This window comes from Gossypium hirsutum, chromosome A12 (genome assembly GCF_007990345.1).
Source record: "Gossypium hirsutum isolate 1008001.06 chromosome A12, Gossypium_hirsutum_v2.1, whole genome shotgun sequence".
Classification (NCBI taxonomy): Eukaryota; Viridiplantae; Streptophyta; class Magnoliopsida; order Malvales; family Malvaceae; genus Gossypium; species Gossypium hirsutum.
The window spans coordinates 3,752,847-3,824,935 of NC_053435.1; the positions used below are offsets into that span (position 1 = coordinate 3,752,847).

The window sequence follows — 72,089 nt, forward strand, 5'->3', positions numbered from 1 at the left end:
GCAATATCCCCTCCTCCCAAAAAGCACAGCACCAAAAGGGACTAAATTGAAGGCCAAAATAAATTACAGGGCAAAATTAAAAAATGAAAAATACTTGATTGCAAAGTAATAAAAAAGCGGAAGGGCTAAAAGCACAATTATCCCTTCCGTTAAAAAACACGCGGATCCTAGGCGGTTCGGGTCAGGTCAATCCGGTCCAAGTCAAAACGACGTCGTTTAAGGGGCTATAAAAGGCCAAAATTTTTTACAAAAAATCATTTCTTCATTGTTTAAAAAAAAATCCCTTTCTCTCTCATTTCTCTCTCTGGCAGAGGCCAGAATCCAATGAGGGGAACCGTCGTCGACCGCTGCCGCCGGCCACCATACACGGTGGCCAGAATTTTGAAAAGGTATATTTTTTTTATTTTTTTATGTTTTTTAATATTCGTATATATAAATGGTAAAAGAAAATAAATGGATCTTTATATGTATATATAGTTACGAAAAGTAAATAAATAAAAATGAAAATAGATCGAAAATAACACCTTATCCCCAATCTAACTCCTCAGTTTTAGTATTTCTTGCTATGATCGAATGCTTCTATTGGTGCTTGAGTCTCTTTTTGTTCTATATTTTTGTATTAAAAAAATGTCTGAGAGCCAAAATACAAATATATGGCAAGGCTTATATAGCCGTTTACAAAGTATTTTTTATTGTTTATGTCTTTTCTTCATTTGCAGGTGCAAGTTGGACAGTGACAAGGGCGGTGGCGTGCTGCAGGCGTGGCCAGTGGAGTTAGTGGTGGCAGAGGCTAGGAGCGGCGGCTTGGGGGGCTGGGGTTTTCTGATTTTGTGTTTTTTTTAGGTATTGGGCTGGTTTAGTGGGCTTAGGGTTTTTAGTTATTTGGGTACTTTAGTTTGGGTTAGGGTAGGTTAGTTGGTTGATGGGTTTCATTTTGTTTTGTTTCTGATTTGGGCTACACTGTTTTGGGCTTAGTGGGTTTAGCAATTGGGTTTTGGGTTGTATTGGGTGGGTAGTTGGTTTATTGCTTTGGCCAAAATTCGGCCTCAACACATAATATAAGAACTCTCTATGCAATTTGACTAGAAAAAAAACAAAGAATTCGGTTGTATTAGAGGTGTGCATGGGCCAGGCCGAGTTTGGGCCAGACTCAACTAAAAATTTAAGCCCGTTTGTTAGGCCCTAGGCCTGGTCTAGTCTGAAAAATGGGTATAAAATTTTGCCCAAACTCGACCCAGAAAAAAATATTAAAATCTGGCCTTGACCCGGCCTGCCCATATTAATTTTTGTAATATTTTTATATAATTTTAAAATATATATAATAGATAAAAAATACTAAAAATATCAAAAAAATATTTCCCAATAAATTGAAAATAAATTTTAAAATATATATATACTTAAATAACACTAAGATAGATGCAACTTAACAAACAAATGCCTCTAAAATAATAACAAAATTAATAAATGTCTTTAAAATAATAACCAAATTAACAATAAAATAAGTTTTACACAATGTTCAAACAATAACAACAAAATAATAGCAACATAATAGTAAAATTGTAGCAAAATAGGGAGAAAACAATAAGAAAATAATATTTAAAAAAAATTATCCTTTAGTGAATTCGGGTCAGGCCGGGCCAAAAATATCTTACTTGAGGCTCGGCCCATTTTTTAAACGGGTCTTTTTTTTGTCCAAGCTCATTTTTTGGGTTTATATTTTTCTTCAAACCCTCTCATATTTCGGCGAGTCTTTGGGCCGAACCAAGTGGCTCGACCCATGAATAGGTCTAGGTTATATACTTTTTTTTATGTTCTTATTAAAAGTAAAAATAGAATCATTACAAACAGAATTAATCGTTATATAACACAAATTAAACGTAATTTAATCTAAAATAAATATGAACAGAACCTACACATGAAGAAATTTAAGTTAAAAATAGATTTAGACAAAGCCTATACATGATTTATACAGCTTGAGCACTCAAAGATCCTAAAACTTCAACCTTATCTAACCTTAAATTTACTAATATATAATTATGTATTCTTTAAAAGTATCTCCTTTTGTCTATTGAAATAAAATACTTTTGGTTAAGATGAACCTTTTTTTTTTTTTTTAGACTTTGTGAAATAAGGTTGTTTTAAACAAAAATATGTTAATATATTATTGGTTAACACTTAAATTATAATTTTATGAAGAATATTTATATTTTTTTCTATAATTTTGTTATTTATATTTTTTTTATCGAATATTGAACTTGAAAAACTCATATAAAATAAACTATTTCCAATAAGAAAGGTTAGAATTTATTTTCATTAGTTTTATTTATAAATTTTAACCAGAAATAAATATATTTCTTTTCTTTAACGTTATCTTATTTTCTTATTTTCCCTTTTTTAATTATATTTAGGTTTAATACTTATTTTGGCCCTTATATTATACACAAATTCTAGTTTAGTACCTCAAGATTTTTTTTTTTGAGTCACTTTACCCTTCTACTTTCCTTCCATCTATCTCATTACCCCAATTTAAAATTTCATTAAGAAAAGATAAGTCAATCCATGAAATTAATCACGTTTCAAGAAAAATAAAAGAATTGCTTAAAATTTTTTTATAAAGATAAAAAACATAAAAAAATCCAAAGAAAGAATTTTCTTTAAAATGAATAATTCATAATTTATTTTTAAAAATTATAAAATATGTTTTTTTTAAATGATAAGTATGTGGAACTTCGAAAAATTCTAAAAAGGTCATTAAAAGTCCAAAAAAATATAAAAATACCTTATAAATTCTAAAAACATGAAAAGTTCATAACTTATTTCCAAAAATTCCAAAAAAAATTAAAATTGAGAATTTATTTTGAAATTATGATTTTTTAGAATTACAAAAAAAAGTATAAAATTATTAAAAATATACTCCCATAATGAATATGGAGAAATGTATGTACAAGTTCATTCTAAAATAAAATTTTAATAATTTTATATATGTTCTAAAAGAATTCGCAATTTTTTAGTTTTGTTTTAGATTTTTTTAGTTGTTTTATAAAATTTTAGAATTATTTTTTTTATAAATTTCTGGTATTTTATAGAATTTTTAGGAAATTTTTTTTGTACTTTTTTTTATATATTTTTGGATTTTTTTAATTTTTTATTTTTTTAGACGTGGCAGCATTTAATTAACGGAGGTGATTTGGATTGATTAAATGAGATTGAGTGAATGTGAGTAAAAAAGTTATTAAGGTAGCAGAGTGTGTTAAGAAATGGCTTAAAATTGGTAGTGGATTGTTGTTGTTGGTAGTGGGTTGTTGGTGGTAGTGGATTAGTGGATGGTTGTTGGTGTCCATTTTCAACCACAAATCTTTGCCAAAGTTTTGGACAATTATGTCCTTGAACTCTCTTATAAATAGAGAGGTTCATTAGCCATATTTATCATCCCAAACCAAGAGAGAGCAAAGCTTGTTCTTTGAAAGCTAGGATTTTAGCTTTCGGGTTTTCTATAGGGGTTGAGAGTTGTGAGGTTCTCGGGTTGTGTCTTGAGTGTAAAACACTTGTAATCTTCATCTTGTTATAGTGAAATTTCTTTTCGCCTCTGCCCGTGGACGTAGGCATTAAAGCCGAACCACGTAAATCCTTGTGTTCACTTTATTTTTCGTTCCGGTCAATTTACTTGTAGTCATATCGGAGTTCTCGAATCGATCCTTTCCGCAACAAATTGGTATCAGAGCGTAGTTGAAGGAGTGATAATATTTTCTGAATTGCCCTGTGACTGCAGCTTTGTCTGATCTTTCACATCAGGAAGAAAATATTATCATTCATTCAAAGGTTCCAAATTATGGCTACAAGTGTTTCATCGACTAAGTATGATGTCGAGAAATTTACCGGGAAAAATAGTTTCAGTTTATGGCGCATCAAGATGCGGGCAGTGCTGGTTCAACAAGGATTGCTAAAAGCATTGTCTGGTAAAGATAAATTACCAAGCACGCTTTCGGAAGAGCAAAAGGATGACATGCTAGAAAGAGCACATAGTGCTATTCTGCTATGTCTAGGAGATGAAGTGCTACGAGAAGTAGCGGATGAGAAAACCGCGTCCGGTTTGTGGCTCCGGTTAGAGAGCAAGTACATGACGAAGTCATTGACGAACCGGCTCTACCTCAAGCAAAGACTCTATGCCCTGAAGATGGAGGAAGGTACACCTGTTTCCCAGCACCTGGATAAATTCAATTCCATTATCATGGATTTGAATAATATCGATAACAAAATCGATGATGAGGACCAAGCAATAATTGTTTTGTGTTCTTTGCCTCCCTCGTATGAGAATTTTGTTGATACAATGATGTACGGTCGTGATGACCTGACTCTAGAGGAGGTGAAAAATGCCTTAAGTTCCAGTGAGTTGAGGAAGAAAATCACTGGTAAGGTGGTCGAAAACAATGAAAGCGAAGGCTTGGTTGCTCGAGGAAGATCCAAGGCAAAGGGTGGAAGTTCAAGTAAAAGCCATCCTAGATCGCAGTCCAAGAAGAGAATACAGTGCTACTACTGTAAGAAGTACGGGCACATGAAGGTAGATTGTCCGAAAAGGAAGGAGAAATCAGAATCACAGGAGCAACAAAATGATCGTGCGAATGTAGCTGATGCAGATTCTTCAAGTGATGCCGAGATCGTTCTTGCAGTATCCGACTCTTACGCTGGTGGGAGATGGATTCTTGATACGGGAGCTACATTTCATATAAGTACTTCGAAAGATGCATTCTCAACATACGAGAAGCATTCTGGTTCAGTACTAATGGGAAATGACCACGCATGTCAAGTCATGGGGATTGGCACAGTTCGTATAAAGATGTTTGACGGTATTGTTAGAACTCTAACTGATGTTCGGCACATTCCAGAAATGAAGAAAAATTTGATCTCTTTGAGTACGTTGGACAAGAAAGGCTTTCGGTACTCTGCTGAAGGTGGAGTTCTCAAGGTATTCTCGGGTGCTTTGACTGTGATACGTGGTAATTTGGAGCGGGGCCTTTACTTCCTCGATGGTTCCTCGGTTACAGGTGTTGCGGGAGTGTCATCATCAGATGATCTAGATTCTGACACCACGAAGTTATGGCATATGCGGCTCGGGCATATGAGCGAGAGAGGCTTATCGGTGCTAAGCAAACGAGGATTATTGTCTGGGCAGTGTACAGGAAAGTTGAATTTCTGTGAGCACTGCGTCTTCGGTAAGCAGACTCGGGTAAAGTTCAGCACTGGGATTCACAAGACAAAAGGCACAGTGGATTACTTCCATTCTGACCTTTGGGGGCCTTCTCCGACAATTTCTAAAGGTGGTTACAGATATCTGCTTACCTTTATCGATGATTACTCGAGAAAGGTTTGGGTGTATTTTCTGAAGAGCAAGTATGAGGTTCTCATCAACTTCAAGCAATTTAAAGCTTTGATCGAAAATCAAACAGGAAAGAAGATCAAGCGATTCCGGACGGATAATGGCTTGGAGTTTTGCTCAGGTGAATTCAATGAGTTCTGCAAAAATGAAGGAATAGTGAGACACCGCACTGTTCGTCGAACACCACAACAAAATGGAGTTGCAGAACGCATGAATAGAACTCTCTTGGAGCGAGCTCGTTGCATGCGATCAAATGCTGGGCTCGGTGAAGAATTTTGGGCTGAAGCTGTTAATACTGCTTGTTATTTGGTTAACAGATCTCCGTCAACAGCTATTGAGCTGAAGACTCCTGAGGAAGTATGGTCTGGTTCTCCTGCTGATTACTCTGGTTTAAGAGTGTTTGGCTGCCCTGCGTATGCTCATGTAAATGAGGGAAAACTCAAACCGAGGGCGAAGAAATGCATATTTCTTGGATACGGCCAAGGGGTGAAAGGATACAGGTTGTGGTGTCCTGATCCGGTTTCGTCCAAGTTCATCATCAGCAGAGATGTGACTTTTGATGAGTCATCCATGCTTCGATCCACCACAAATTCCCGGGAAAAGGAGGAGTCAGATAGAATGGGAGATCACGGTGTTGAGAAGCAGGTGGAGTGTCAGGTGGACGCTCCAATTCCTACGGAAGGTACTTCAGTCCAGGATGATCAAGTTGAGGTGCAAGATTCCGATGAAGATGAGTCACCTCAAGAAAAACCATATAGCATTGCCACTGGAAGAACGAAGAGACAAATCAAACCAAATCCGCGTTACGCTAATCTGGTGTCTTTCGCGCTCAGTGTGGCGGAGTCCATTGGTATAGAACCTTCCAGTTATAATGAGGCTGTCACGTGTGATGAGTCGGCACAGTGGGCAATTGCTATGAGTGAGGAGATAGAATCTCTTCACAAGAACCATACTTGGGAGTTGGTTAAGCCGCCAAGTAACCAGAAGATAGTTGGTTGCAAATGGGTCTTCAAGAAAAAGGAAGGCATCCTAGGGGTTGAAGCAACTAGATTCAAGGCACGATTGGTTGCTAAAGGCTTCACTCAGAAAGAGGGGATTGACTACAATGAAGTTTTCTCCCCAGTCGTAAAGCATTCTTCCATTCGTGTATTACTTGCCATGGTGGCCAAGTCTGATCTAGAACTTGAGCAGCTTGACGTAAAAACGGCGTTCTTGCATGGTGAGCTCGAGGAAACAATCTACATGCGTCAACCAGAGGGTTTTACAGTTCCTGGTAAAGAAGACCATGTCTGTCTATTAAAGAAGTCTTTATATGGATTGAAACAATCCCCAAGGCAGTGGTACAAGCGGTTTGATAGCTTCATGATTCAGCATGGTTACACAAGATGTGACTATGATGCTTGTGTCTATCATCGGAAGCTCTCAGATGGTTCGCACATTTATTTGTTGCTGTATGTTGATGACATGTTAATTGCTTCCAAAAACATGTCGGAAATCAACAAGTTAAAGTCGCAGTTGAGTGGTGAGTTCGAGATGAAGGATCTGGGTGCTGCCAAGAAAATTTTGGGCATGGATATTCACAGAGATCGCAAGGCGGGCAAGCTTCGTGTGTCGCAGAAGAACTACATTGAAAAGGTTCTTCAACGCTTCGGCATGGATAAAGCGAAAACTGTGAGTACTCCGTTGGCACCACATTTCAAACTCTCTGCAGAGTTGTCACCACAATCTGATGAAGAAAAGCAGCAAATGTCTCACATTCCATACTCGAGTGCAGTTGGAAGCGTGATGTATGCAATGGTTTGCACTCGTCCAGACATTTCACATGCAGTTAGTGTGGTCAGCAGATACATGAGTTGTCCTGGCAAGGAACACTGGCAGGCCGTGAAATGGATTCTCAGGTACTTGAGAGGTTCTGCAGATTTATGCTTGGTATATGATCAGAGTGACTGCACTAGCAGTGTCACGGGCTATGTGGACTCTGATTATGCTGGAGATCTGGACAAAAGAAGATCTCTGACGGGTTATGTTTTCACTTATTCTGGAGGAGCCATTAGTTGGAAAGCTGTGTTACAGTCTACCGTAGCCTTATCTACGACTGAGGCGGAATATATGGCGTTAGCAGAAGCAGTGAAAGAAGCATTGTGGATGAAAGGTCTAGTAAGCAGTTTGGGTTTACAACAGGATTTCACTGTTGTATTTTGCGATAGCCAGAGTGCCATACATCTGACTAAAAATCAGATGTTTCATGAACGGACCAAACACATTGATGTCAGATATCATTTTGTTCGGGAACATGTTACGCAAGGTGACATTGTTATCAGCAAGGTTGCTACCGAGAAGAATCCTGCAGATATGTTAACTAAGGTGATCCCTGCATATAAGTTCAAGCATTGCTTGGACTTGATAGGTATTCGGGATTGATTAGCGCCAGAGAGGCGTTTGGAAGAGGTGATCCAGTTCGAGGAATTCACTATGATGTTCAGCTTGGTAAATTTCAAGCCAAGGTGGAGATTTGTTAAGAAATGGCTTAAAATTGGTAGTGGATTGTTGTTGTTGGTAGTGGGTTGTTGGTGGTAGTGGATTAGTGGATGGTTGTTGGTGTCCATTTTCAACCACAAATCTTTGCCAAAGTTTTGGACAATTATGTCCTTGAACTCTCTTATAAATAGAGAGGTTCATTAGCCATATTTATCATCCCAAACCAAGAGAGAGCAAAGCTTGTTCTTTGAAAGCTAGGATTTTAGCTTTCGGGTTTTCTATAGGGGTTGAGAGTTGTGAGGTTCTCGGGTTGTGTCTTGAGTGTAAAACACTTGTAATCTTCATCTTGTTATAGTGAAATTTCTTTTCGCCTCTGCCCGTGGACGTAGGCATTAAAGCCGAACCACGTAAATCCTTGTGTTCACTTTATTTTTCGTTCCGGTCAATTTACTTGTAGTCATATCGGAGTTCTCGAATCGATCCTTTCCGCAACAGAGTGAGTATAGTTCCAAAATAGGTATTAAACCTTGTAATTATCCAAAGATAGTGTTAGAGAACATCAACGATGATGAGGGAGATCTTGCTTGATTTTTTTAACCAAAATTGAGGATTGCACAAAAATCTTGAAATCATTCAATAAACTGGGTTTTTCATGAACAGTTAAAAGAAAGATCGAAAATTTGTGTGTTACAACTTACAAGCCCAACTTATAATTTCTCCTCTTCACTTCAATTCTATACAGCGTCCCTGAAACTCTGTCGTCGTCCTTGTAAACGGCGACGACATCACCTGGACGGAGTTTTTTGCTATTCACAAATTGAATCCAATCTGTTTCTATAACTAGTTTATCTCCACCTCCATATCGTTTCTTGCAACGGAATTTGCGTAAGTTGTCCGCATCATCCTTAACCTGCAACATGATTCCATGTTCATGGCTCCCTTCGAATCGTGGTAAAGCAGGTAAGCTCTCACGTGGCAAAATCAGTCTTCTCTCCACCTCGATGGGTGTCAGGACTTTCATGAATAGCTGCATCGCTTTGTTTTATTTGATTTCAGCTGCTGCTGGATTCGTATTTAGAGAAGGGCAAGAAAATATGAGAATTTGAGAAGCTTTTATATATTAGTGGGGGAGAAGGATTTGAGGTGAGACTTTGGATTTCATAAAGCATGTCCAATTATTGCATCTCGCTTTCATAAGGGGTTTGGTTTAGTTAGAAAGCAAAGTTATTTTTTGTCGCATGTCTCATATTCTCGCTTATCTCAATATCACGGCAGTCGACTGATTCACTTTTGTATCGCGCCCCACTCAGGACCCTTTTTTATCTCGCACAAATAATATAAAATATTTTAATAATTTTTTAATTGAGTTGATATTTAATTAATTTGTGATATTAATTTTATATCAGTGCAAATATTAAATAATACTAAAAGGTATGATTATATTAAAAGTAAATAAGTAAACTTATAAAATAATTATTTTATTAAATAATAATTAAACTTCTGTAAAATGAAATAATAATAATGAATAACTTTTCTTACACATTTAATTTCTAATTGAAAGAAAAAAAAGTCATCTACGTATAAGGGGTTAAAAATAAAAATAAAAAATATTCTCTATTGATGAGTGCTTTTACCAACTTAAAGTTGTTGCTTCTATGGTTGTTTAAAAGGTTAACTTTAATTGAATTGAACTAATATTAATCAAATTAATAGAATCGAATCGCTATTTTCAAAAAAAATTAACTAAATCAAAATATTTCGACTAATTTGGTCAGTTAATTAAATTAACCGAAATTTATATATATATATATATTGTTAAAACAAGTATAAAACATATAAAAAATAAATAAATTGATAATATTCATTTGATTGAATTATCTGAATTAACCAAATTAACTGAATTAAAATTACATATAATTTGTATTATTAATTAGTAAGTTTGATTAATCCGGTTAATTATCCGATTTCGAATCAAATTAACCTATAATCGAACTTCCAAAAAATCATTAATCGACCTCCGACTAAATTAGATCGATTAATTGATCAATTGACCGAATTAAATCAATCTGTCGGTTAATTCTATCAAAGTGCATGTATTATGTGTTTTTGGTGAATTCAACTCCTTAATTATTATTTGATCTTTTCTAGTCCTTTTACTTTTTGTAATATGTACTCCTAGAGGACTGTATACAAAAACTAATAGAAGAAAAAGTTGTCTTCAAGATTGAAAATATATTCGAATAGTATAAAATTAAAAATGTTCAAATTACAGTAGAAAAATTAAATATGTTAAAAATGCATAATATAAGGACTTCTTATGAAATTTGACCAGAAAATAAAGAACCCGGTCTATACTTTTTTATGCCCTTTACAAGATTACCATTTTCTTAAAAATTCAATACATATGTTTTTGAGAATTAACAATTAAAAAGGTTATATATATATATATATGAATCTAGAAACAAAATAAATTTAGAAAGGACTCATATATGGTTCAATCAAATTAAGGCCCCAAAACCTGAAATTTATCATTTCAATCGAGGCTATATTGATTTCAGCTGCTGCTGCTGGATTTGTATTTAGAGAGTGGCATGAAAATATGAGACTTTGAGAAGCATTATATATTAGTGGGGGAGAAGGATTTGAAGTGAGGCTTCGGATTTTGTAAAGCACGTTAAAGCATGTGCAGTCTTTATGCACACACTATAAAGTTTTATTTGTTAAATTATTACTCGCTCGCTGTTTTGGTTTTGTTACAAAGCTACAGTTGAAGCGCCTTTTCTGTCGTGATGCAACGCATATGATATGTTCTCGCACGTCTCATGCTCATGACAGTCGACAGATTCACTTGCTAGATCGCGCTATTTATGCTCTGCTTCTTATTGCTTTTTCAAACTCAAAACTACTTTTCCAAATCATATGTAACATCAAACAGTTACTTTTTTTTTTCTTTTTGACCAAAAATAAAATATTTATAACAATTACTTACATTCAAAAACAATTATTAAAATGATTTGAAATGAATAATGAAATTGGGTTGTGGCACCCCATAGTCGGCATCCACATAAAATTTCCCCTAATCATTACCTCATGAATGTTGCAGACGTTAAAGAAGTAATTTTTTTAGTTGTGGCCATTCAATGGTCAACACCCATGTATTTTTTTCAAATTATATCATACTAATATACATATTATACCAGAATTAAAAAACAATTTTGGAGGTGTCGTGAGTGATCGACACCCCTTTTATAGTTAAAAAAATAATTTTTTGGGGGGTTTTGGCCACCCATGACCAGCACCCTTTTTCCTGTGTAAATTTTTTTTTAGGGGGTGTCGTGGAACAGGTGCCCAGCACCCCTTTTTTAGTTTTCAAAATTTTTCCTAGGGTGCTGTGTGCATGTGGCTGACTCCCCTTTATCAGTATAATCCTTACGTGATATGTTTTCTTCCTTTGTTGATTGATTTTTGGTAAAATTATTTTATGAAAAATATTATTACTTTAAGGTTTCTTTTAAACTAAGATTCTTTTATTAAATTACAGTATGTATGATATTTGAATGATTAAAACTTTTTATGACTAAATTATTGTTATTAAATATGCTTGAAATTATTGTATTATATATTTTAAATTGAATTTATAAATATTTAATTAGAGCATCATAAGATTTTATAACATATATGTGGTATTGAAATTTAGTACAATGTGTACCGGATAACTTTCAAGCATCATACACGAAAATTTTGATTTTGTTTATTAAATGATTTTTTTTACTATTAGATTATAGATGTTATTACAAAAACAAAGTTGTTTTAATACTTATAATAGTGCTCGTGATAATAATCAAAGTGATAACAATGATGTAATAAATTCGAAAGACATAATCTTTAACGTGAATATGGTAAATTGGACTATAATCATAATAGTCATGGGATTGTCGTAATAAATTTTCTCACCACCACCAGAAGTTGGAAAATGAAGAAAGCAAGAAAAGAGTAAAAATTTCCAAGAACTTTTTAAGAAGAGAGACAATTTATTTATGAAGAGTCATTATGTACCTATTGTACACTTGGAAAATAAAATAAGATCCACTTTCAAAGTTTGTTATTAATAGTTTGGATTCAAAGTCTACTATTTACTTTTTATCATCAAGACTCAACGTAGAACAAAAAAAAGGTACGTATTTAAATATTAAATCAACTTGATATATGATATAAATATTTTGAGATGATTTTCTTTTTAAGTTTTGATTACATGTGTTACATATTGTTTTAAGTATCTCATTTGTTCATGAAAATGAATATTAATTTATTTATATCGCTATTGTAGGTTTTATAATTAAATTATATATTTGATTAAAACATATCTACTATGCAAATTTTTGTTAACAAACCAATGAATTTCATGGTTATTCAGATTTAATTTAGTTCAAAAAATCGTTAAAGATAATAGTTCATACGTTTTGTATTATTCCATTTGTTAATTATTTAGAGAAGTGACATGAATTGTAAATAAAAAGTTTTATGAGCTTGAATAGTTGGATTTTGAATTAAATTTCATGCATGTTTATGATAATGGTTATGAAAAAATTGCTAGTTTTCATTATGACATATTTTTATGTTTGAGATGTAACGTTTATTGATATATTTAGTATAGACTTGTTTCTATACATGACCTAGGCAGTTATTCTTAGTAGTTATTCTTGTTAAAAGAGTTTTAAAAGTATTTTGAATTGAACTCGGGATTTCTCGCATCCGAAGCGAAAATCATACCACTAGACCAAATGCCTTGCATTTGAAAATTTTGACATATTCCTTGAAGCGAATATTGCATATAATTATTTGGAATTATATTTATTGATTTAGTGGCACTATAGACTTCACATTAATTTAGACATTTCTAGTAGTAAATATCACAATAGCACTTATATATGGATACAAAATAAAAAAGAATGCTAATAAAATTATCAATTTGTTACAATTTAGTACAATTGAAACGTATATTAAAGTAAATTAGAAGTTTACTGATACAAATGTATTTACTACTTGGCGTGACCAGTTAGACCATATTGGATCATATATGATACGAAAATTAATTGAGAATTCATATGAATATTCATTAAAAAATAAGAAGATTCTTTAATTTAAAGAATTCACATTTGTTGCTTGTTCTAAATGAAAATTGATTGTTAAAAACTCACTAACTAAAGTTGAGATTTAATGTCGTGCATTTCTAAAATGAATATGGGTCAATTCATCTACAATGTAGATGGTTTTGATATTATATGATTTTGGTAGAATTTATTTTCATTAGTTTTATTTATAAATTTTAACCAGAAATAAATATATTTATTTTCATTATCTTTCTCTTATTTTCATTTTCCCCTTTTTTTTAATTATATTTAGGTTTAATACTTATTTTGGCCCTTATATTATACACAAATTCTAATTTAGTACCTCAAGATTTTTTTTGGGGTCACTTTACCCTTCTACTTTCCTTCCATCTATCTCATTACCCCAATATAAAATTTCATTAAGAAAAGATAAGTCAATCTATGAAATGTTATTATGTTTCAAGAAAAATAAAAGAATTGCTTAAAATTTTTATAAAAATAAAAAATCCAAAGAAAGAATTTTTTTAAAAATGAATAATTCATAATTTATTTTTGAAAATTATAAAATATGTTTTTTTTAAAATGATAAGTATGTGGAACTTCGAAAAATTTTAAAAAATCATTAAAAGTCCAAAAAAATATTAAAAAAACTTATAAATTCTAAAAACATGAAAAGTTCATAACTTATTTATAAAAATTCTAAAAAAATTAAAATTGAGAATTTATATTGAAATTATGATTTTTTAGAATTACAAAAAATGTATAAAATTATTAAAAATATACTCCTATAATGAATCAGGAGAAATGAATGTCTAAGTTCATTCTAAAATAAAGTTTTAATAATTTTATATATGTTCTAAAAGAATTCGCAAATTTTTAGTTTTGTTTTAGATTAAACTTTTTTGTTCTTTTATAAAATTTTAGAATTTCTTTTTAGAAATTTATGATATTTTATAGAATTTTGAGGAATTTTTTTTGTACTTTTTTTATATATTTTTGGATTTTTTTAAATTTTTTATTTTTTTAGACGTGGCAGCATTTAATTAACGGAGGTGATTTGAATTGATTAAATGAGATTGAGTAAATGTGAGTAAAAAAGTTATTAAGGTAGCAGAGTGAGCATAGTTCCAAAGTAGGCATTAAACCTTTTTTTTATCCAAAGATAGTGTTAGAGATCATCAACAATGATGAGGGAGATCTTGCTTGGTTTTTGTAACCAAAATTGAGGATTGCACAAAAATCCTGAAATCATTCAATAAACTGGATTTTTCATGAACAGTTAAAAGAAGGATGGAAAATTTGTATGTTACAACTTACAAGCCCAACTTATAATTTCTCCTCTTCACTTCAATTCTATACAGCGTCCCTGAAACTCTGTCGTCGTCCTTGTAAAAAGCGACAACATCATCTGGACGGAGTTTTTTGCTATTCACAAATTGAATCCAATCTGTTTCTATAACTAGTTTATCTCCACCTCCATATCGTTTCTTGCAACGGAATTTGCGTAAGTTGCCGGCATCATCCTTAACCTGCAACATGATTCCATGTTCATGGCTCCCTTCGAACCGTGGTAAAGCAGGTAAGCTCTCACGTGGCAAAATCAGTCTTCTCTCCACCTCGATGGGTGTCAGGACTTTCACGAATAGCTGCATCGCTACGTTTTATTTGATTTCAGCTGCTGCTGGATTTGTATTTAGAGAATGGCAAGAAAATATGAGAATTTGAGAAGCTTTATATATTAGTGGGGGAGAAGGATTTGAGGTGAGACTTTGGATTTCATAAAGCATGTCCAATTATTGCATCTCGCTTTCATAAGGGGTTTGGTTTAGTTAGAAAAGCAAAGTTCTTTTTTGTCCCATGTCTTATATTCTCGCTATTCTCAACATCACGACCGTCGACTGATTCGCTTTTATATCGCGCGTCGCTCAGGACTTCTTTCGATCTCGCACAAACAACATAAGATATTTTAATAATTTTTTAATTGAGTTGATATTTAATTAATTTGTGATATTAATTTTATATAAGTACAAATATTAAATAATACTAAAAGGTATGATTATAAGTAAACTTATAAAATAATTATTTTATTAAATAATAATTAAACTTCTGTAAAATGAAATAATAATAATGAATAACTTTTCTTACACATTTAATCTCTAATTGAAAGAAAAAAAAAGTCATCTACATATAAGGGGTTAAAAATAAAAAAAAAATTCTCCATTTGATGAGTGCTTTTACCAACTTAAAGTTGTTGCTTCTATGGGTGTTTAAACAGTTAATCGTTCGATTAATTGAATCGAACTAATACTAATTGAATTGATTGAACTGAATCGATTTTTAAAAAAATTAACCGAACTGAAATATTTCGATTAATTTAGTTGGTTAACTGAATTAACCGAAATTTATATATATATTTTTTGTTAAAAAAGTATAAAATATATCAAAAATAAATAAATTGATAATATCCATTTGATTGAATTATCTGAATTAACCAAATTAACTGAATTAAAATTACATATAATTTGTATTATTAATTATTAAGTTTAGTTAATTCAATTAATTAATCGACCTTCGACTGAATTAGATCGATTAACTGACTGATTAACCGAATTAAATCGACTCGATCGGTTAATTCTATCGAAGTGCATGTATTATGTGTTTTTGGTGAATTCAACCCCTTTATTATTATTTGATGTTTTCTAGTCTTTCTACTTTACTTTTTGTAATATGTACTCCTAGAGGACTGTATGCAGAAACTAATAGAAGAAAAAGTTTTCTTCAAGATTGCAAATACATATTTCAAAAAATATAGAAATTAAAAATATTCAAATTACAATAGAAAATTTAAATTTGTTAAAAATGCATAATACAAGTACTTCTTATGAAATTTGACCATAAAATAAAGAACCTGGTCTATACTTTTTTATGCCCTTTACAAGATTTCCATTTTTTTAAAAATTCAATATATATATATTTTTTGAGAATTAACAATTACAAAGGTTATATATATATATATATATATGAATCTAGAAACAAAATAAATTTAGAAAGAGCTCATATATGGTTTATATAAATTAAGGCCCCAAAACCTAAAATTTATCATTTCAGTCAATGCTCAAAGAAAATATTTAAATTTATGTATTCTAAGCAAGTATCTCCTTTGTTTTTCCGGAGATGGTATTCGGCTCGAATATTGTAAATCTAGTTTTTTATTTATAGGTATTGTTTGTGTACATGTTTGTTTCACAGAAAATGACTTATAATTATTTTTTTTATATTTTTTTGTGTTTATTTCATGAAAAACAGTTTAGTAATAACTTAGGTCAATAAAAAATAGACCTCTTTCCCTATAAATTAACTTATCCTTTTAAAAAGTATAAGTTATTTTCCGAAAAAGAATTGTTTTATGAGTAATTTTATTTTTATATAAAAATTAACTTGAATCAACGTAATATTTTTATATTTATAATAAATTTTAATTTTAATATTTAAAAATATTAATAATAAAATATTATAATGTGCAATATTATTAAACATGCATATTTAATTATTTATATTTAATAATATAACAAATTCTTAATATAATTTATTATTAATAATTTTTTTAATATTACAATTTTATTTTAATAATAAATTCTAACAATAATAATTTTATATTCTAAAAAATATTATTAAATATTTATGTCAATATTTCAAGTATAAATATATATTAAAATTTATAAATATTTAATAAATATTTTATAGTAAAATATGAATAATTTAAGTATATATATATATATGAGTATTTGTTTAAATCATGCTTAAACAAATATTGTAATTTAAATTAAGTTTTAATTAGGTATTTTATTATTAAGTATAATATTAATAATTATAAAATAAATTTTTGGTTGGTAAAAGGAAATGCTATTATAATTCTTTTGTAACAAATATATTTATGTTGTGTTTATTTCACTAAAAAAATTTAGAAAATTATTTCAAAAAAATTGCCAAACACAGAAAATATTTTATGCAAAAGCATCCAAATACCAGAAAATATCAACTTTTTTAGGAAATCAATTTATTTTTTAAAAATCATTTTCTGGAAATTATTTTTAATGAGACAAACGAAGCCTATTTATCTATAATACATATAAAGCTCTTGACTTAGTTGTTGCTTGGTCTTGTGCCATACAAATCTAACAACTTAATTACACTCCCATTATAACATTCCTTACCCGATTCTGTAACAATCCGAATAAGTGTTGTCACATTAAAAATTTTCAAAACTTTGCATAAAATTCAGACATTTAATTTACTGTTATTGAACTCGATTCCAATATCTGAAATTCAATTTCGTGTTTTTATATCAAAATTGATACATATTTCTATCATCTGAGATTTAAAAATTGATTTTATTTATTCTCACTAATTCATCACAAATTCATATACACAACTTTAACAAATATTCCAACTCACATACAAATCATAACAAATCACAAATTTATCAAATATTTCATAGAATTAAGTATACAATTATTATGCCCATATTTATACCTAAATGTTTCAAAATAATAATAAAAAGTCCCTATATTTTACAAAAAAACCCTGAAATTCAATTTTTGATTCTTTTAGGTTTTAATTCCTAAAATTCCATATTTTCAATTATTTACAATTCAATCCCTAAAATCGTATTTCAACGTTTTCCCGATCAGTCCTAATTCCCATTTTGCACAATTATGCAAAACAATCCCTTTTCCCAAAATTCCAGATTTTACAATGTAGTCCTTATTTTTATTTTTATTTTTTCAGAATTGAACACTTTATTCACTAAATTTTCAGTTCTATACATATATCAATCATTTCTAATCCACATAATATAATTAATAGACTTCAAATCATTCTTTACTTGATTTTTAAATTTTCAATTTAAATTCATCACTAATTATTTCTCACATTCTTTAAATTCCAAGTTTCTTTATTCCAAATAACCATAGTATATTCTTTTTCATACAATAATAATTTCTCCATCATTCTAGCACATGAATTAATAATAAATCAAATATAAATTCACAACTTTAATTTTTCATACACAAATTTACCAACCATACTTATTTTGAATTACCCACATAAATTCAATCATATATCATCCATAGATATTATTTTCATACTTTTAACACAATATTTCCATCAATAATATCATAAAAACTAAATCCACATATTTAATCTTTACAAATATACATCAAATTATACACTTACATTGTTACATTATAATATTTTAAGCAATTTATCTTAATTTATTCATTAATTTCTCCACATATCCATGCTCTCTTCCACTTCCAACATCCAACATCCATCTTTAACCTTCCATAGTTGATTTCCAATTATAAACCAGTGTAGAGGAAAAGAATTTCTGACCAATTACAAAGAGCCATGGCAAGTCAAAGTTATCAGGGTAAAACTGAAATTACTATGGTTGAAATGATGACATTGAATCTATGCCATAATTATTTTTCTCAAATTAATTAAGAGATAAATAATAAAAAATATATGATCAAGAATTAAAATTAAAATAATTAAGTGATAATATTAGATGATCATTTTATCTTTAATTAATTAAATTAGTTATAGATAAATAATAAATAAAGGGCTCTAAATTCTTGTAGAACAATTAAACAAACTAGTTAAATTCTATTAAAAGGAACTAGTTAAATTCTATTAAAACTCTTTTATTCAAACAATTGACACTGTAAAATGGGGTCACCCCAAATTATTCCACACATACAAGTTCAAGAAGCTCAGAAGATTTCTACAAAATTCTTTGAATAAGCCGAAGAACTTTAAGAAATTTTGATGAATATCGTACTCATTCTAAAGAAAAGTTGTCTTCCAATCCAGTTCAACCATGGAGAGGGAGATAAAAGTCGTTTCTGAATAAGGTCACCTTTCAATCCAATTCAGTTGAATAAATGAGGTCCAAATTTGTTTCAAGAACAAGTCAACACGACAATTGAAGCAACCCACGTCCATCTAAGATCAAGTTCGACGACCCTTGGATTAAAGCTCAAATTGAAGTGAAAAATCAAAAGAGTTTTGTTTATATTCAAGAAATTTCTAGAAATTATAACTTTCTTTCAGTAAGATTCTATAAAATTGTGATTTCATCTCATCTTTATTTCTTTCCAATAAAAGAATGATAAATCAGATTTTTTCAAATCCTAAAAATCAAAAGAAAAAATCTAATCTAACTCCAAATTTTCAAGTAAATTTTAACTTAAATATGTGTTCAAACTTAGTTTTGAATTATTTTTGGATATGAAATCATGGTTTGTTATCATAAAAAATTTATGCTAGTAAATATTATAAAAACTTCTCTCTCTCTCTCTTTTTCATGCACCCAGAGAATAAAATCTAAAATCTCTTCCATTTTCAAGATATTTCCTTATTATTCCACCATTTATTCATTAACAGAGGTGTCTGAGCCACCAAAATTGACAAAGATATAGTTTGGTGGTGTGTAAGAGAAGCTAGCGGTGGAGCTAACGAATATAGGCGTTGGGTTGGGAACTAATGGATCGATTGTGAAGGCCGAAAGGTTTGGGACGAAATAAGGTTGGTTGACAATATTTGGGTTTCTTGTGATACTAGATATTGAAGGGAAAAGGGTTACCACAGGCTGGGGTGACGACTATCGTTGAGGTTGAGAAAACCCTAGAATAGTGAAAGGAATAGGAATATGAGTAGGGTACGGATAATACCTCGAAGTGGGACCTGAAGAGATGGTGTTGTGAAAGCTCTGATAGAGGTAGAACCCATGACTTCTGAAGTTATGATATTTGGGTTAACGTGAGGAAGAACATCTAGGGTCATCTGGAGCCCCAAAGCTGAAAGTAATTCAAAATATTATTTTTTTATTTTTTAGGGGTTTAACAAATTTTTTTAATTTAAGTCAAAGAAAAAATTTACCAACTCTTAAGGGCTCCAAAATTTTTTTTTAACTTTTAAAGGCTTAATTTTTTACCAAGAAACTTAAAATTTCATTTTATTGTTTTACTTGACGCATCAAAATATTAACAACGGACTGTTGAATGTATGGGGAATATGGGGGTGCAGAAATTGGTGTAGGGGTGGTTTTTGTGGTAATATTTGTGACTTTCCTTTTAAAGATTCCCATAGACGACGCCAAATGTTAAGGTTTTCTTTGAGTTTGTATGAATTTGGGTTAGCAAAAGGGACTTGATATGATCTGCAAAATCAAAGGGTGAAGTAAAAGGTGTTGGAGTTGGTACTTCTATCTCTTTTGATGCTTAAATCAGTTTATGGACCAAAAGAATTTTCAAAGAGTTGATGGAATGAGCATATGAAAGGTGCCTTTAGATTAACTACTTCCTTCCGCCTTGTATGTTTGCTCTGGATAGTGGACGGACCATGTCAATCTTTTGTGTAACGCCTTTGTCCGGTGTCAATCCTTTGTATGCTTACCATTAGCCGTGGTAGCTCAATTCTTTGTGTGCTTGCTATTAGCCTTTATAGTTGTTCCATGAAGCTATTTTTTTATGGTCTTCTTAAGCTATTTTGGTTCTTTCGTTATTAAGCTTATGGGTTTATGGGTATTTTATAACAACATTATTTTTTTTCATATAAATATAAATGCTATCCATTGATATAATTTTGATTCATACTACTAATTTGATAAATTATTTAATATCATAATTGATATAATTTTTGTAATACATATTTATATAAATAATTTTCATATAATAGATTTATATGACCCAAATAGAATACTATTTTGCTGTTTGTCAAGAAAATTAGCCCCTCTACTTAAGATTATTTTTATTTTTTAAAACACTTCGGTTTTAAATATTAGATAAACGAGTATCGAACCCTCATTAGTTAAGTTAGAGGAAATCTTATCATCTCATCTAGATAGCATAATTTGAAAATTAAAATTTTCATTAATTCCAAATCTCGCAAATCCAATAAGACCCTTCTCATTTCATTAATTCTACAATTTTTATTTCTTAATTTGTCTTAAGGATTAAAGGTAAGCAATCAAACAAAACTTCCCTAATCTTTGTTTTTCCTTTTCTATTTGTTTTTGCCGCTCATACATTTTATATTCAACCACACAAAAGAAGCACCCTTTGCTCAAGTCACAGTTCGAATTTATTTTGAAAATGGACCCTTTTTACTTTGTTTTTGGAAGATCAGCAAATATGGTCTTGATTCTCATCTTCTTCTTCTGCTCAGTTTCACCTTCATGTAAATAAACCTGGTTTTTTTATTCTTTGAGTTTTGTTGAAGTTCTATTTTGATTGGGGAAGATGATTTTGATTAAAATGCATGCAGATGGATATGATCCTTTGGATCCTAAAGGCAACATAACCATTAAATGGGATCTTTTGCAATCCAATTCTGATACAAATGATGTAAGTTTCTAATTCTTGATAGCCATTCCTTTGCCTTATTCACTTTTATCGTCACTCAATAAGTAGGGGTTTTTATTGGATGCCATAAGTGATGAACAAAAAAATTATAAGAAATTAAAAAAAGAATACAGCTTTTTGGTTCAGGAATCAGTACATGTTCACTGCTCACTCTACCATTAATTGCACAGATTTGAAAATATTCAACTTGTTTTTATGGATTTAAATATTTTGATTATTATATGCAATGAATTTGGAGCAAACTTGAAGGAAGTAAGCTTAGGGTGGGTTTGAATGTTGGGTGTGTTTAATTGCAATTAGTATAAAAATAGTGGTTGGGTGAGATTTATGTAATGATACTGTAATGTAAGACAAAAAATAATCTAAAGGCATCACACCCCACCACCTATTCAAACCACCTTATTCTAGTTATGTCTGCAATTTGCATTACCGGCAATTGCTGGAAACACTCTGAATTGCAAATGTAAACGTGAAGGAATTAGTTTTAGTATTTCAAGATTCTTAAGCCTACCATAATTGCAGGTGAAGGTATCATTGTTGAACTTTCAACTATACCGCCACATAGAGCTGCCCGGCTGGAAACTGGGGTGGGAATGGCTTGGCAAGGAGGTGATATGGAGCATACAGGAAGCCGAGGCGACCGAGCAAAGAAACTGCTTTAGGTTCAAAGGAGGACAACTTCCTCATTGTTGCGAGAAGAAGCCATTGATTGTTGATCTTCTACCTCGAGCTCCCTATAACATTCAAACTTCTAATTGTTGCAAAGGAGGTGTGTTATCATCCATGATTCAAGATCCTACTAAGTATGCTGCAGTTTTCAAATGAACATTGGAGCTGGAGGTGTCGTTGATTCGGATTTCGATATGCCACAAAATTTCAGTCTCGAAGTTTCAGGCTACACGTGTGCGAAACCGGTTCGGGTTGCACCAAGTAAGTATAGCTCAGATGGTGGCCGCCGCTGGACACAAGCTCTTGGTAAGTACTTGTACCGAAATTATACATTTTTTTGCACTAAGCCTTTCCACCATTGTTCATCATAATTCATCATGATTCATAGTATAGTAATTATATGCATGGATTTATTACAGGGACATGGAATGTGACGTGTATTTACTCCCAATATCAGGCATCAACTTCTCCAAAATGCTGTGTCTCCTTATCTGCATTCTACAATGTTGGAGTTTGAGTGTACTTTAACCGGGTAAAGTAAGAGTTGCAAACAGAGCATCAGCAGTAATGTAATATACCCGGGTAAAGAATGAAGGAAAAAATGCTTCAAGTTCAAGCTTTAAGAGCAGAAATTGGAAGGAAAACAAGAACAGAACTAAAGCAAAGAAAGAAGGAGCATGAAGAATAGTTGAGAGTATTGATGAAAAAAGAATTGTATTTTTCATACATTCATCATAGGCAGATTGCCATTACATATATCAAAATAAAAAAAAAACTTACAAGTCAAATTTCTACCTAAACATACACCTACTTCCACTAAGCTTTCCAAATAACAAAAACTTAACTTGTACATTAACACAAAGCTGGTTAACAGCTCCATCAACATCAAATTACATCAATCAAAAAGCTTATAGCAAACTAGACTTCAAAATGAACAAAATATTAGTTCAAATCTAACAGCAACACAAAACCAAGGTTGCTGCATGCTTGTCAAGAGCTTGCATGGCCAGCTTCCAGCTGCACTTGCTTCATACCAACTGCATGGAGATCAGCTTCAACACTCCTCCTTGAGCTCCATGCTGCAAACTCCCATGAGCTTTCTTAACTTGTTAAATCTCGACACACCAAGACCCTTGGTCAAGATATCAGCAATTTGATCCTCCGAATTGCAATGAACCAGCTTTATTTCACAAGCTTGCTCCATCTCCCTTATTACATGCAGCTTTATGTCAAAGTGCTTAGTTCTACCATGAAAGACAGGGTTCTTTGCAATTGCAACAGCAGATTTGTTGTCACAAAGTATCTCTGTTGCTTCTACTTGAGATAAGTTCAAATCAGCTAAGATTTTCCTCAGCCAAATAGCTTGGTTTACTGCACTAGCAGCAGCTACATACTGGGCCTCAGCAGTCGATTGAGCCACCAGAGACTATTTTTTGGAACTCCAGCATATCATTCCTGACCCCAATGTGAAAGCATACCCTGATGTGCTCTTCATATCGTCTTTAGAACTAGCCCAGTCACTATCTGTGTAGCCTTTCAATCTAAGTTCTGCAGCCTTGCTAAACAAGAGACCATGATTTAGAGTACCTTTAATGTATCTCAGTACTTGTTTTGCAGCTTGAAAATGTTGTACATTGCAGCAGTGCATGAATCTAGAAAGTAGACTTACAGCAAACATGATGTCTGGTTTCGTTGCAGTCAAGTATAGGAGGCAACCAATTAAGCTTCTGTAGGCAGTTTCACAGACTTCTTCATGACCCTCATGGCTTGATAGTTTCAACCCAGTTACAACAGGTGTAGGAGTTGGCTTGCAGTTCAGCATTGAAAACTTTGTCAACACCTTCAAGGCAAATGATCATGTTTCAAGAAGATGCCTCTTGTGTCTGGCTTACTTCCATTCCTAGGAAGTATGTCATCAGCCCCAGGTCAGTCATTTCGAACATTTGCATCATCTTTGTCTTAAATTCTGCCAAATCAACTTCATCTCCTCCTGTCACCAATAGGTCATCAACATACAATGACACCACAAGATGAGTTTCAGTTTTATTCTTCTTGACATACAACGTTGGCTCACTAGCACTTCTCTCAAACTTCAAACTAAGCAGATAAGAGTCAATTCTAGCATACCATGCTCTGGGTGCTTGTTTTAGGCCATATAAGGCATTTCTTAGTTTGTAAACCAAGTCTTCCTTGCCAGGTACTTCAAATCCCTCTGGTTTCTCGACATAAATTTCCTTTTCAAGGATTCCATTTAGAAAGGCCGATTTCACATCTAGTTGATAGACATTCCACTGCATATGAGCAGCCAATCCAACAATCAGCCTAATCGTATCCAATCTGACAACATGAGCATATGTTTCAAAGTAATCCAGTCCATATTTTTGACTGAATCCTTTTACCAGCCTTCAGTTTATTCAGACTTCCATCAGCATTCTGCTTGGCCTTATAGACCCATTTTACTCCAATAATCTTCCTGTTAGCAGGCTTCTCAACTAGCTTCCAAGTCTGGTTCTTCTCGATCATGGCAATTTCATCTGCCATTGCCTGTTTCCAGCCTTCATGCTTCACAGCCTCTTCAAAACAGGTTGGCTCTACTAAGGCTAAATGTGCCCTTTCATAAATTTCAGCCAAGGATCTGGTACCTCTGATTGGCACATCATCAAAGTCCATATTAGGACTATTTTCTTCTGACTCTGTTTGATCAACCACAAGTTCTTCAGAGATAGCTTCAGGTTCATTCTTGTCCCAATTCCAGCTTGCTCTCTCATTGAACACAACATCTCTACTTGCAAATACTTTGTTTGTTGAAGGATCTAAGATCCTATAGCCCTTTTCCTCTGAGCTATAGCCTACCAGGATGCCTGCTTGTGCTCTTTTGTCAAACTTACTTCTTTTAACAGCTGGAACTTGTGAATAGCATAAGCAACCAAAGATTCTTAAGTGAGCCAATGATGGCTTGAATCCAAACCAAGCCTCAAATAGAGTCCTTTGCTCTAAAGCTTTGGTTGGAAGTCTGTTTTGAACATAAACAGCAATATTTACTACCTCAGCCCATAAATTTTTGGGCAAGTTCTTCTCAAATATCATGCATCTGGCCATATCAAGTAGGCTTCTATTTTTTCTTTCACTTACCCCATTCTGCTGAGGTGTGTACACATTTGTTAGTTGATGTTTAATGCCAGCTCTTGTACAAATGTCTTGAAACTGAGCTGAAATATATTCTGTCCCATTGTCTGATCTTATGGACTTTAGTTTACAGCCAGTCTCTGTCTCAGCTGCTGTTTTAAACTTCAGGAAGGCTTGAACAACTTCAGTCTTATTCTTTAAGAAGTAAATCCAGCAGTATCTGGTACTATCATCAATGAAAAGAATGAAGTACCTGCTGCCATTGAGTGACTCGGACTTCATAGGGCCACACACATCTGTGTGCACTAATTGAAGTTTCTTTGAGGCTCTCCAGGCTGTGTTTGTAGGAAATGGAAGCCTAGCTTGCTTTCCCATCTGACAGACTTCACAAACATCTTCATTCTGAACTGTCTTGGTGAAGTTTTCAACCATTTCCTTACTGACCATTCGAGCAATTGATTTAAAGTTGGCATGACCAAGTCTTTGATGCCAAAGCTTGGTATTTTCTGTTGAGGCTATATGGGCTGTGTGTGAGTCACCTGACTAGTCAACTTCAAAACATTTGTCACTCATGGTGACTGTCATAAGTATGGACCCTTTTTGGTCACTGATTTGGCACTCCTTTCCTTTAAAGACCACAGTATATCCTTTTTCCAGCAACTGAGCTATGCTCAACAAATTTCTATCAATTTCAGGTACAAACAGTACATTTGGGATGAGTTTGTTACCTGATGGAGTGCATATTATCACATCACCTATGCCTTCTGCCTGAATACAGTGTCCATCTCCAATTTTTACTCTAGTCTTACAGCTTCTATCTAGAGTTTTGAAGATAGTTGCATCTGGTGACATATGGTTGGTGCAGCCACTGTCAAGGAGCCATCCTTTTTTAACCTTGCATTTTGCAGCTAAACATGAGACTGCAAACACTTGTTCTTCACTGTCACTGCCTTGTTCAGCTACTCGAGCCTCTTCATTCTTGTGTTGAGGTTGGTTTTGGCCAGGTCTGCCTTTTTTTTTGCACTCTTTCAACATGGCCCTTCTTCTTGCAATGTTGACATATGGCATCTGGTCTGAACCAACATCTGGCCTCTGGATGACCGGGCCTTTTGCAGTGTCTGCATGGTCTGTCCCATTTTTTTGAGGCATCAGCTTTGGATTTATCCCTCTAGTTTTTCTTGCCTTTGTAGGCAGCATTACTCGAGCTAGGCTTGCTCTTGGTTTGAAATGCACCCTCCTGGTGCTCATCGATCCTGCTGGCTCTTCTCTGTTCCTGAGCATAAAGAGCATTGATAAGCTCAGTCAGGGATATCCTTGTCAAGTCTCTCGAGTCCTCTAATGAGGATATCTTTGCCTCATATCTCTCTGGTAAAGTAGAGAGAACCTTCTCAACTATCCTTACTTCATCAAACTGTTCACCAATGAGCCTTATACTGTTTACAACAGCCATTATCCTGTCAGAATATTGTTTGACAGTTTCCTCTTCTTTCATTTTCAGATTCTCGAAATCCCTTCTCAGATTTAGAAGCTGCTGTTGCCTAGTTCTTTCAGTGCCTTGGAACTCCTCCTTAAGCTTGTCCCAAGCCTGCTTCGGGGTCTCACAGGTCATGATCCTGGTGAAGATCACATCAGAAACACAGTTCTGAATACAGGACATGGCCTTGTGCCTTTTAGTCCTCTCATCTGCATGCTGACGAATCTGAGCCACAGTGGGGTTGGCCCTCAGTGGAGCTGGCTCGATGTCTGTGTTAACAACTTCCCACAGATCAAAGGCCTGCAGGTAAGTCCTCATCTTAACCTGCCATATGTGGAACCCTTCACCATTAAAGACTGGTGGTGCAGCAGGAGAAAAGCCTGATGAAGCCATTTAATTTTCAACAACATGTCCTCTAAGATGAAAGCTCTTGATACCAATTGTTGGAGTTTGAGTGTACTTTAACCGGGTAAAGTAAGAGTTGCAAACAGAGCACCAGCAGCAATCTAATATACCCGGGTAAAGAATGAAGGAAAAAATGCTTCAAGTTCAAGCTTTAAGAGCAGAAATTGGAAGGAAAACAAGAACAGAACTAAAGCAAAGAAAGAAGGAGCATGAAGAATAGTTGAGAGTATTGATGAAAAAAGAATTGTATTTTTTCATACATTCATCATAGGCAGATTGCCATTACATATATCAAAATAAAAAAAAAAACTAACAAGTCAAATTTCTACCTAAACATACACCTACTTCCACTAAGCTTTCCAAATAACAAAAACTTAACTTATACATTAACACAAAGCTGGTTAACAGCTCCATCAACATCAAATTACATCAATCAAAAAGCTTATAGCAAACTAGACTTCAAAATGAACAAAATATTAGTTCAAATCTAACAGCAACACAAAACCAAAGTTGCTGCATGCTTGTCACGAGCTTGCATGGCCAGCTTCCAGCTGCACTTGCTTCATACCAACTGCATGGAGATCAGCTTCAACATACAATGACTCGATTGTTCATTGTCCCAAGTGCAGCTGCAGTTGCCAAGGACTATCCGGGTCAAAATGTGTAAAGTAATTTCTAAAAGTATAATGGAGGCATATCTACTAGGTGCAAGATTGCATTTTGCCCCTTCTAATAAAAAATGGGCAAAGTAATCTTTATAAATTAGATGAAAGAGTAAATTGACCATTTTATTAAAAATTTCATCCAATTCTACTGTTAAAAACTAATTCCCTGCACATCGATTTGAGGTACATGTGGCACATAATGAGTCATCGTTTGGTTATTCTATTAGCCATACCGGTTTTTAACAGTAGAAATGGATTAAAATTTTAACAGAAAAGACCGGTTTACTTTTTGATTTAATGTACAAGATTAATTTACCTATTTTTGAGTAGAGACACAAAAAGCAATCTCACACCTACATCAGACTCTATGGTACTTTTACCTAATTTCTCTTAATATTTGTTTTCATAATCTATTACACAGCATTAAGATTATTAAAGAAACACCATCATTGATGCTTGTTTATTGAACAGATTTGGCGAAACACCATCGCTATTGCAACAAGTAAAAGACTCAAATCAAGAGCCGCCATCGATAGTGAGATGCACACGGCATATGTGCCCAACAAGACCATTGGCATGTGAAACAAAGTTACAGGGAATATTGGCGAGTGAAGATCACTGTGAATAATCTGAATATCCTAAAGAACTATAGTGGCTGGAACTTGGTCGCATTGCACCCTAACCTCAAAAGCTTGACACAAGTTTTCAGCTTCAACTATCACCCACTTAACCAATATGGACATATCAGTAAGATAATAATAATAAGCTCATTCATCATCAGTCATACTCTTATATGCAACACTGACATATAAGTTAAATTATGGATGTGTGCAGATGATAGTGGCATGTTTTGGGGGGTTGAGTACTACAATGACATGCTGTTACAAGAAGGTGAGGTTGGAAATGTGCAAAGTGAGATGTTGCTGCACAAAGATGAAGGGATATTCAGTTTCAGGGAAGGATGGGTTTTCCCTAGGAGGATTTTGTTTAATGGTGATGAATGTGTGATGCCACCTCCTGATGATTACCCAAGGCTGCCTAAAAATACTGCTCGTGCTGCCAGTTTCACCCTATCTATAATCTTTTCTTCTTTGTTTATGCTGCTAATTATATTTGCGTGTTGAAATGTGAATATATATATATTTACCACAAAGTGTTACTTGGATATCTAATTCTTTGCTTTTTCACTTTTTTTTCATAACCACATTTTTGAAGTTCGAATATTTGAAGAATGTCTAAAGATGTTGAAAGTAATTTTTTTCATGTTCATATTCTTCCCATCACCCCAAAAAAATAATTAAAGAAAAGATGGTCATTGATTCTATATATAGCACTTCCAAAATATGTATTAAATTATAATCTTATAAGCTACTATGTATATATTATTTATTAAGCTTTTGATTGAGATAATATCATTCTTAATTCGATCCTAATTCAGTTTCAAGTTATCAAACTTTTTTGTTTTTACAAAATAACGAATATTAATATTATCTTAACTCAATTTTAAAAATATCAAAAGTCCCTTACTTTTACAAAATAACAAATATTAATATTTTCATATTTTTTAATAAATTAATACTATGATGAGATTTGGAAGTTGGTATTAATAAATTTAAATTTTTAACTCAACTATCTCACCCAAACCATCAGCTTTTAAGATAATATTTTTATAAATATATTTTTACATAGGTTATTTCTTTCGCCTAGTATGTCATAATCTAGTATATATAAATTGAAATGGTTTAATATATCATTTGTTGTCTGAATTTGACACTTTTTCTAACGTGATATCCATATTATATTTGGTCCAATCAGCTACTTGTTAAAGTTTTAGGGGTTTGATTTAATTAAAATTAATTATTAATATTATGAGGTTTGATTTTTTTTATGATTTTGTTAATAGAATAAATTTAGTGCCAATTATGAATTTGTTTTATTTTACATTTAATTTGTCAAATACAATCTAATAGATGTGATTTAATTCCAATTTTAAGTTTGACTTGATAAAAGTTGATTGTTAATATTATTAGTTAGTTAACTTTAAAACTTGAATTAAACACTAAAAAGTTAACACTTTTATCATCAACTTCCAAATGTATAACCTTTGTCAAAAACAAGTATCATATTGAACTAAAAAATAACACAAGTACCACGGTAAGAATAAAATGTCAAACTCAACTTTACCTTCAAAATTTTAATTTTACCCTTTCAACTAAAATCTTATTAGATTTTTTATATAAGATTTAAATATTTTTATATACTTTTATACATTCACATTGTGGGCTTGCTAAGATTTTTACTTTATTTTACATAATTAGTTGTAATTCCTAAATTTTATAAGATTTTATAATATATATTTAATTTTGTAAAAACTAATATATTTGTTTAGAAATTCGAAACAAATCAAAATGGATGAAGAGTTATTTTGAGATGGGGTTGGAAAAGAACACAAATTTTAAATAAAATCAAAGTCCTAGCGAGATCAGGACGGGAATTATAAAAATCTAATTGTGCTTGAGAGGAGCAAAAGTACGCTCCACCCATCCTATTGCCATCCCTACTCGCCTCTTCCTTTTAATTGGCCGCCCCTCTCCTTTATCCTCATCTGTTGCCGTTCAATTCTTCATCTATTGTCCCGTATTTACTTGCAAAAAATCTTAACAGAATGAAATCCTGGAGCCCCCAGTCGCCAGTCTGCTCGTTTTAGGCGTTCTGCGATTGCAACTTTGCCACCATCCATTCTCTTCCTAATTAATTGGAAACTTGAATTTGACAACTCTCATATTGGAATTTGAACTTTTTTTTTTAAATTAATCCTTGCACTTGGTAATTATTCTCTTATTGAGGTTTAACTTAGGCAATTATCTCACATTGAGACTTGAAATTTTTTTGTCCAAGTTAATCCCTAAATTTAGTAATTATTCTTATATTGGGACCTAAACATGACAATTGTTCCCACATTAAACTTTAAACTTTAGGGTTTCAAGAATACATCAAGAATTCATTTGAACCAAAAAAAATTAAATCTTAATGTGAAAATAATTACCAAGTTCAGAAACTAACCTAATCAAAAAAAATTTAAGCCCCATTGTTAGAACAAGTACCAAGCATAGGGACTAACTTAGACAAAAAAAATTCATACCTCAATAATTTGAGAATAATTGTCAAGTTTAAACCACAAAAAATGATTTAATCCTTTTCCAATCAATTTTTTATTCCCTTATTTTTGTAAACTGCGTTGCTGTCCATTCTTTCTTTCTTTTCTTTTTCTTTTTTCTTTTTTAAAAAAAAGCTCTTTTTAATGGGTAGAGTTTGAATTGTTTATAGCTTCTGAGATTGCTGAAGGAGAAATTCAAGCAAATCAAAACCAAAGGAACCCAGAAAGAAAACCTGGATTTCGATTTTCATTTAGAAACATTTTACAGGAAATATTTCTCTATCATTTATGCAAATTATAGAATAATGCACATCCAAACATCCTAGAGATCTCTGAAACTAACGTAGATACTCAGAAATGAAGGGAAAATGGATGGACCACATAAAAAAAAATCTAAATCAATCATAACCATTGATGAACAGACAAGATACTTGAGGGAGTAAAAGTGAAACATGGAACCTGCTCTTACGTTTACCACCTCAGGTGCATCGTATGTCTGAAAAAGAAAAGACAATTCTCTGGCAATTATGACCAGGTGCTGCACATGAAGATAATAAAAGAGGGTAAAAAGAGCTGACTAAGAAATAAAGAGAGGATCAGTCAGAGAGTGGATGAACTTTGCTTTAGCCTGCAACAACCAAAACAACAAAATTTCGGTCAGCAATGGCATCGGCAAGGATAAATTAAAAGATTTAATTGCAGAATGGTGCGGGTAGAGGGTCATGACCTGAATTGGAATCCTTGTGTTTCAGAGAGAGGTTCGCAAATTGGGAATCAAGATCTCTACTGCTGGATGGCCGATGGCTAGATGATGATGATGATGATGGCTTCTGCTTTTGATGTTGTTGTTGCTGCTGCTGGTACAAGACTCGAAGCCTACCAATCTCCCTCTCCAATACTTCATGCTCAACTGGAACACAATGATTTGCATAATTTAGTTTTCATTCAATGACATTCTGTTTTAGTTAATTAAAATAATTACTGTTTATCACAAGACAGATCAATGACTGCCTCTGGGACGCATCGGCCTTTCTCCATAACTATTCATGCTTCTGGAAAAAACCCCAAATCATTGTTAAAAGATCTTGTGCCCCCAAGCCTCTTATTCTTCCTATTTATTATTGAGAAAAAATATGGAGAAAAATCCAATTTAAAAACTTTTAATGAAGTAGTTTTTGAAATATATATTTTATAAAAAAATAGTTAATTAAAGTATTCAAAATAATAAAGGTCAAAGTTTAAAAAAAGAAGTTACCATAAAAAAATTAAATGACACATTTCTATGTTACTCTGGTCTTTAAGTACCCCTTGTTAGCACCATGCCTAACACACTTTCAAACATAAGTACGGGAATTTGACCCTCTAAGCACCTTTCAAATACATAGAAACTAAGTAAAATTGACATAACAGTCTCAGATGCATACCTGTATCCAACATTCATATCCGAGTATGAGTAATATGGTCACAATTTAAATGGGAAGAGGAAGGAATAAATTTCCATTTCTCAAGCTATCTCAAATCAACTATCCAGTAACCCTTTTCGTAAAAGTTTCTACTGCTTTTCCTCTTATAGCCATTTATGGGATAAAAAAGGAAACTAAAATGGATACTAAGACCTCTCATAGTGCCAATTTATCTCAATAATTACAATCAAGGGGAGAAGGGGGGGGGGAGAGGGCAAGGTCGTCATGCAATATGTAATGCAGAAAAAAACAACATATAATTATAGCCTTAGAGGTCAGGGGTTAGATACTTACGATGTTTGATAAGCTGCTCCTGGGCTAAACTCTCTAAACGCTGTTTAAGAGCTTTGTTCTCCATGTTAAGAATAAGATTCTGCTGGTTGAGGAATTCAAGCTCAGCTGAAACTTCAGATCCTTCTGCCTGTTGAGAAAGTTGACACTTCATTGTAAGACAAACTGTTTCATTACTTCAAGTCAATTTGAAAATAAGTGAACAATCAAAAACTGAAGTTTCAACTAATTCTTGCCTGCAAAGCCTGAACATTTCTTTCCAGCTCAGCTATGTACTGAAGTTTACGCACCCTTGAGCGTTGAGCAAACTGCCTGCAATAGATGGCGGCAAAGCACAGTGACATTTGCAACCAATATCAGGTGTTGGTATAATGACCAAATATCTATACTGATAAAAGTTTCAAGAATCACAGGAGAAAAATGGAGTCACTAGTTATTAATAAAGGATATATCACTTAAACAGCCACACCAGAATAATAACTTTTGAAGAGACAATGCATGCATGTAATTCCTTTTAATAAAACAGAAACCATATGAACATGCATTGATGTGTGCCTATGCAGGAAAAATATGTGATCCAGAGTGAAGTCAAGCACCAGTAACCTCCTCATGCTCTGTATGACCATTCGTAACCACAAGAAACATCTAATGGATGCACCCTATGAACCTGCAGATCCTAATTCTAGCATCAAAATCCCATTGGAAATCAGTTGACAAGCCCCTTGTCAATTTGGCCATTATAAGGAAAGGTAATTAGTTACAAACAACATTAACAAAATTAAGAGCAACCATGTTCCTTGAGTTCATAAAATGTAACTCTTAAAAGATATTAACAACAGTCCAAAACAAATGCAGAAAACAAAATATAAGGAGGGAAAAAGGAAAGAAAAGAAAAAGAAAAAGCAGACACAATCATGCAACAAGGAAATTGTCATGCGTTACTCCACCATGATAGTAACATAAGCCCAACAACTGGAACAATAAAATAGGCTACTCACTGCTTTGCACGTTTTGTATCACTGTCAGATGACGAAGACTTAGCATAAGAATTATCTTTTTTCTCAAAATATGCTTTTGCCTCAAGAGGGGAAGATTCAGCAGAATCTTGTTTTTTACTTGTTGTTGATGGAGCACTCTCTACTTCTTTTAAAGCACCTGATGATCCCGAACCCTGAAGAATGGAGTTTTCTCTATGAGAAGGAAGCCCACTTGAATGAGTCACAGCATTCAAAGATGAATCCCAAGGCCTGTTATTTTGTTTTACTAAGTTCACATCATTGTAGAAAGCAGCAAGCCGAGCATCTTTTTTACCGTGATAATCAAATTCCAGAGATGCCCAAGAAGGTGCAGAAATCATGTTTTTATATCTGTACTCCTCTTGCGCTGCATAATCAAGGTTACGAGCATTTGATACATCAATGTATGCAAAAGAGTCACTCGATGAACGTCGATGACCTCCTCTGCGCATAGGAGTAATATCTGGCTCATTAAGGAGATCATCAAGCCAAGAGGGTTGATCCTCTATCAGAAAGCTTTCAGAAGAAGTGTGCATGTGGTGTGTATTTCCCTCTCTAGAATTTTGAACCAATCCAATTACATTGTTGGAGACATAATCAGTAAACGGTTGGGAGATTGTAGGGAAGGGACATTTTGGAGGAAGTAAAGCATGCTTTCCAGCACATATCGAATCTCTTATGTTATTAGCCATGACAAAGAACAAACAGTTCCTGCAAAGAGCATACAAGAGAAAGGTAAAGCAATAGATCAATTATGATTCTTAAAGACAAACACAAAATTCCAAGAAAAGTGCAGCAGTTATGTTTTCAGTTAACAAACCAAGAGACAACAAGCCCTCCATTCAACAAAGAAAATCAAAGGAACAATAGATTGTATCCTGCATCCAGCTCATAATAGTTATATACCAGATAATGACCTAAACATAAAACATCCATGTCTGGTACACAGCATACACATAAAAAAAAAAAAAGGAGCCATCATAGCAAATATTCACAATCCAAAAGGAAAATCAAAGAAAACAATAAAAAGAAAAGCTTGTGAATCATGCATTACATAACATCAATTTTGTCCGTGTTTGCCATTGCCAAATCTTACAATAAAGGTTAAAGAAAGCCAAAAAGAAAAGAAGAAGAAGAAAATTGTATCATCGTCCAAAATCTTTGTTAATGATCAGTATTTTGCTAGTTTTTGTTGAAACAAGGCTCATAAAGAACATCATAAATGTTATTAGAAAACACTGAATCATAAAAGAACATCGCCATATCTGCATCAAACACCCTTGTCAGAAACACATTTTCGATGTAATCATATTCAAATCTTCTAGAAAAATGTTTACTGTTGCATATGTAGTAAAACTCTCATGGCACTGTAGCAAAGACCAAATAATGGAAACCAGTAAGCAAGGAATAAAACCCCCACATTCCCATGGCTCAGCCTGTGGAAAAATTACAGAACCAAACAGAAAACAACATAAAAGAATATAATCCCCAAATGCAAACCTCTCCAATAAAATTGGCGCAGGTAACACGTTTACAGGAAATAGATCAAGACAATCCTCAAAACAACCTTCAAAAAAATCTAAAACTCATTACCTTAAATCACACACTTCAATTTATTCGACAAAAATGGAAAAATTCAAAGCTAAATCTCTCAAAACTGGCAGACGCAGACTAACTTACAACAACGATTATGACATTATTTTTACTTTGAGGCAACTGATTATGGCACTACTTGTGTTCTAAATAATTCAATCAATAAACAAATAAAACATAACCTAAGCTGAGCTAAGCAAAGGTATAGAAGAGTGAAAAAATCCAAAAACAGAAACGCAGCCCATTAAACAAAAAGAAAATAATAATAATAATAACAACAAAGCTAAAGAATTGAAGATTAGGTATCCATTGAAAGGAAATGTTACAATGTGAGAGATGAAAATCAATTAAAATTGATAAAAACAACAAAAAAAGAAGAAGAAATATTCGTTTTGGAATCTAAGGAAAGAAAAATGAAAATAAAAACAAACCGAAGATGATTATTATTATTTGTTAAAATTGTAGATTATAAGTAAGAAATTATAGGTGAAACGCTTACCTGTCGGGGATTGAAGAATTGAGATCTCGAAATGCAATGTTTCTAAATCGGAGGCAAACTATTTCTTACGGTTTTTTCTCTTTCATTTTCTTTTTCTTGTTTTCCGGCTTTTTTGGGTGCTTTCTGTTTTATGGAATGAAGCCCTCTCTTCTGTCTTTATTTTCTTTCTTTATTTCTGCCTCTACGTTGTCTTGATATAATTTTGAATTGCATGCGAAATTAATTTATTATTAACACAAACCTGTAATAAATATAATAATGACGTAATAACGTTATTTGATTTGAATGATTTTTAGACAAGGATATAAGGAGCTATCTATACTGCAAAAATAAATAAATAAATACTAAAAATGTCATATCACTGCTTCCATTTAATTTTTAAATTAGCCTCAAAATTGAAATTTACCAGTCATTACTCATTATTCTTCCAACTTATTAATTCTATATTAATTTTTTTTACTAAAGTTATATTTTTTATTGAATTTTTTTATTCATTTTTAATTTAAAATAATTTGATTTAAAAATAATAAGATAATTAATATAATATTGTTCGATATTAATGACCACCAACCTGAAATCTAGGTAAGTTCAGGTCATCTACTCGCGACACGACTAAGCCCCACCAGATGGATGTACCCGAGACATACAGTGAAAGGACAACTAGAAGAGCTCGCGATATCAGCTTGCACAAGCTAATTGGAGTTCAAGTCCCAGTTCATATATACCCAATGAGTTCACATATAAGAGGGTTGTGAGATCTAGCAGGCGACCTAAAACGGTACACGTGTCCAACATGTCTGAGGCCTGCTCAGAATGTCAATCCTATGAATAGTGGGGTCAAGTCCGTAAACAGTGATCATATGTATAAATATCTGAATTTTCCCTTTAATGAGACACAGAAAATTACTCAACAAATATAAAAGTTAAATAAAATTGTTATTTTATAAAAATAAACTTTTTTTCTTTTGATATATGTATTTTTTTTTTCAAAATTTTATTTTATTAAATAAAAATTCTAATTTAATTTATTGTTTTTTAATATTCATAAGTTAAATTATTGTTAACTATTAAAACATAATATTTGAAAGAATTTTTCTTATTAAATTATGTTTACAAATCATAAAAATTAATATAGAGGGGCAAATTTTAATTAAAAATTAAAGTTGTTGGCAAAATTTTATAAAATTCAAAGCTTAATTATAATGACAAATATCAATGAAAACAAAATATAATGACAAGTTTTAATAATCACCTGTATATGATAACAATTTTGCACTTTAACGCTAATTTTTTAAATTAAAAATGTTTTTAATAATAATCTATTTAATTTAGTAAATATAATATATTAAACAATATATTCAAATACAATTATTATGAAATTAATATATATTATTTATTATTATTATTCTTGAAATATTTTAACTTGAAAATTAAAAGTTGTCATATCACATTTTATAATAGTAAAAGAATATAAATTAATTAAAATGAACATATGTGAACGTCAAATATTATAATTTAAATATTTTATTTTTAAGAAAAGTAAAGTGATACTTTATTTTGAATATAAATTAATATTACTTAATTATTGAGATTCAATTGACTTGATGTTCGAATATTATCATATATTACTCTTTATCTTTTATATGTGAAAATCAAATATTTTTTTGCAACATAGGTCAAATATTATCAGATATTTGAGAATCTGATTTTTTTTGTTTTTTTCCTTTGTTCTTTCACCACATAGGTCTCTTTAGTTGCTTATTAGTTGGTTGTTACAAAATATGAATATTTACTTTTATTCAATCTTTGATGGGATTGGCTCGTATAAATAACGAAATATTATATGAAAAATTCGTTCTAAAAATATTAAAAATCACAGATAAATGAGGCTTTAATTTTTCACTAAATAAACAAACGAGAGTACAATAGGGAGAAAATAAACTTAAATGTACTAAACGTACAAACCCAAACCTCGAAAATAAAGCCCTAACTTTCATAGAGCAAACCCGAAAACAAAACACTAATTCTCGTAGAGTTCTTTCAAAAGAGATATAAAATTCTCTTTATAGTTACTACTGAAACTCTCACCAATACTTATCTGAGACTACAACTTGTCGCCCCCCCCCCCCAAAAAAAAGCCTTGTAGTATTACATCTTTAATTGTCTTATCGAAACATAGATACAAAGCCTCTTTAAATAGGCTAAGTTTAAAAGGCTAAAACAATTAAAATATTCCTGAAGTAATCAGAGTTCAACTGAGAGAAGTCATACTTACCTATCAAAACGCGATTGTATTACTTGAAGAATACGTCGCGTCGTTGTGACATTTCATGCATGCTCATCACGATGTTGTCCTCTTTGCCAATTGGAGAACTTGTCGCATCATCTCGATGTTCCTCGTCGTGATATTGCCCCTCGTCACGATGTCAGTGTTTTTCATGTCGTGATGTCATGCCTATTTCGCCTCTTTTTTTGTTAAGTACATACAAACTGTCTGATAAATGCGAGTCACACCCCATATTTTTTTTAAGCTAAGAGAAAGAAAACAAAGGAAATATTATATATATATATATATATATGGATTCTTGTTCATTTCATAGTTTCATAGATTCATAATTGGAGAATTTTTGCAAGTGGCTTAGCTTTTGAATCTCGCTCATCACCATAGGCATAGGATACTTCATGTGCTACCTCTGGATTCTCCTAGAAATCAACCAATATACCTGGGTCATGAATGTTACGGATTTTTGGATATGTTGCATACCTTTTGCTTGTCTTTCCTTCAACTAGCTTTATTAACCAATGCTTTTTTCTTTTTCTTTTTCTTTTTTATCATCAGACATCACATGTGAAAGAGCTGCAAGTCCATCGATATTGGACCTACATCACTAAAATCATCATTAATGCTTAAGGGGCGATGTATGTGTTTGAGTTTGCTAAATCTCTCTTTCATTGAAAGAATCCATGTTTGATAAACCACCATACACTTGGAGAAGCATATTATATCGGAGATGATGATTTCTCCAGAATAGTCTCCAATGTAGACAACTCCAACACCAGCATGGCATCACCAAGAACATAGTAAGGCCATTCACTTGTAGGGTTCACCTCCTCAAGTCAAGCACATTGTGAACAACCAATAGTTTCCCAGCGGTTCATTTTTAAATGAGAGATGCCTTGAAGTCAACCCCACATGCAGCCGTAGAACACATGGACATTAAACGTTAGAAAAAAAGGGCGGAAATATACCTCAGTTTTATCCATGGATGGAAGGATTAATGCCTTCAACTCAAACTTTGCTCCCTTCCACAATCACTCAGAAAGGAGCTTATAGTTAGCTTTCTGTCGCCTGATGAGTCATGAAAACTCCACCTCTGAAGGTAGTGTGATTAGGTTCCTAAACAATTCCAAAATAGTAAAATTACATCATCATTTCCATTTCCTCTGAACTAACCAAACCTTGTCTAGAAAATGTGGTAAGGACGCAGCATGATCCAAGTGAAAGCTTCTTCATAAAATGGAAGAGACAAATGAAAAAACAAAAGAGACAAAGATCAAAGCAAAAAGAAGGGGGAAAAAAGAAACCACAAAAGCGACCACAGTGGGAGTCGAACCCACGACCTTCTGATCCGAAGTCAGACGCGCTAATCCACTGCGCTATGCGGTCGTGGATGCGTAATTTGTTAAACTAATTTATTTAGCTTTTAATATTTAATCAGATTACTACTCGTACATTTTCCCCAAGTAAGATCATGTTTATATAATCACTAGTTATAAAATAAATTTTATTTTTAATAAATTTTTTTTACATAATTAAAAATTGAAGTTAAAATAATTTAATCACGCATTATAATGTTTTAATAAAAAAATAAATTGGGTCAATTATGTATATACATAATTATGTTTTATTATCCTTAGATTAAGGATTACATACATGAATGCTAATTTTAACCTATTTAGTTTATTTACTTTTATAATGTTATTAATTATTTTGAATATCTAATACGTCTAATATTCAATTAAATAGTGGAATGGATCTTTTCTTTAGTTATGTTAACATAGAATTTATTATTATCATTCACCTTAATTGATTATATTATAAAAATAGAAAAATAAATTATGTTAGATTAATCTCAAATCCGAATATAATAGAAAGGCTAAAACTATAATTTGAACTTTCATTCTCTCCATGGCCTTTCCCTTTCTTTCTCTCGGCCAAGTCGCTTCTTCTCTCTCCTAATGCCCCGTTCAATTAAAAATTAAACTAGTGATATAATCTATTAGATCATCAATTCTCAATCAAATCAGTTCATATGGATTAAATAAAAAAAATTCATAAAACTCGATTCAACCTTTTCAACCGTCAATTCAATTGATCCTAATTAATTCACGAATTAATTGATATTTTATCTTATTTCAATCTAGTGTTCTGTAAATTTTTAATCTATTCAATCCGATTCTGTTCTAAAATAGTGTTAAATATACGTGGAAAGCTCAAAATAAATGCTAGATGTTAAACGCTAGGATAGGTACTTAACAAGTCCCTAGCTGCAGTAAAATATGTAATTATAAAAATAGATATCGGAATCTGATCCATTAGAGAAAGAAAATGAAAAACAATGGATGTTTAGTAGGTGGATGTAATAACTCCAATACTTTTTTTTTTCCTTTAACCCTTTAATCTAATGAAACAGATGTCTTAAAACAAGGTTTCAGTAATAAAGTAAAAGACTAATGTCAACATTCTCATACTGATTTAATGTGAAGCGAGGAGAGCAGGATTTCTATCTGTACAACTTGTTTGCAAGAAGGGGATATACATCAAAAATAAGTTTTTTTTTTAAATACACTCAGCACAGCTTCTGAGGTCTTAAAAATCATTAAAATATTATTTTTCTCATGAAATAATTTCTAACTTTCTGTCATATCTTAACTCTTGTTTAATGATACATCCTGCAATTTGTGGCTTACAATGGCGTCGCCATGTCTGTTCTTTAAGTTGTTAGAACATCAGGAAGGTTGGTTGATGCTCCAAGAACTTTACCACCAACATCAGGAAACGTTTCATGGCCTGGGATTGGATTAACCGTCCCGTCTCTTCCAATTTCATATGGATACTGCATCAAGTGTCCCGTCAATTCGCAGTATTCATCATCCACATAGGCTTTCCAGTTACTTTTGGCAATCTCATTAACAAGTTTTACACATTCCAGGCTTTTTGGTTCCTGGAAATTATCGTCGAGTTTTCCCATTTGCTCAGCCCACAGAGACATCCGGTAACCATAAACCTACAGCAAACAATACTGTTGCAGCTTACAAATCTAAATAGTATACAAGTTGTTACTGCCTATATTCAATGGCATCGAGTTTATAAAAATCTGAAAAAGAGTCAGGAGTCCTGAACCTGGCCATGTGGGTGGGATTTCTTTCCTGCCCATGTATAATGTGGCTGGTAAGCACCCATAGCTATCTCGGTGTCCCTTGAACCTTCTAAGGATCTCTGGTTAATGTTAGCAGATCCCATTATAATATATTCATCATCCACTATCATCCCTTTTGCATGAACATATACCATGAATCTGCGGAACTTTTGCACCAATGCCTGCCAAAATAAGAGAAAATTGCTAGAGTTAATCCAATATAATGCCATAGGACACATAAAAATAAAAATAAAAACAAGAAAAGCTAATACCAGTTCACGGTTATCCTTATGGTTTAGTTTAGTTGAACTTTCTGAAGTTGGAGGCTCACGTTTACCGAGGCAATAGAAGTTCAAATAATCTTGTGGATGATATTGATCAGAAAGGCCTGCTTTTAGTAGTTCTTTTGCAATGATCGAGTACATCATGGTCACGGTTTGTCCCTATGTATTTAACACAAAAATGGGATGAATCACATAGATGCATTGGAAATTTCCTTCTTCTTTTTTTCTTTAGTTGCAGTGAAAAAGGTTCACACTATTAGAGCATAATTCTTAATAAGGAATGAGAAAACCTGAAAATATAATATTTCCTGCACAGCATTGCTAGTTGGCGCACCCTCTGGCCACATAGGTATTACTATATACACCGCGAAACGTTCATTTGCACGGATTTTTCCCGCAATTTTCAGGGCCAGCTCCATAGGGACTAAGTTATCAGCACCTAGTTATAAACAAAAAATCCCATTGCTATTTCATATATGATGCCCACAATACAAGAAAAGCAGATAAAACACTCCATAAACAAAGAACTGAAGACTTAATTTATCTTGCCCTGAGATCAGAGTAAACTATAAGCATGTCGAGATTATGTCAAGATGTTAATAGGGAAATCCAAATAAAAATGAACTTATAATCAAGCTACCACTGGGACTTTTAGAAAATATACCAAGGAACCGTAATTCGAAAGAAAAGAAATAATGCAATTACTATAATCTTTTATGCGTATATACACATGCTAAACATAGTTATGAGTAAAGGAGAATCATTGACGTTTATCTCGGAAGGTATACAGTAATTATGCATCTTTTAGCTAATTGGAGATAGGTCCATTCGTTTTATTGACATTATGAAGTGGTTGGAGGATATAGAGTGCACCAATTACCATCAAAATAATATTAGCTAAAAGGAAGGGCAAATATCAATCAGTGTGAATAGTTGATTTGTTCAAACATAACCGGAGAAGGACAATCAAGCCATAGTTAAATGGTGGTTCCCGCAAAAATTCCCATTCAACCAGCTAAAACAAAACAAAACAAAACAAAAAAGTATAGTATTACCAGTCCATGATTTTTTACCTGCATTTTTGTAGGATGGCCAATAATATGAAGATCCAATGAAATACTGATTCTCTATATATATAAAGTGTTGTGCCGATCTTATTGCTTTTATATAAGCTGTGTGGATGCTCATATCTACCTTCAAGTTCTTTCTACAGATAAGGTTCTGCAGAAAGATACAAATCAAAATAACAGGGTCCCTTATGGATGTACAACTTAAAACACGGACTAAGAAAACCGTAATAACCAAAAAGGCATTACAACGGGCTAGTTTCGACCTGAGCTGCAGCTTGCTTAACATCCTTAGGAAATCCTTTTACAGATCCAGAATCAATGGACCGGAAAACCTACCAAAAAGAGAAATGACATTATCTCACCATGATAAGCAGAAAGAATAGATGTCATTTTATGGAACATAATCTTCCCAACCTGCACATGCCAATTCTCTGGGTCTTTTTCTTCTCTAACATGCACAACTGAGTCTCCATCAGAACCAAGAGAGGGACATGCTATTGATGGAACACGGTCTAGCTTTATCAAGGCGTCATCCTGCCAAGGACTGACCTTTCTTACCTTGAAGTCACGCCATTTTGAAACCTTTCTCCATCGTTGCTCAAAATTAGTCAATATGTCATATGCAGCAGGGCCCTCCACTTTGCAGTGTTGATCATGCCATGGTTGCCTTGGGCCATTTGCATTAGTCTACATGTCAAGAGTTTGACTGTCAAAACCAATTCCACATAATATAACAGCATCTTGTTCAAGCAACTAGAAACTAAATCAAGTACCAGAGAGAGAGCTACGTGCAGGACACCATATCATGCCATTCAACATTGACATCACAGTTATCCAGCACTTTCCAACAAAAACAGAAGAAAACAACCTTGTCACATCTGACATCAAGCTTATATGAGTATAAAGCCTTATGCTTGAAGAATGGCATGAATGCCACAAGGATCCGCAAAGATATGCATATTCAATAAGTGATTGGAACCAAACAGACGTTAACCACTACTAATTGTCTATCTTTCAAATTTTACCACAGGAAACAACTATTGCTATATCTCTATCCTTACCTAGCCCTCCTCAAGGTAAATCTACTGAAACATTTAGGAATCATGGAGGAACTTCTTTCTTCATCAGTTTATAGCAGTAGCAGCAAAAATCTATGAGAACGAAACATAGTTTCTAGCAAGTTTGCTCGTATTAGATTACCTTAAATGTTCATTAGACATGAATAATTTGCCAGAATGTAATGTTTGCTTTTAAGAAGCCTACTTTTAAAAACATTTACATGGATATATAAAAGATCCATTAAATAAATGAAACCCAAAGTAAAGTAACTTCATCCTCTGCTAATGCTATATATTTCTATAATATGCCCAAAGAAAAAACCTTAAACTCTCCAGGTTAGCAGGGCATCATACCAGAAATATCAATGTATACGTACCAATGCAGAAAGTCTGATGTGGAGAAAACCACTTACAGGAAATGTAGGATTATGAAAATCACCCTCAAAGATAGTGTCAAGATCTTGAAAGAGCCGGTGTTCAGGTGTGTCATATCTACCATCGCATAAATCTAGACCACCAATAAAAGCAGTTATTTTCCGAGTTTCTCCTGAGCCTTGGGAGTCAAGAATCACGCACTTCTGATGATGTGTGAAAAGGGTTCCCACGACCTGGATTTGAAGGATACAGTGAAGGCATTGATAAAACAAATCAAATGCATAGCCATCCAGCTATGACCAATAAATAATAAAAATCTTTCATGAGTATCCAAGTGGCAAACAGAAGCACAGTTGTTTTGGTACTAATACATAGTTCCGAAAATTCAAAGAAATAAATGCCTTACCTGTTGCTTGAAAAAACTAAGTTTGCTGCTTGCATAGCGCGGAGAGAGAACACAATGAACATTTGAGCGTTTGAAAAACTTTCTAGTCTCTTCATCATGAGTCTGCATAACACCTTCCTGCATTCAAGCCTAGCATCATTCAGGATGCATCTATGGCTAAATAATATCTGTAAACGAATATTCTATTCCATGTGCAGAAGTGGGGTATACTGGTTAAGGGTGGTTTGGGAATGCAACAATAACATTAAAAAGGGACTTTAAAGGCATGTGAAAGCTTCTTCTTAGGAATGACATCAGAGTCATGAAGAGTACCGTTTTCAACAGAAGCTTGTCATGTGAAGTTTTATCATCCCAGATCAGCAAAATCACACGGACCCCTTCTTGCGACTTGTGTTTCAACAACTCTCCCAAAGAAAGCTGGCCTTCCTCCGGTAAAGGCTTTGTTGATTCCCTCACAAGTTTTATAGGATGGAAGACAGACCAACCAACTACATATATGAGATGACGAGCATCCAGAATGGCATGGCATATATCCTCCCAACAACTGCCTTGCTTAAAACTTTTTCCATTATCAAGTGGAATTTCAGGTAGCATGAACTCAGGTACATGGGCATCCTGATAAAGGGTTATATTCCCCACTTTACGGAGAGGGAAATATGTATATGGAACCCCCGTGTAATCTGGTCCCTTCCCTACACCTTGTTGATATATAGGGTTTACACTCACTGGTTTATACTGAAGAGAAACGTGCAGTTCAGGATTTCGATCACTCTTAGAATTACCAACAATAGCAAACCAACCGCTAATTTCATCTCCGGTAACGACCTTTTCAACAGCTATCTCAACTACTCCTATAAGTTCAGCACCAAGAACATCATTGTCCTTGACATGAAACTCAATTTTTCCTACAGGGTGTGCAACTGGCACAACAAAATGTTCATCCCAAACAGGGTTCTCACAATTGGAAATTATTCTAGATTGTGCAACTGTAGCCCCCGAAAGGCAAACAGATACATAAGGGTCACTAGTATTCAAAGTATGCTTGCTAGAGGTTTTGCCAAAAGGCTTGCTAGAAGCCTTCTTTTTGTTTCCAGAGCTACACATTGAAAACAATCTCCTCATTCTGTCTGAATTTAAATCCATATTTGGAAGAGATTTAGCTTCTATAATCCAGAAATCAAGTTCGCCATGAAGGAAAGTTGCTCCCTCAATCTCCCTTTTGCTTGGGAATTTGTCACGACCCATTCTCACTAGGAATTAAGCAAAGAACAACTCGTTGAAGCATCTCATGTTTACCAAACCTCAACCCCGCACCTCAAATCACAACAATCTGCTAAAATAAGAGAGGTAGATTTCTGTCCCCGGAATCTCTACTTGTATACGATTCAGTACGTGACTTGTGCCTACATCTTAGTGAGCAACTCCAACTGAACAACAAGCCTCGGTGCTTGAGGGATGCATCATCTTTTATCATAAAAATGAAGCACTCAGACAAAATGAAATACTCAAGAAAATGTTTCCATTACTCCGCCAAGCTGATCCAACAATCATCCTGCCTAATAAAAAAAGAAAAGGAAATCAGAATTGAATGCACCATCACTCAGTGCCTGCAGAAATTTCATTGATGAATACCTATCTTGTCCAAAAACAGTTCATATTCCATATAAACGTATTTCAATGATCCTAACTGATCATCAACATAAATGAAAAGGAAAAAGAGTTCATCATTTAGTTACAAAATTCCGCCATATCAACGTATGAAAAAAAAAACTATTATTTATTACCAAAAAGAAAACAATATTATGTAGATATCAAAACCAGCAAGAGAATTCAAAATTGAAAATGAAGAAAAGGAGCCTAACCCACATTATGGTTATGGAATGCAAATGCAATAGTTGTTTTGCATTAAGTGAAGTATGAAGAGGGGTGCTGAAAAGATGAGGAAGAATATCAAATTTATGAATGGGGTTAAACAAAGGAAGAGAAAGAGAAACAGCTGAAGAAGTGTAAAGGAGATAAGAACAACATTTTGCCCGCATTTTCCTTGTTTGAGTTTTGGTTGAGTGAGGGAAAATTGAAGCGAATAGGGGGGAGAAATATGAGGCAACGGTTGGTTTTGATTGAAACTTGGAACTTGTAAGGAACCCATTATCCTTAATTCACACCCATTGTTACCCGAATTATACGCTTATATGTCGATTTTTCTTCTAAATATTAATATGTATGACAATTTAGTCGAAGGTAAGGGCCAAGTTTCAAGGTTGCTGCAAAAGGATCATAAGTAACGTGATCTGCGAAATGAATACAAGGCTATGCAACTTGATATCACTCCCAAGTACCTTTTGACTGCTTTCGACAGAGAAAAGAAAACCCAGTGTGCAACATGCAAGTTGAGTTTTCGACTTTTGAAATGGAGGTTCCATTGATAGCATGGAAGTTTGGTGTCTCCAAAAGGAACAAAATGCAGGTCGCCGCCCCAATGGAAGCAGACTCTTCTCTCTTCAGCTAGGCTGCATATAAGAGGAATACTACGGTCATTCTCTACCACTGGCAATCGCAAAATTGCTACCGGAAATAAATAATCAGAATCAGTTGGAGGTGTAGTAAAAGCCATATCAGAGGTTTCTATAAAAAATTATTTACACTTGTTCTACCTTCTCATCAAAGAATACTCCACACTCAAAACTTAAGTTTCTCCAAAGGGAAGACAAGAGAAGGATTGATTAAACGCAAAATTGACAAGAGAATTAATTTTGTTTTCTAAAAGTGGCATTTAAATTATAATTTTTGAGTAAAGTTCACTGCATGGTTTTTTATTTCTATTATGTCAATAATAATGTCCTTATCTATCTAAATTAAAATTCTCGTTGCTCTCTAATTTCGATATAATCAATATGTTTTCTTTTTACTTAGGTATATGCCAATTAATGTACATCATTTAAATACTTTGGTTTCGTATGTATCTATGATTCGCATTTTGAACAATATCTATAGGATAACTTTTGTCGTGAAAGTTTTCTGGCGTTTTTATACCGTATCTTATATTTCTCTCGATTTATACTCTAATACACAAATCAATTGGTTCGATTGGGTTAGTTATATGTTATGTATTACCAACGATTTTCACAGAATGTGATAAGATGATGTCTTGAGCAGTTACATATTCGAGACTCTTGACATAAATAAAGGCGTTATGAGTTCCATACAATTCCCTCTCAATACAACTTCTTTCAAATTCATTAAAATTTCATAGACTGATTATTAAATACCTACTATGGTAGAATATTTGTGTGATATTTTCTTAGATTCTGCATGTGTAATGCATGTTCCTTCTAGTTCTCTAAGCAAAGCTTTTTGCATCACAATGCCTTTTTTACGTTGGCTTGGCCTTTCATAAGTGAAGACAAAATAAAGCATCCATAATGAAGGCACTTACTATTTGCTTTTGATTCAACACACTTTTACTGTAGTGTCCAAGTCGAAGTAGAGGCTTTTACTTTCTCTCGAACCATAATGATATTATTTTATTTAATTAGATTATTGAATCATTTATTTCTCTTGAAATTTCTTTAGTACTGTTTATTTCTACACGTATTTTTAGGCGATCTACGACCATTATGTGGCATAGGGGTTACATCACATACGAAACTTAATAGTATACCACTTCTATGAATAGCTCAAAATGTTGCATCTATTCTAAGACCAAGACCCTTTATCATAACTTCTGCTCATTGCATACCTTTGTCTACCACTGCTCGAATAGCATTTCCCACTACGATTTAAGCAGCAAAAGGGGTCCCCCTTCTTGTACCCTTGAACCCACAAGTTTTGGCGGAGGACTAAGAGATTATTCGACCCCATACATCTGTAACAGTAACAATGGTATTGTTGAACCTTGTTTGAACACGAATAGCTCCTTTTGGTATTCTATGTGCACTTTTTTGTGCACTACTACGCCATTCCTACATGAATCAACTTTTAGTATAGGTTTTTTCATATTTTATCATTTCATAAAGATAAGTCAGAGATACATAGATATATCCATTCATGTCAAAATAGATCTTTTATTTTTATTTGTTTATCGCTTTCTTTAAGATTAGTTTCTTTTCTTTTAGGAGTTCTTTTTAGAATAGAAATATCATTCTTGTCTTTGTTTATGTCTCAGGTTAAGACAAATTATGATAATTTGTCCCCTCATACGAATTAGGCGATATTTGATAAGTCATAATTTATACATATTTTTATCCCATGCTTAGCACATATTTGGATAAATTATCATTAGATTTATGGAATTTGATGCTCCTAATCCTTTAATTTCATGTTTTATACTTAGGTGAGCATAGGAGAGTAAAAAGAGCGAGAAACGGGCCAAAAATGGAGAAAATAGGTCAACGTGGGAAATCGACACGGCCTGGACTTCCTTACATGGGTAGACCACACAGCTATGTAGTTTTAGCAGACTCTAGCACGGCCTGGACTTCCTTACATTGGTAGACCACACGCCCGTGTCTATTCAACAGACTCAAACACGGTTTGAAGCACTTGCACACGGGCGTGTCCCTATCGAGCCCAAGTTTAGTTCTATTTGGAAAAGGCCACTCTTAAGGGTTTGGAAGCATTCTAAAGCCTATTTAAACACCCTAGAGGAGGCACTTAGGAGACACACGGAGTAAAAGGCAAGGAATTACTCGAAGAAAGCCGATTGATCCATCTCAGAAGCCGGATTCTCCTTCAAGACTGAAGATCTTCCTTCGCTTTCCTTCAGGATTTTTAGGTTTCTTTATATTTTGTTATCATTATTTTTTTGAGATGTTTTCTTTCACACTTATGAACTAAATCCCCTAAATACCTAAGGGGAATGAAACCTAAGACGGATCTTGTTATTATTTTCTAAATTATATGATAAATACTTGATTTGTTCTTAATTATGTGTTCTTAATTCTTGCTTTAATATTTCAGGATATTGATTCAAGTATTGATGTGCTTATTCAGAGGAGCAAAAGTCCTTGTCTAATAGTAGTATTTGCATAATTAAGCAGAGTTGATTTCATCCCTAGACATAGGGCAACATAAATCTGCCGGATTAAGGTCAAACCTAATAAGGGAATCCATAGGTCGAGTTAATGCAACAATAGGGGTTTTAATTAGAAAGAGATTTCAATTAATCAACTTAGGGTTAGACGTTGTTAGTCTCGAGAGAGATAATAATATAAATTAGGGATTTCTACGGATCAAGCCAAGTGAATAAATCATCTAATTCAGAGTCAAATAACAAGTGAAGTCTAGCTGGATTTTCCCTTGGGTATTGTCCAAATCAATCAGTTTTCCCAAAAGTATTTCCCCAATTACTTTCTATGCATTCTTAGTTTAGTTAATTAGTTTAGGTAAAACAAATCCCATTATTTTTAGGCTAGATAATAAAAAGAAGGTTAATACTAGTACTTTTAGTTCCTGTGGGTTCAACATTCCGGTCTTACTATAAACTATACTACTGTTCGATAGGTGTGCTTGCCTTTATCGTGATAATAGTTAGTTTTCAAGTACGATCATTCATAAATTTAAAACTTATCACGAGATATACTCATTAACATTTTTCACAAATTTTACAAACGGAAGCCCTTATTTTCATAGTTGTTATTCCTTTTTTTAATTCGTTTATTGGAAGAAAATAAGTTTCTTGACATTTGAATTGGATCCTCCTAAAAGGAATTTTGAAGTTGAAAATTGTTCAAATCCTTGTTGCGAAGGCTATAAATTATACACACCTGGTTGAATCATTAGCACTTACTCCACTTTTGTTGACTTTATCCCACGTTGGTAAAACTCTCCTGAAACTTACCCTAGAATCAGATCTTCATCATCTAAAGGAATTGGGAGTGGGAGTATTTACTAATTAAACCTCCATGAATCCTTTTTTTCTTTTTGTTCTTTTATTCCAGGTAAAACTTCCTTGACATATCAACTATTGTAGGGCAGGAGGAGTTTTATCAAACAACCTATGTTTTTTTCTTTTTTTCACAAGAATACAATTCATGTACTGGATAGATTACCATATATAACACCATTTCTCCACCAATTCCTTCTAGTTGAGCCTCCCAATTTGTCATTATACCCCGAGAAGTAGAAAGAATTACAATCCTCATCCCACCTAAAATTATAGGAATTTATTGATAGTTGGAATAGATTTGTAGACCTGGTCGACTAATCCGTCATAAATTTAAAATAGCTTTATGTGGTCCTTTTTTATTCCTTCTATGTTGTGAGGTTAAAACCAATAAAATATTAGTTGTGTTCTTGATGTTTCCTTACGTTATCTATAAGACCTCGTAAAAGTATTTTAACAATGTTTTCAATGGTGTTAGTAGATCCTATTTGAATTGTTCATTTTCTATTCATATCAGTATTTCGTATAAAGGTTATTATGTCAACAATAGTGTCCTTACCCTAGGTAAACTAAAATTTTTGTTGTTCCCAAATTTTGATATAACCGTGGTTTTTTTTTTACTTAGTAAATGTATATACTTGAGACACAATCTAGTAATTAACCTATGCCAATTAAATACTCTAAATACTATAACTATATTTGGGTCTCGTCTTATAATAACTTAGGAGCTAATGAAACTACTTTAATGAAATTAATTGTCTTAGTTCCCAAGCGATCGCACCAAAAATTCAAGTGCCCTTCGGATTTCCTTCTGATCAATGCCAACAACAACATTGTCATCATATTATATTATCATCTCATTGTCACGTTTGAGTTCTTTACAAGTACGTACAGTCAACTCTGATCACTTCTAGTCTTTCTAGAGGGTATTTTGTGCTACTTCCTAGATCACAGCAAATAACATCATTAGTATGAGCATATCGACGATTACTAGCTCCTATGACTCAAATACACATCAATTCTCGAGCCTCACTATTATCTGATACATTCAAATGGTTCTAAGGTTGAATAATTTTTTAAATCTCTTTTTCAATGTAACAAAAGACAAAAAAAATATTGCTTGTAAAAAAAAAAGGAAACTCGTAATTTTTTTTTAATCCTAAGACAAGACTTCTTTCCATTAGTTCTGTATGCCTATCCTAAAATAATGAATTGAGTTTTTATAGGAACTTTTTATACCGCTATTGAAATAGTCTTTTTAGCTATATTTTCATCTACTCTAGTTATTTCATAAAGTATTTTGTCAGGTTTAAAGACTGCTATCTAATCCTCGGGAGATCCTTTGTAATAGTCGTTTTCAGTGGTGTTGGAAACAGTGGCTTCAGGACCACGATTTCGACTAGTGAATTAGTATTTTTTATTTAATATCTATGGGTAATTATTAGAGTCGTATAAGAATTTGGTTAAGAAATTTTAATATTTGGATAGTTAATTAAGTGAAAATGATTAAATCGTAAAAGTTGTAAATGTTATATTCTTTAAGCTAAAAGTGTTATTTTAGATAGGAACAAGAGTGAAAGGCCTTACTGAATAATTATGCCCTTAATTGTGGTACTGGACGGTGGTGACTTGCTATATAGTGAAATTTAGTTTAAATCAGAAGGTCATTGTGGTAAATAGGTAATTAATAAACTAAAACATATGAAAAAGATGAAATAATCATTTTCCTTCTTTCTTTCACCCTAAAAACTGAAACACCATAGCCAAGGGAGGAATAAGCTTCAGTCAACACATATTCAATTGCATGGTATGATATTTTGGCCCATTTTAATGATTTTTATGTTTTTGAATTCGTTTTAGCTCAATTTAGCTAACTCGGGGGTATATTCATAAGATTGTTAAAAGTTTAGGAACTTGCATGAATGAATTGGAAGTTTTTTGTGAATTTAGTTGATAGATTATTAAGGTTGGTTGTTAAATAGATGAACTTTGTTAAGTGATTTTTTATGATTTTAAGGTTTAGGGACTTATTGATGGAAATGGTAAAATTTAAGGAAAATATGGTGAAATAGTGAAAGAAATGGGCTTTATTGAACCCTAGGGAAAATCAGCTAGCATGATGTTAAACTATTTATGGTTAATTTGCAAGTTTCGAGTTTAGGGACTAAACTACTTAAAAGTTAAAATGTTAGGGTTAATTTTGTAAATTCACATTAAAATGGACTATAAGTTTGAATTAATTAGTTTAAGCTATTTGAATTATTTAATTGAATGAAATTATTATTTAGATCAATACACAAATCAATCGGACTTGAAACGCGGTAAAGCTAAGGTTTTAGATTAGTCATCGACTCTACTTTTGCATCTGTGTTAGTCGAGGTAAGTTTGTATTTCAATTAAAGTAATTCATTTAATTTCATGATGTAAATTGATACCTTTAATTACATATCTATGAAATGGTGTTTGGATTTTCTTGATTGAGAAAAGAGAAAGACCATGATTGAAATATATCATAGCATTATACTCGAAAAGGAAAAGACCATGGTTGAAAGATACCATGGCATCCCTGAAACAATGAAAAGGTTAAAAAGGATATCAAATGAAAAGGATATCAATTGAAAGGATAGCATTGGAATGAACTATCATGTAAATGTTTTAAGGTTTGTTTTGTGAATAAACATTTTTGAATATATAAGAGTGTTTTGAAAATTATGTATGTTTTACGCAAAGTAAATTTAGTAATTAAGTTGTGTTTACATGAATTTGAACTTACTAAGCATATTGTACTTATGTGTTGTGTTTTCTTGTAGATTTCGTGAAGCCTAGTAGATCATTTCCAAGTCGGAGCATACACACTATCCATCTCTTTCTTGGTAAATGTTTTAAGTTGTTTTGCAACTTTGTTATGAATAACATGTATTAGAACTTTTGTTGGCTTGTCTATGTTTTTTATGTTTGATACTTAGTTTGGTGACATTTTGTGGTCAAGTATATATATGTTTAGTACCTTGAACAAGTAAATTAGTTGCAAGTATTTTAGGTCTTTGGCTTAATGCACAAGGTGATGTATATATATATATATAAGTTGTTTAGATGTGAATGGAATGTTTGATTAGTTCTAAATATATGGATTTAGGGTGATAGATGGAATTGTAATTATGGTTGATTGGCAAATTGGTTATTTGATTGTTTTTCTCATGATGATGTTAAATACCATTTGGTTTGGTGTTGGATAACTGTTTGGTTTTGGTTCATTTTGGCTTATAAATTGTGGTGTCAATGAGGGCACATTGGTTAGGCACCTAGGTTGATTTATTTTTGGTATGTTTTGATTTTTTTGAATGTGTTTTAACCATATGAAAGTATCTTGAATTGGTTTGGTTTGGTGCTCAAGCAATTGGATTTGAATTAGCTTGCATTAAGGGTAATTTGTGAAGCATACGACCTGGGACACGAGCTGTCACACGGTCATGTGCCACACACGGCCACATCATATGGTCGTGTGTCATTTAAACTTTAAGTGTAGGATGAACCACACGGCTTAGTGACACGGTCGTGTGACCAAACTTTGAATGTACACGACTAAACTTTGAATGCACACACGGTTTGGCACACAACATGCAACATGACCGTGTGACCCTATGTCAAATACCCACACAGGCGGACACACAGTCATGTGTCTCATACTTCGAATTGAACACGATTGAGCACACGACCATGTTTTCAAGCCACACGGCCTGGGCTATGTCCCACAGCCTGGCCACAAGGCCATGTGACCCCTATTTTCAAAATTTTTCATATTTTTCAAATTTTTCTGTTTTGCTTCAAAATGGTCCCCGAATGCTCCCAAACTATTTTTAGGGCCCCGTAGGCTTGGTTTAAGGCTTGTAATGGTATTTTATGATACAAATGAAATGTTTAAATGTAACACATTTACCCGTATTCGACGTCGGAACAGGGCACGAGGCATTATCGGACTTATACACAAGCAATCATACAAAACCGAGACGTAAATTTCCATCAAAAATTTAAAACTTTTCACATTCATTCATGTCATCCAAATGAACCTTCGAGGCCCAAAACATGCATTGGAAGCGGTTCAAGACTAAACTAGTAACTTTAGAAAATTTTACAACACTTAGAATACTTTTCACTAAACAGGGGTCACACGCCCGTGTGGGCAGGCCGTGTGGTCATACGCGTCCGTGTCCTTAACCCGTGTAACTCTGTGTTTGTCGCCTAAAAACAAATTGAAGACACACGGCCAAGTCACATGCTCGTGTGCTAGGCCGTGTGGTCGATTTAATAATTTTGATTTTTCATAAAATAGGCCCATGCCTGAGGCCGTGTCATCTACACGGCTAAGACACACGCCTGTGTCTCTCCCCGTGTGCTCAATTCTGAGCATTCTATTTTGCAACAATTAAGGTGTAGGGGACACACGGCCGGAACACATGACCATGGGGCAAGCCATGTGTTACACACGGCCTAGACACACGCTCGTGTGTCTACTCGTGTGGACAAAAACAAGGCTATTTACCAGGCCATTTTGCACCCTTTGATTCACACACCTACACAACAAAACATAGCACTAATCCAAGCAATTACATTCAACCAATTCAGCCACAATCAAGACATCCACACATCATTCACATGCTACCATTTATCTCATACGAACATCACATACTTATCAACTTAAACCATGCAAATTTCCACATCCATGAAAACATCATTATATGCATATATACTTAAACCAATATTAGCCAATTTCAATGGCCATTTACAAAATGAATTATCAACCAACATAAGCCAACACATTTGGCCAAATCAATTATGACACATAACAAAATGTCCAAATCCTTATACATGGCATAACTCAAAATGTCGAATTCATTGGTACCCAAAATAATCAGTTGATAGTGTGATGGAGTCTCCGACGATCCCCAAATCCGAGCTAGCTTGGTGACACTATAAGATAAGGGAAAAGAAAAGGGATTAAACTATAAAGCTTAGTAAGTTCCTATGCAAATAATAAACATCATAAACACAAATTTAACATACAATTAACATGAGGTAAATTAACATAAATGTTATTATAAATCTCATAGTCAAACTTACTCAATCATAACCTTACCGAGGGTTCATCACATAACAAGCTCACTACATATGAGTTTTACGTACATACCTGAGTCATCTCAAACTTGGATTTTCACGCAATTGATCTTTGACATACTCGTTAAATTACTCGTTGAACCACTTGGAATACTAAAGGATACTATGGAGTTTTGTACACACAGTACAATACTAATGCCATATCCCAGATATGGTCTTACATGTAATCTCATGTCGATGCCAATAACCTAGCTGTGGTCTTACACAAAGTCTCATATCGATGTCATATCCCAGATATGGTCTTACACGTAGTCTCATTAACCCTAATGTCATAACATTTGTATCCTATCTATTCCTAAGGTTCAACCAGGATTTCACGCTTGTCGTAACTTTGTCGAATACGTCCAAGGGTAAATCACAATTCATACAATAATAAAACATTTAAAACATAATTAAAACAATGCATTATTTACATATGAACTTACCTCGATACAAAAATAGTAGAAATGAGACCTAATCGTCAAACACTTTATTTTTCCCCGATCTAGGTCCGAACCTTGTTTTTCTTGATCTATAATAGAAAATTTAACTCATTTATTATCCACATTATTCAATTCAGTTCAAAAATTATATTATGGCAAAATTATATTTTTGCCCCTAAACTTTAATATTTTTACACTTTGGTCCCTAGGCTCGTAAATTGAAATGGATTCAATTTCTTCGATTCCCAAGCCTAGGCAAACCTTTTTCATGCTTATAACAGTGCACATTCATTTAATCACACTTTTACACCCATTTTATAACCGTTTTACAAATAGGTCCTTCTGACATTTTCATAAAAAATCACCTAGCAAAAGTTGTTTATCATATTCCAAACATACATTTTCTACCATTAGACATCAAAATACACACATATCAAACATGGGTAAATTTTTATACCTTGATTATTTCTTAAATTAGTGGTAGAAATAGATAGATCAAGTTACAAAGATCTCAAAAACATGAAAATCATTAAAAACGGGGCTAGAACGGACTTACAATCGAGCTTGGAAATGGCCAAACCCTAGCTATGGCTTTCCCTTGAAAAATTCGGCTATGCTTAGAAAGATGGACAAGATTTTGGCTTGATTTTTGCTTTTTAATTCATTTAATTACTAAATGACCAAAATGCCCTTTTCTTAAAACATTAAAATTCTCTTACCTCATTTCTATTTTTGTCCAACTCAAAGTAAAATGGTCTAATTACCATCTAAGGACCTTCAATTTAAAATTTCATAGCAATTTGACACCTCTAGCATGTAAAACTCAACTTTTGCACTTTTTACATTTAGTCCTTTTTGCTAAATTGAGTGCTCAAATCTCGGCGTGGCATGTGGTGAAAAATGATTAAAAAATAAAAATCAATAAAATTTATAAAAAATTATAAAATTTTAATAAATAATATTTAGAAGTTATTAAAAATTAGAAAAAAAATTATAAAAATATGTAAAATTTTATAAAAATCATAAAAAATTTATAAAAATATATAGAAATATATAAAAAAATTATAAATTTTATAAAGTCGTAAGAAAATTATAAAAAATGTAAAGAAATATAAAATTCATAAAAAAATTATAAAATTTATTGTATCCCATTATCACGTCTCTTAAGTACGCCCGAGTTGATCATAATCAACCCAATGTTTCCTTGATTTGCTTGCCTTTCTCTCCTACTTACATTCAATCTTTTCTTGCTAGTTTTGTTTATCAAACCAATTTCCACCCAAACTTTAGAAATATTAGAAAAAGTGGGCATCCTTGTAGTTATTGTTGCATTTTGTCACGCCATAGCATACACAATTTGATTCCTTATGTTGCTTCATCGTCAATGTTTGTAATGATATCTAATGTACGTGTTTATCCAAAAATTATCTGATTTCGTATATTTGTAATGATTTATATTGAATATGTATGTATGTAACACTCCCTATGGAAGCAAATCTCACAGCAATTCTGGTGCAAAAAACTTCATCAATTTCTATCAATTCATTCACTGGCATAGCTCTTTCAACTACTTGATTTTATAATATTTTTACAATTTTATGTTTTTACTATTTTATAAAAAAATTCTATAATACTATATATTTTATAATTTTTTCGTGATTTTTATAAAAAAATCATTTTTTTATAAATTATTTACGATTTTTTTATAATTTTTGTGATTTATAATTTTTTTATTTTATGATAAATTTTAAATATTTTTCTATAAATTTTTTATATTTTTAATATGTTTCTATATTTTTTTATAAATTTTTAATAATTTTCTATAACTTTATTGATTTTTATTTTTTTATCATTTTTTAACACATGTTGCGACACATGATAGCTTTAATTGAAAAAAATTGAGGCCGTTAACTTTAACGGCTAATAGTTAAAGTTAACGATCAAAGGGCCTTTTTGATATATTTTGACAGTTCAAGTACCCAATTGAGTGGAGAAAAAACAGAGGTTTAATTGCTTTTCTTGAAAAAGTTCAAGGGCTTTTTACACCCTTAAGCCAAAAATATTTTATTCTTAATCTTAATAGTTAATGAATAATAGATTGAATCTTGAGATTCTTTGTTTTGATATTTTATCTGATCTATAAAAAATTTGTATATCTTGTTTGGATGTATATATTTAAGGAATTGAACACATATTCTATTTATGGATAATGTCTTATCTTGGTTTTGTTATGAGGTATAATGCCAAAAATAGCCCCTAACGTTTGATTGTTTGGTTACTTTAGCCCCTAACCTTTTTTTTTAGTCAAATTGGTCTATTTTTAACGGACATGCTAACGTGGTCGGTAGTTGACTAATAGTCAACACTAACCACTGATGTAGCGGTCCAAATGTAATTAAATGCTAATATGTCACGTTTTATATGTCATATCAATAAATTTTTTTAATTTTTAAAAAAAAAAAAAAAAAACCTAATTTATTCTCCCCAACTCTCTATTTATTTCCTACATTTCTAGTTTCCTACCACATTTCAAAAAAAAAATGCACACCATATTTCTTCTTCAATCAAAGATTTAAAAAAATCCCACAAATTATTTTGAAAATGAAAAACCATAATGGGAAGACTAACAGCCATTTAATTATATTTGGACTACTTAGTCAGCGGTTAATGTTGACCATTAGTAACTGCCACGTCATTATGACCATTAAAAATATACTAATTTGACCAAAAAAAACATAAATAGCCAAAATGGCCAAACAGTCAAACTTTAAGGGCTATTTTTGACATTATGCCTTGTTATAATGTTATAAGGATTGTTTATTTTGTTTTTATAATATTCATAACAGATTCTAATTAACAAAAATTGAACAATCAAATAAAATGAAACTCAATTTTTTGCGAGCGAATATCTACTCTTTCTTTAGTTTAGTTGTCAGGTTAACCCATGACCTCTCAAAATTAGAATAAAAAGAAATGTAGTGGTATCTGGTTTGTTCCGCCATCCTCCCCAATAATCATTAGGGTTCGTTTTCAATAGTATCCTATGCATTCACGGGTTACGTCGTCCTCATCGCTTCTCAATTAATGCTTAAGTCTAATTCTCCAATGGAACATTAATTTAATATTTAATAAAATTTGTACTTGAGTCAACATTCTTAGTCTTTTTTTTACTTAAGTTAAGGACCTAGATTTTTTCGAATTTATGAATAGGGGATGTTGTGCGAGTATTTATAAGACTTAAATTATCAACGAGCTCATCAAGCACGTTAAAAATTTGTCTTAGCATCACTCCGCCAACTAGAGCACTTAGAGGAGCTCCCATGTCAATCACTTCCATTCTTCTCATTAGATTATCAGTAGCGCTCATAACTACAACTCTAACTTAATTATTTCCTAATAATTGTTGTACCTCACAAGTTACATTATTTTATTGGCTGACGGTATCTTGACCCTTAACTACTAAGGTGTTGTAAATATTAGGCATCTTGCTCGAGGAATGTCTACATTCAGTACTGGACTAATGATTTGAAAAATATGTTTCAGATTTTCTTTTTCAAACATGGAAACTCTGGGAACAAAAGTAGTAGGATTTATTCCCATAATATAATAAAGTGAAATATGTCAAAATTTTCAAAAAAAATTATCTAATAAAAAATAAATCTTTGACAGGAAGTTGATCAGTTAATTCAATAAAAAATGAGAGTTAGTGCTCGATTTTGTCGGTTCCATCCAATTCGTGCATTCAATTGTATTGGTTCCGTATTCAATTGTACTAGTTCCTTATTCAATAAAAGACTTTTTTAAGTTAAATCAACCTATTTTCAAAATAGGAAGTGGGTTAACAAAAATTTTGAGAGAAACTTTCATTTGTCCATCATTATAGGCAACACCATTATCTATAGAATTTAAACTCGAACTCTATTTATGATTCCTTATTTCTGTTTCATTAGCATTGTTCCAATTTCATTTCGTATTTTATTTTTAGTATATTGATTTTTTTTTAAAATACAACCTCTCCCCTATTTTTCCATCTATATTCTCTCTTTTTTCATTTCAAGGCCGAGTTATGCCTATTTACACATCTAGAATATATATAGACGAAATATAATAGTGTCAAGGGTGAATTTCTTATTTCTTATTATTGAGCTTATAATATATAATTTATATTAAATGTTAGAATACTAATTCTATTATATATTACTAAAATATTAATAGATTTATGTTCTAGTCACTCAACTTAAAAAATAATCATTAAACTATTCGAAAATTTTCATTTATATCATTGAACTAATCAAAAGTTATTATTGAAGTCACTAGATTATTAAGTTTTTTAAAAGGACGATTAACGAATTTTAAATGACATTTCGATGATCGGTACAATAAATTAGTACCGTCAACAAGTAAAAAAAAATCTTATATTCAAGTTGATTTAATAGTCACTATCGGAATAAAAAATAAGGTAAGTGATGCAAAAAAGTTAAACTATACAATAACATTTTAACAATCCAATACCTTAAATGAAAACTTTCAAATAATTGACTATTTTCAAACATTTTAAAGTTACGTAACTAAAATATAAACTTATTCATAATTACTCTGTGATACTTAATATATAGATTAAGTAAAGTATACCTGCATATCCCTTAGAATGAAAGCAGTTTTAGACCTTGAGCAGAGCATGCATGATGGAAATGTTTGAACGATATTTTGGGTCATTTTGTTTTCTGATGATAATTTTAGGAAAAAAATGATTAAATGAAATTATGATTCTTTCCATTTTAAATTTCCAATAAGAAAATAATAAATTAATTTTTTCCTAATTTTTAGTTTTTTTCTTAAAAAATTTAAATACAATTAAAAATATTAAAAATTAAAAAAAAATAATTTATCTTTCTCTTACTAAAAAGAGATAACATAAAAATCACAATTTCAATCAATCACTTCTATGATAATTTAGGTATCAGTTTTTACCGAAAAGAAAAACAGAATAATTTGAAGGCCAATTATGCATTTATTCCTACGAAAGGCAGAAACAAAAGCCAAAATTAAATTTAAATATTTCTCTGGTAAAATATATGTACTAATTCGTAGCAGTGAAATCACTAGTGCAAGCTCTAAAACCGAATAAAGGATGCTACAAGCTTTGCGAAAACGATCGAAGACAAAAACAGTCTACTATTTACTATGCCACGAATGCTACATGACTCCTTTGCTTGTCCATTCTCTCACTCATCTCAAACATCCACTAGTAATCTTATCTTCCCTGCACAACCAAACAACCGCCATTAGAAATGCTGCCCAAGCACCTGCAACTATTCAATAGAAACTGCAGCTTGAGAAAGAGATTCAACATCAATTTATGATGAGATTCTATCTACAGTTTCAAATTGATTGAAAAGGAATGAATGCCTTACTTGTTGCCCCATTGATCCAGTTGCCTCTCCTTGCACATTTCTCTGCTCTGCCTGTGGGAATCCTTGACCACCTCCATGCCCGGGGTAAGTTTGTCCATACCCAGGATTTGCACTCTGTCCATAACTCTGCCCAGAGTCGGCAGCTGCTCCAGGGCCATAGTTCTGACCAGGTCCGAAATTTGATCCTTGCCGAAAACTCTGCCCATAGCCAGGATTCACACCTCGCTCGTAGCCTTGCCCAGGATTCTGGGTATAGTCAGGATTTGCCCCTTGCCCAAAATTCTGCCCATAGCCAGGATTTGCCCCCTGTCCGAAATTTTGTCCATAACCAGAACTTGGTCCCTGCCCATAATTCCCACCTTGTGAGGATGCATAGTTCCTATGATCTCCTCTGAAATCCCTTTGCTCAGGAGGCATATAATTCCAATGCTCTCCTTGAACGAAGTCCCTTCGTTCTTGAGAATTATAACTTCCCTGCCTTCCTTGGTTGTAACTGCTCTGATGCAAAGGATCAGAGCCTCTAGGAGCATAATCTCTGTTATTCATTGGCGGCTGCTGCCTGTAATTTTGTTGGGGTGGATAATTTTGTGGAGGCCTATAGTTCCTTCCATCCCCTTGCGCAAAACCCTGCTGATTGTAAGGCACATTCCCTTGCTGGTTCGGAGTGGTATTTCCTTGTCTATCATATCTTGGTTGGTCAGGGTTTCTATTTTGTTGACGGAACCTACCACCTTGGTTTCTACCATAATGGATAGGAGGTGGCCTTGGTGTTATAATACCATTCTCATACTTGTCTCCTGGCAATCACAGCAACATATAAAAACCAAGATACAATATTATCTTATTGTAGTAACATCTAAATGAGTAGTTAAAACACGCTGAAAACTTCTAACCTCCATATTCCTTGTTAACTGGATCAATGTAAGAATCTGGCAATACAAAAACAACACCAGGTACATCTGTTTGACGAAAAACTTTAATAAGTCAGAATCCTTATTCATTTTCTCTAAGCCACCGAGAGACCAGATTCATCAGAGCGACTAAAAATTTGGGGAAAATATGATAAAAGTAAGCTATAAAACAATTACCATTAAACTTTTCAGACTCTTCTTCAGACATTAAAACCTGAAAACCTTGATAAGTAGTTGTGCTACATGCATATATTCTTTTTTTGGCCTCTTCCACGCTGAAACAAATTAACCCACAATCAGCAAGTCCAGCACAATCCGTTAAAAACTTAAGATGCCAATCAAACCTAATGTTCAATAATAGCATGCTACTACAAATTTATTCCCAATAATTTTTTTTTTGGGGGGGAAGAAGTTCAGAGAGAGAGACAGAGAGATAAGAGGGCACCTGATGCCGAGGCCTTGAGCACAAATATTCTCGTAAGTACGAATCATCTCTTCAGGAGGAGGCTTATTATCTTTGGGGAAATCAACGACGATGAGCCAATGATTGTAATCACAACCTTCGAATAGAACCGTATCTTCGGTGATCTCATCCCCTTCCTTGTACAGCTTGTACTGTCTCGGTGATGAAAGGGGACCCCCCGATGATCTGAACCATCGAGATTGGAAGATGGAGAAAGACGATGGTAAGGATGACGGAGGTGGCGCAAGGTCGGAATTGGAAACTGGGGCTGTAAGTGAAGGAACCCTGGGGTTGGGAAGGGAGAGACTGCGGTGGAAAGTGGTCAGAGTGGTTAGGGTCCGACGGAGGCGAAGCGGATGTAGAGCCATGGTCCGGATTTAGGGTGGAAGAGGGAAGATGCTAGGGTTTAGCAGGAGGGTTTAGGGAACTTTCTCGATAGAGTCTGAGACTGCGTCGCGGTGGTAAATATAATGCTAGTTTATTTTGACATATACCACTCTAGGGTTCATATTTATTTTTAGCTTTAATGTTTAAAAAGGTATCAATTTTTTTTTAAAATATATTTTTTTATTCTATTGGGTAGTTGAATTTTTAAAATGTATCAAAATAGTCTTTAAATCTTTTTAAAAAAATAATTAAGCTTCTGCATTTTATTTTTTTTACACTCAATTGGATAATTAAAACTGTCAAAATGTATTAAAAAGGCCTTTGATTGTTAAAGTTAATCGTCTCTCTAACATTTTTAGTTAAAGTCACCACATGTCGCAATCATGACGTGATATATGACAAAAAATGATAAAATAAAATTCAATAAAAATATAAAAAATTATTAAATTTTAATAAAAAATTGTAAAAATTTATAATAAAAATTGTAAAATTTTATAAAAATCATAAAAAAATATAGAAATATAGGGGAAATTATAAAATTTTATAGAATTGTAAGAAAATTATAAAAAATTAAAGAAATTTAAAATTCATAAAAAATTATGAAAATTATTGTAACAAAAGGAGCATTTTATAATTTTTTTTATAATTTTTATTGATTTTTATTTTTATCATTTTTGTCACATGTCACGTTGTGTTGATACGTGATGGCTTTAACTGAAAAAAATTGAGATCGTTAACTTTAAGTCAACAGTTAAAATTAATGGCTAAATGACATTTTTGATGCATGTTATAATTTTTATAAATTTTTACAATTTTTACAATTTTTTTACTATTTTTATAATTTTTTTTCTAATTTTTAATAAATTTTAAATACTTTTTGTATTTTTTATTAAAATTTAATAACTTTTATAACTTTTATTGGTTTTTATTTTTTTATATTTTTTGCTACATGTCACGCCGTGGTTGTGATACAGGGTGGCCTTAACTGAAAAAATTTAAGGGCAATTAACTTTAAGGATTAACCATTAACTTCAGTCAAATGATCTTTTTTATATGCATTTTGACAATTCAAATACCCAGTTAAAAAAAAGACTTAATTGCTTTTATTGAAAAAGTTTGAGAACCTTTTTAATATATTTTGAAAGTTTAAGTATCTAATTGAGTAAAAAAAAGGAATTTAATTGTTTTTTTTTAATTTAAAAGGTTTTTACATTCTTAAACCCTATTTTTAGTAATATTCAATGTGATATTTATACTTTAAAAATATCCAATATGATATTTGAATTATTAATTTGTGTGTTATTTAGTACATATATTTTTATAAAATGTTTAATGTTGAATTTATACTTTGAAAATGTTTAATTTGGTACATGAACTATCACTCTATTTATTATTATGGTACCTAAAGTTAATACCCTTTGTAAATATTAAATTAAAATTCAACACATGAATTTTTTTTCCAAATCATCAATTTCACATAAATAATACAACATCAGAAAAAGGAATAAACTTAGATTAAATTTTAAAAAATAAATAACTAAACCTAAATAACATAAGTTTTAATTTTAAAAAATATCAATTTTATTGCTTGAGATTTTTCATTGGGGAAATTTGAAGAGCAAAGTAGTAATAGGTTTGGGTTTGCAATTTTTAACTCAAATTTCTTCAAATTTTTTTGAAATTTACATAAGCTAAAATTTTGCAAAATTTATGTCTCTTGCTTAATTGGGAAGTTGAATAACTTGATTCCGATTACGTGAGATTCTTCAAATTTTACTTTTAAAATATTTGAGTGTTTGAAAATATAGATATCACATATATAATAAGAGTAATTAAATGTTATTATTTACTATCATAAAACATTAACCTAAATTAAAAGTGATCAAATTTTGTTAAGGTTTATTGGGCTTTAGTTATTAAATAAAATATGAGTCAAATATGTGTAGATACTCTAATAACTAATTTCTAATTGATGATGGGCTAATTAAAAATTACAATTAATGTGCAAAAATTATATATTAGAGTTATGATCCCAAATTACACAAACATTAACTTTTCTAATATATCATCTTTAGAAAAGAAAGAGTCACTTTCTCTAAATTACTTGTGTGCTATTTTAGAATATCAGAATTATAAGATCCAAAGATTTCAAGAAATCGATGAATTCAAGTACACTTTTGCATCTAGCTTTATTCTTGACTTATTCTTAATTATTTAACATCACAGATCCTAGTTTACAGTTTTAAGTTTATTTCTGATTCATTCGGTTTTAACATCGAGTTCATCTTAAACTAAGAAGGTGAAGTTTTTGAAAGAAATTTTGAAGAAAATCAAGATCAAATTTCTACAAGTATGGTTTCACGTGGAGGAAACTTAATTTCAAATGCAAAATTTATCAAAGAAGATGACTTTAGTATTTACTTCATTGAAGAATATGGTGTACTTTGCTTATGTAAGTTTAGTTTTTATTTCTTTTTTGTTAACTATGTATTAGTTGTTTTTTAAATAAATTTAGTCTAATTTTTTTGTTTTGTGTTGTTTTTCACATGATATATTATCTATGTGAAATTAATGATTTGAAAAATGAAAAGTTTCCACATGTTGATTTTTAATTGACTGATTTATTTAAACTTAATTATATAAATATTAATATAAAAGTATTTTTAAAATATTTTAATTTTTAGACAATGAAATGAGTTTGTTAGGTGAAGTGGGCTTGAACTTAGGCTTGGAAATTTCAAATTCAAACCACTGTCCAACTTTATGAGCACCTCTAAATTGAGCTAAAAATGGACCTGAAAAAAAGTTGTAGATATGTATGCCTTTGAGGGCTAGTTTAGCACTGTTTTTAAAAAGTATAGTAAAAGTTATATCGCAGTTTAATAAATGGACACCTCTAAACCCAACTAAAAATAGACCCAAAAAAAGTCATGGTGATACGGAATGAGGTGGAAGCGGATCGAATTCAAGTTGTTCGACTCGAAAAGAGAAGATTTGGATTTGATTTGAAAAAAAAAAGAATTAAACAAATTTAGTAATAAAGAAGTCGAAAATAGTAAAAGAAGACATTTGAAAACAAATAACAACTATAGTAATATAAAAATAAAAAAATAGACGAAATTTAAAAGTATAAAATGGATTGAATAAACCGGTGGATTTAATGGATAAAAGGATAAATGTCCAATTGAACCATTTGAGATATAAATCCCAACAAACTCAATTAATGGCTCTAATCAATCCTTCAAAAAATAATCTTTGGCAAATTGAAGAGTGAATAATGAATTTCCACAACTTCTTGAAGAAAATCGAGAAGAAAAATACTAAAAACCACAAAAAAGAAACCTTGCATAAGAAACAAACTCTCAGAGTTCAAAACTTTATTAATGAAAACAATTGTCGCCTTAATAAAAAATGAAAAATGAAAAAGCCTTTATATAAGCTAGCTATGTACATCCAAAAAAAACTCTAAAATATACTACAACTCTAATTAATCTAAACAAGAAGTAGTTTTAAACAAAACTTTCTTATTAACATAAAACCACCAAATAACTTAAAATATTTAATAATTATAAAAAATTCGTAATAAATAATAATAAAATAATAAGAGCTAATAAATATAATATTGAGCTCATATATAATAAAAATTAAGCCAAAAACTTGAGCCCAAAATGATTTAAACTCGAGTTAAAAGCCTGAAACTCGTAATTCCTGTCATAATCCTCTCTAGAAATTCTGCCCGCACAGTCTTCACAAAACAGTCATAACTTGAGCTCTCGGACTCAAAATTGAGTGATTTAAAATGAGTTTTGAAGCTAAGAGATAGATCTTCGAACGACATGAGACATATCAACTTAGAAATGCTTGGATCCCATCCAAAAATTCATTGCAAGTCTACTTATTTCCCAAACTTAAAAATTGGCAGTTTTGGTAAATAGAATTTAATAAATTTCACCCCATCCGTGCATATATCATTCCTCTTTTCCTCTAAAAGATTTGTCCTCGAACCTTGTCTTTGATCAAATATTGGTTTGATTCGCTTAGCCTTTGACATTACTGTTGGGCCTTGAGATAGTGTGAGCCCATCACATTCATGGGTCTGAAATTGGGTCTTGAGACTCACATCACGTGGATATATATGCCTTTCGTAACACCCGTAACCCCTCTCCATCATCAGATTAGGGTCACGAGCATTACTAACAAATCAAACAATTATTCAATCATAATCAACATATTAGCCAACTAATAACATTATAATATGCAGGGGCAGGTCACGACAATCTAATACTTTCATGCTACAATCTTATACATTCGAATAATAAATTATGCTATGCATTAAAACTTGGTTTTCCACTGTCTACACTCTTATCACTATTTATCCCTTCTTGAATACTAGAAGTCGGATACATACAAGTCATTACTCCGACTATTTATTTTCTTTATCTTCGATAATGTTAGTAGAATGCACTAAGTATAGGTTTATTAATTCATTCCAATTCAAAGTAAAAGTTACTCTTACAGCCCCTATTTCAAGCCTATGAGAACTTAAAAGTATTTCAAAAACAGGCAAGGATTAATTTAAAATAATTCTGGAAGTTTAGGAAATAATTACAAAAATTTTGATTATAAGGGTCACACACCGTGTGGCCAGGCTGTGTAACAATTGAAATAGGGACACACGCCCGTGTGGCCAGGCCTTGTGGAATGCCCCAAGTCGTGTGACTCTCAAAGTTGGGACATACGGCCGTGTCCTAACCCATGTCCTTACCCGTATAACTCACTAACTTGGGTCACAAGCCCATGTGTGTTGCCCGTGTATAACATGCGCCCGTGTAGCTAGGTCCGTGTCCACCTAAAAGTACCTTAAAACTCAAGTTTATCATTCCCTACTTATTTGGGCAGTAAGTAACTCAATCACCAATCGCCTACTCAAAACATGATTAAACATGCCCAAAACACATCAAATTCATCACCTAATATGCCTAACCAATGTACCCTCATTGGTACTATATTTTATATGTTCAAATACATCAACAACACATCAAACATTTAAGACTTTAATTCATATCACATTTACCATATTTGAACTAACTTTCAACCTCTAAAGTTACCAAATTTGAAGCTAAGCACATACCAAGCATTATGTTAAGCTACCAAACTTTAAACTATTACATACCAAAATATAAACTAGGCTAACATACCAACATAACCTCAACCATAACCATACACGCATTTAACCATCATTTCACTAGCAACTAAGATAACAACATCTTATAAACAATATTAACAAAAGACTCCCTAGGTACATGCCATTAAAAAATAAGATATCACCACACTTGAGCTTGAAATTTGTGATTTGATGCTGAGTCGGCGATAAATCGAACAATACCAAGCCTACGCACGGAAAACAAAACCACACGTTAAGTAAAACTCAGTGGTTTTTCTATAATCTGAATAATATAAACTTGATATAAGCATTTAAAATGCAAAATGCAACAAGTAAGCTATGTTCATTTGTTTCAATTCAATAGTATATTTTTTGTTCATTCCTTAGTCACATCTTGAAATATATAAGTATATATCAATGGCATTTCATTTAACATTTGAATACATCATCTCATGCAATGACATGATTCATATCTTTGATCACTACTTGAATTCATTCAAGTTTCACATCTCAATTCATCATTTCATATTTCATTTCTCATCTCATAATCATTTCTCATATTTTTCATTTCAATATTTTCTCATCTTATATTCATTTCTCATCTTTGCCATTACAAAATTAATCACATAAATTTATTATTTTACTTTCCCCTATTAACACAACTCGGACTCGAATAGATACACGGATCCAACCAACACACTAGTTTGGCACCCAGTGCCTCATTGGATAAATCCGAAGTAATAACTACACCCAGCGTTATATAAATTGACACCTAGAGTCTCATCGATTAAACCGAAGCAAATTGGCACCCAATGTCTGATCAACTCGAGGTCGAAGAAATCCCTGAATTCTTCCTATCCTATGGCATGCCATCTATATCTGACTCAGCCCGATACAGTTAATAAGGTTTCATTTCACTTTTCAATATAACCAATGTCTCAATTTCACATATATACACATTATCACATATAAACATATATTCAATTCAATCTCCATATATATTTAAAAAAATTCATAATTTCCATCAACTATGAATTCAATTCAATTTCAAAGTACAAAATCACTCACCTCAAATGCTTACCATATGCAATAATTCAAAATGCAATAATTTATAGAAACACAAACCATGAATTCTGAGCTATTCAACATCGATTTTATCCTTCCCCTTTTTACTCGAGGATTCAGGTACGACATTAGCTACAGAATAAAACAATTAAATCACATTAATTTACACATTTCAATTTCACATTAAATTTCAATTTTCACACTATATTTTGATTATTCTTCAATTTAGTTCCTAAACCGAGACTAATTTTAACCTTCACATTTAACTTCATATTTTTATACTAATTTCACTCTAGACCACATTTAGCTTCCTCTTTTCCAATTTAACTCCTTAATTTTGAATTTTTCACAATTTATCCCTATTGTTCAAAATCAACAATTAATTCCACAATTTAGTCCTTTTCCATTTATAACTTAAAAATCTATCTATTTAATTCCTAATACTTAAACTATTCAACAATGTCAACATCTAAAATCTTGAACAATACTAAAAATTACAACATGGGTCGAGTAGCCCTAGATACCTAGATTCCAAAAATATAAAAATTACAAGTATAGAGACTAAATTGCACTAACCAATTTAGATTTCAACTCCAAAATCCCTTTAGACTTAACCATATATAATATATATACATGCATTTACACTTAACCGTATTTGGTCACCTATACACAACCATTTATTAAATCGTTTAATTGCTACTTTAGTCCTTTTAGTTTATTTCAATTTATAATTCAACTTTTAATCTTTACGCGATTTAGTCCCTATACTTTAATAACTCCTAATTTCACAAAATTTATTAATTTAAAAATTAATTAATTACACAACTAACTTTGTAAAAATATTTTTGACTTTGATTAAATTAATTTAACTTTGATTTGTAAAAATTTAAGAGTCCAGTTTAGGGAACAGAGTCCCGGGGATACACTTTCCAACACTCCTGACTATCGGATCGTTACACCTTTAAGGATTAGTTTAGTGTTGCTTTTGAAAAGTGTTTTGAAGAATTTTATTTAAAATTTCAAGTATTTAACGCAACCGTTAAATAGTACAATAAAAAGTTAAAATAACTATTTTATACATGATTTAATAAAGCATAAGTAAGTTAATTTAAATGAAAAATAAATTATAATTTGAATATAGAAATCATATTTTAGTTATTCAAATTATATATATATACACAATTGTTATTATTGAGTTATTGTACAATTTTATTATCAGTTGCAAGTACATATACAATTAAAACTAGAAAATAAAATAATGAATACACAAATCTTATACAAAATATAATTTAAACTCAACTCATTTATCATAATACAATCCAATTTTTTTACATTTATCTACATTCTCTCTCGTCTTTCCCTTTAAAGCTTATACACAAATTGATAAAAGAAGAATTTATTTACAAATATATATGCATTTAAAACAATTTGTTGCTCCCTTCACTCATAGCTAAAACCATAATCAAGCCCTATTAGACTTGTAAATTTGAGGTAGTATGATTGCCAAAAGAGATTTTCTTTTAAGTAAACATTTTTAATTCAATATCTCTTTAAATATTATAAATAAACTATACTAGAATTATTTTAAAAATATTGTTTTTTCTTAATCGAATCTCTTTATCGATCATAATATCGTCTAGTAACAAACCAAGCTAACAATAATTATCATAAAATAATAAAAAATTCATAAATAATGCAATAATTTGAATGCTAAAACAGGAGGAATGTAATTGTAAAACACAGTTTTTGTTTTTAATTTACGTTGGTTGCACCACTCATGTTTTGCTTACAAGTATTCCTCAGTGCATGCATCTAATTTTTATGTAATTTCATAGCTCATACATATCTAACATAACATCCCTTCACAACACACAAACAAGACGACGGCGATGACAAGAAGGAAAAATATGATACTGTGAGCTACATAAGACCCGGTTTTATTAGTATATAATTTAACCGTTGATGTCTTCTTCCTTGTGAGTTTCAATGACGACATCACTGGTAGGGTAAGCGACGCAAGTGAGAACAAAACCAGCGGCAATTTGGTCATCGTCAAGGAAGTTGCCATCCGACTGATCCACACTGCCTTGTTTGATAACACCAGCACAGGTAGAGCAAGACCCAGCCCTGCAGGAGTAGGGAATATCGATGCCCAGTTTTTCAGCTTGGTCTAGAATGTAAACGTCATCTGGGCACTCAAATTCTTGAGGTCCATCAGGAGTCAACAGCTTTACATTGTATGCACCCATAATAAAGCGGCCACCTTTCAGGGGTTTGAGGCCGAAAAGAGAGCGTGGGCTTGTGAGAGGCTGGCGGCGGATGAAGGAGGGGCTCACCATGGCACTGGAGAGGCTTGTGATGGAGGCCATTACTTAATGAGGAGGCTATAGGGTTGGGTAAAGGGAGTAGAGCGTAAGAAGCTGTTTATTGAAGTAATAGAAGTGGGATGGATGGGTTATCTTCCATGTGGCATTGAGATTATGTTTCCTATAACTGAAAGGTACTTCGATTAATTGGTGGATGCGATTGCCATAATCCACCCAGGATATTTAGACTACCATTTTCTAGAACTCCGTCGGTGTATCCATCAATTACGTCAAATCCATTTTTAAAAAAGTTTTAATGCAATATAAACATTAAAAATAGGTATTTAGATCTTTTAAAATAAAACTTCAACAACTTTTACAAAATCAATTTTTTTTCTCTTCTTTTTTTCTTACCAATTAAATAGGTTTGGGTGCAGTAAAATTGCAATATAGGTCCCTCTGTTATAATAAAATTGTATTTTGATTCGATAATATTTATAGCAGTTTTTTTACAAGGTAAACTTAATTAAATGATGTAGCA

At 32.4% G+C, this 72,089-nt stretch overlaps 4 protein-coding genes, 1 non-coding gene and 1 pseudogene across 6 annotated transcripts; 1 reads left to right on the forward strand and 5 right to left on the reverse strand.

Moving 5' to 3' along the window:
* Window positions 1-21,119: 21,119 nt before the first annotated feature.
* LOC107921065 (COBRA-like protein 6) lies at window positions 21,120-28,852 on the forward strand (annotated as a pseudogene).
* Window positions 28,853-31,269: 2,417 nt separating this feature from the next.
* On the reverse strand, window positions 31,270-35,916 carry LOC107931722 (uncharacterized protein At4g06598). Its single transcript, XM_016863665.2, has 7 exons — window positions 35,748-35,916; window positions 33,638-34,366; window positions 32,876-32,951; window positions 32,643-32,769; window positions 31,613-31,795; window positions 31,464-31,513; window positions 31,270-31,381 (listed from the first exon to the last, which is right to left on the reverse strand). The coding sequence occupies exons 2-6, from the start codon at window positions 34,345-34,347 to the stop codon at window positions 31,509-31,511; spliced, it is 1,101 nt and encodes a 366-aa protein (XP_016719154.2). The 5' UTR covers window positions 34,348-34,366; window positions 35,748-35,916; the 3' UTR covers window positions 31,270-31,381; window positions 31,464-31,508.
* Window positions 35,917-39,340: 3,424 nt separating this feature from the next.
* TRNAR-UCG (transfer RNA arginine (anticodon UCG)) lies at window positions 39,341-39,414 on the reverse strand. Its single transcript has one exon. It is a non-coding gene; the product is annotated as a tRNA-Arg (tRNA).
* Window positions 39,415-40,446: 1,032 nt separating this feature from the next.
* Window positions 40,447-47,245, reverse strand: LOC107931713 (phospholipase D delta). Of its 2 annotated transcripts, XM_016863651.2 has the most exons (11): window positions 46,700-47,240; window positions 44,673-45,916; window positions 44,361-44,477; window positions 43,993-44,187; window positions 42,936-43,208; window positions 42,785-42,853; window positions 42,525-42,672; window positions 41,742-41,890; window positions 41,440-41,610; window positions 41,152-41,349; window positions 40,447-41,035 (listed from the first exon to the last, which is right to left on the reverse strand). In XM_016863651.2, the coding sequence occupies exons 2-11, from the start codon at window positions 45,603-45,605 to the stop codon at window positions 40,742-40,744; spliced, it is 2,547 nt and encodes an 848-aa protein (XP_016719140.2). In that variant the 5' UTR covers window positions 45,606-45,916; window positions 46,700-47,240; the 3' UTR covers window positions 40,447-40,741. The 2 variants fall into 2 exon arrangements, with proteins under 2 accessions (XP_016719140.2, XP_040938442.1); XM_041082508.1 differs by having other exon boundaries at window positions 41,152-41,610; window positions 46,700-47,245.
* A 13,638-nt stretch (window positions 47,246-60,883) lies between these two features.
* Window positions 60,884-63,133, reverse strand: LOC107931704 (multiple organellar RNA editing factor 1, mitochondrial). The gene is made up of 5 exons (XM_016863643.2): window positions 62,609-63,133; window positions 62,341-62,438; window positions 62,146-62,211; window positions 61,253-62,049; window positions 60,884-61,101 (listed from the first exon to the last, which is right to left on the reverse strand). The coding sequence occupies exons 1-5, from the start codon at window positions 62,992-62,994 to the stop codon at window positions 61,093-61,095; spliced, it is 1,356 nt and encodes a 451-aa protein (XP_016719132.2). The 5' UTR covers window positions 62,995-63,133; the 3' UTR covers window positions 60,884-61,092.
* A 7,836-nt stretch (window positions 63,134-70,969) lies between these two features.
* LOC107931693 (ferredoxin-2) lies at window positions 70,970-71,759 on the reverse strand. The gene has a single exon (XM_016863636.2). It carries the CDS (start codon window positions 71,609-71,611, stop codon window positions 71,195-71,197), a length of 417 nt encoding a protein of 138 aa, XP_016719125.1. The 5' UTR covers window positions 71,612-71,759; the 3' UTR covers window positions 70,970-71,194.
* Window positions 71,760-72,089: the final 330 nt, after the last annotated feature.

Excerpts from the sequence above, each read along its gene's own strand:
- LOC107931722 (XM_016863665.2), bottom strand. The coding sequence starts at position 34,347 with ATGGCTAATAACATAAGAGATTCGATATGTGCTGGAAAGCATGCTTTA. Across the intron at positions 32,952-33,637 it reads GATACAAAACGTGCAAAGCA|GCAGTTTGCTCAACGCTCAA; the intron begins GTGAGTAGCCTA and ends CATCTATTGCAG. Across the intron at positions 32,770-32,875 it reads GAAATGTTCAGGCTTTGCAG|GCAGAAGGATCTGAAGTTTC; the intron begins GCAAGAATTAGT and ends CTTTCTCAACAG.
- LOC107931713 (XM_041082508.1), bottom strand. The coding sequence starts at position 45,605 with ATGGGTCGTGACAAATTCCCAAGCAAAAGGGAGATTGAGGGAGCAACT. Across the intron at positions 42,854-42,935 it reads CAGAGAATTGGCATGTGCAG|GTTTTCCGGTCCATTGATTC; the intron begins GTTGGGAAGATT and ends TCTTTTTGGTAG. Across the intron at positions 42,673-42,784 it reads TTAAGCAAGCTGCAGCTCAG|AACCTTATCTGTAGAAAGAA; the intron begins GTCGAAACTAGC and ends ATCTTTCTGCAG.
- LOC107931704 (XM_016863643.2), bottom strand. The coding sequence starts at position 62,994 with ATGGCTCTACATCCGCTTCGCCTCCGTCGGACCCTAACCACTCTGACC. Across the intron at positions 62,439-62,608 it reads GCTCAAGGCCTCGGCATCAG|CGTGGAAGAGGCCAAAAAAA; the intron begins GTGCCCTCTTAT and ends AATTTGTTTCAG. Across the intron at positions 62,212-62,340 it reads AGAGTCTGAAAAGTTTAATG|ATGTACCTGGTGTTGTTTTT; the intron begins GTAATTGTTTTA and ends TTCGTCAAACAG.
- LOC107931693 (XM_016863636.2), bottom strand. The coding sequence starts at position 71,611 with ATGGCCTCCATCACAAGCCTCTCCAGTGCCATGGTGAGCCCCTCCTTC.